This window comes from Lissotriton vulgaris, chromosome 2_1, assembly GCF_964263255.1.
Source record: "Lissotriton vulgaris chromosome 2_1, aLisVul1.2, whole genome shotgun sequence".
NCBI lineage: Eukaryota > Metazoa > Chordata > Amphibia > Caudata > Salamandridae > Lissotriton > Lissotriton vulgaris.
In genome coordinates, this window is record NC_141687.1 from 676653449 (window position 1) to 676725537 (window position 72089).

Here is a 72089-nt window from a genome sequence, read left to right on the forward strand (position 1 = left end):
GTGGCGCCAGTGATTGAATATTGTTGCAAAAGAAGCATCCGTCCCGGAAGCTTGCACATGCGGTTGCCGATGTGTGACCGTGACGGTCCGTGCACATGCAGCCATTGGCAAGAGGGTACGCGGGCAGCGTATGCCCAATCGTAAATAGCGGAAGCAGTGCACCGCCATGGTGGCGCCACTGATTGAACATTGTTGCAAATGAAGCATCCGTCCCGGAAGCTTGCACATACGGTTAGCGATGTGTGACCGTGACGGTCCGTGCACATGCAGCCAATGGGAAGAGGGAACGCGGGCCGCGTATGCCCATTCAAAAATAGCGGAAGCAGTACACCGCCATGGCGGCGCCAATGATTGTATATTTTCAAACGCTGCACCGTGGTGTATAGTCCGCACTTGCGTTATGAGGGTTGTGACCGTGATGGCGAAACTGCATATGTCATGCACTATATCATGTGTGTTCATACTATGCCCATTGATGTGCACACAATGTGCTACACATGTGCATGTTGACGTGTTGACGTCTTGTATTTCCCTACACACGTTTAAACTTCTTCCCATCTACACAGTACATCACGGCTGTCTCGCCACATTCTGAATCTGTTGTCAGTGTGTGGTTAATGTGTGGTAATAACATTGGTGGGGGTACACATGCATTCTGTGTATGCGTATGTGTGTTGCCTGTTGTGTGACCATGCATGTAATGTGCGGATGCTCACCATTGTCGGTGTTGCATTGGTGCATGATGACATGGAGTGTGTGTAGCATTATAGTTTTGTGTTTGCACGTGCATGTGTGTCTGTGATGAGGCTTGTACACATTTGGGTCCTTACACATGTCTTGTTGGCAGGAATGTTGACATGAGACTAAGTTGCATTGTTCATGTTGACACACATCATGTTGCTAGTGGCTGCACATTGGTCATACGGAACTCCGTGTTGTAGTAACTTTCAGAGATGTCACACATATGACAATTGTCCACAACATTTATCTTCTTGCTAGTGTTGGCTTACATGTGATGGAGTTGCACAGCCATGCGTTGTTTGTAAATTGACTTCTATTACATCTACTCCCACACAGGAGGGCTCCAAATGTCCATCGCCCATACACTGTGCTGGAGGATATGGTTGACGAGGAGGTGATCAGGAAATTCCGACTAGATCGACGTAGATTAATGGAGCTTGTAGACCAATTGTCTCCTCATCTGCAGCCACGAAGAACGTATCCTGGTTCCATTACACCCACCGCAAAGATGATGGCGGCACTACACTTTTTTGCAACTGGCACCTTTCAGTACACAGTTGGACATGCCAGGGGGATGTCACAGTCCATGTTCAGCATGGTACTTTGGGATGTTCTAAAAGCCATGATGCTGTACAAGGATGACTACATCCATTTCCCAAGGCCGGCAGAGTTGGCAGCAGTCAAAGCAGACTTCTATGCACTGGGCCAGATACCACACGTAGTGGGTTCCATTGATGGCACACATATCGGTCTCATTCCACCACGGGCACGTGAGCCGGTATATAGGAATCGGAAGCACTTTCATTCGCTTAACGTGCAGGTGGTGTGCCTGGCCGACAACATCATATTCCATGTGTGTGCAAGATTTCCAGGCTCCGCACATGACTCCCACATCATGCGGAGCAGCATTGTCCCCCAACTGATGGCAAATCTGCGTCCAGAACGTGTGTGGCTTGTTGGTGAGTAGGCTGTGGGGACAGTTGTGTTTTCTGTATGCCATGGGGTACCCACCAATTCTGGTTGTGATATTTGTGTCTTTCATCCCCCTTCATAGGCGACTCGGCGTACCCAAACCGGCCTTGGCCTCTGAGTCCCATACGTAATCCAACTACAGCGGGTGAAATGCGATACAATGATGCCCATGGAAGGACATGTAGAGTGGTGGAACGTACTTTTGGACTGTTAAAGTCTAGGTTTCGGTGCCTGGATAAGACCGGAGGGGCCCTGCCTTACTCACCAGGCAAAGTATGCAGGATCGTGATTGCCTGCAGCATGCTCCACAACCTGGCCTTGCGCAATAACATTGAACTGATCTTGGACCCTGAAGACCAACAAGTTCCTCGGCCTCCCATCCCACCCATGTCGACTGATGAGGATAGTGGTGAGGAGGAAGGTGTGGACCAGAGGCGTCAGCTCATTGATCGCTATTTCCCTTGAATGTGAATGACTACCTCTTGTGCCGGTTGACAATGCAGTTGACAATGCGTTATGTATGTTTGCTGGTGGTGTGTGGATGTGGTGTTCATCAGCTGGCTGTTCTGGTATGTAATGTTTGCATGTGTGTGTTTATTTCTTTGGACATGCAAGTTTCCATGATGTGTGTCCTTTCATCCACTGATTTTGTGATGAGTGTGGTTTGTGGAATGTTGCACTGCAGTGTGTTGTGATGGGTGTGATTCAGTTTCCTGACCTGTGTTTGCTGTCTCTGATTTTCCCTAGGTCACTCCCACAGCGGCATGATTCTGTACGACATGGATCCCTGCACCTGGTAACTTCTGTTTCTGAGACAATCATGTGAATAAAACATGGAGGCAACACATCATTGAGTGTGTAAGTGAAATTTATTTACAGGTTGTGCATTGGTGCTGGTGCATATTTACAAGTAAGTGTTGGGTGGGGGAGTGTGAGTAGATGAAATGTCTGTGCTGACACCACATTGACCTGTGCCATTACTTCGCGTAGTGGGACAGGATAGTTTGCGGTTGGATGGCAGCCTCAGGCAGTGTTGGAGTCATTGTCGGCCCCTCTTTGAGCGTGTAGATGGAGCATCCCCACTGCTCTCACCTACTTCCAGCCTCGGACTGCCCCTCCGTCTTGGAGCCGGAACATAGTCAGCTTGGGGGGCAGGTTGCTCAGGGGCCACATCCCTGTCCAGGGGCACAGGTGGCGGTGGTGTTGCTGACCGTGGCGGCTGGACACTTGGTTGAGGGGGGGGGGTTGCGGCCTAACCATTCCCTCCACAGTGATGTCTGCTGGCCCATGAGGTCCACTAGTTGGCCAATGCGGCTGTCAATGGACCGTAAAAGATTGGTGTTTTTAACCGAGTCCTGGTGGGCACGATCAGCCTGTTCCTGCCCACGCTCATAGGAAGCCTGGACTCTGGCTAGGGCTTCCAGTGAATCAGCGCCAGGATGGGGTAGGTGTCCTTCCCCAGCTCGCCGGTGAGAAGTACTCCTGCTTGGGTGATGTTGCCTCGGCTCTCTCCTTTCCCCTCCACTCTCCCTGCTTGGCTGGGATGTCGATGGCCCTGCGTCGTGCGGTGGGTCACGCAGGGTGGCACAGGCAGGAGTGGTGGTACTGGTGGTGGTGGAGGTGGTGGTGGTGGCTCTACAGCTCACTGTGGCAGGTGTTGCAGGAGTGACACAGGCCACGGTTGTTGAGGCAGGGATTTCCAGTGAGCCAGATGGCCCTGGCAGTGTGCTTGGGCCCGCTCCATCCTGCGCACCGGAGCTGGCTATGGCATCATCCCCAGAGAGTCCTGGATGTGAGTGAGGCGAGTGTTGCTGCCGGTTGCCACCCTCCCTGTGAACATGGGGGCCTGTTGGGTGTAGTGGTAGTGACCTCTCTCACACACCCCACCCACCACCACCACCCTCCCTGTGGACATGGGGGCCTGTTGGGAGTTGTAGTGCTGGTCTCTCACACACCCCACCCACCACCACCCTCCCTGTGGACAAGGGGGCCTGTTGGGTGTAGTGGTAGTGACTGCTCTCACACACCCCACCCACCACCACCACCCTCCCTGTGGACATGGGGGCCTGTTGGGTGTAGTGGTAGTGACCTCTCTCACACACCCCACCCACCACCACCACCCTCCCTGTGGACAAGGGGGCCTGTTGGGAGTTGTAGTAGTAACCTCTCGCACACACCCCACACACCTCTCGACACACACCACCACCACCCTCCCTGTGGACATGGGGGCCTGTTGGGTGTAGTTTTAGTGACCTCTCTCACACACCCCACCCACCACCAGCACCCTCCCTGTGGACATGGGGGCCTGTTGGGAGTTGTAGTGCTGGTCTCTCACACACCCCACCCACCACCACCACCCTCCCTGTGGACATGGGGGCCTGTTGGGAGTTGTAGTAGTGATCTCTTGCACACACCCCACCCACCTCTCGACACACACCACCACCACCCTCCCTTTGGACATGTGGGCCTGTTGGGTGTTGTGGTAGTGACCTCTCTCACACACCCCACCCACCACCACCACCCTCCCTGTGGACATGGGGGCCTGTTGGATGTTGTAGTGCTGGTCTCTCACACACCCCACCCACCACCACCCTCCCTGTGAACATGGGGGCCTGTTGGGTGTAGTGGTAGTGGCCTCTCTCACACACCCCACCCACAACCACCCTCCCTGTGGACATGGGGACCTGTTGGGTGTAGTGGTAGTGACCTCTCTCACACATCCCACCCACCACCACCACCCTCCCTGTGGACATGGGGGCCTGTTAGGAGTTGTAGTAGTGACCTCTAGCACACACCCCACCCACCTCTCGACACACACCACCACCACCCTCCCTGTGGACATGGGGGCCTGTTGGGTGTAGTTTCAGTGACCTCTCTCACACACCCCACCCACCACCACCACCCTCCCTGTGGACATGGAGGCTTGTTGGGAGTTGTAGTGCTGGTCTCTCAAAAACCCCACCCACCACCACCCTCCCTGTGGACATGGGGGCCTTTCGGGAGTTGTAGTGCTGGTCTCTCACACACCCCACCTACCACCACCACCCTCCCTGTGGACATGGGGGCCTGTTGGGTGTAGTGGTAGTGACCTCTCCCACACACCCCACCCACCGCCACCACCCTCCCTGTGGACATGGGGGCCAGTTGGGAGTTGTAGTAGTGACCTCTCTCACACACCCCACCCACCACCACGACCATCCCTGTGGACATGGGGGCCTGTTGGGAGTTGTAGTGCTGGTCTCTCACACACCCCACCCACCACCACCACCCTTCCTTTAGACATGGGGGCCTGTTGGGAGTTGTAGTAGTGACCTCGCTCACACACCCCACCCACCACCACCCTCCCTATGGACATGGGGGCCTGTTGGGTGTAGTGGTAGTGACCTCTCTCACACACCCCACCCACCACGACGACCCTCCCTGTGGACATGGGGGCCTGTTGGGAGTTGTAGTGCTGGTCTCTCACACACCCCACCCACCACCACCACCCTCCCTGTGGACATGGGGGCCTGTTGGGAGTTGTAGTAGTGACCTCTCGCACACACCCCACCCACCGCCACTACCCTCCCTGTGGACATGGGGGCCTGTTGGGTGTAGTGGTAGTGACCTCTCTCACACACCCCACCCACCACCACCACCCTCACTGTGGACATGGGGGCCTGTTGGAAGTTGTAGTAGTGACCTCTCGCACACACCCCACACATCTCTCGACACACACCACCACCATCCTCCCTGTGGACAAGGGGGTCTGTTGGGAGTTGTAGTAGTAACCTCTCGCACACACCCCACCCACCTCTCGACACACACCACCACCACCCTCCCTGTGGACATGGGGGCCTGTTGGGTGTAGTTTTAGTGACCTCTCTCACACACCCCACCCACCACCACCACCCTCCCTGTGGACATGGGGGCCTGTTGGGAGTTGTAGTGCTGGTCTCTCACACACCCCACCCACCACCACCACCCTCCCTGTGGACATGGGGGCCTGTTGGGAGTTGTAGTAGTGATCTCTCGCACACACCCCACCCACCTCTCGACACACACCACCACCACCCTCCCTTTGGACATGTGGGCCTGTTGGGTGTTGTGGTAGTGACCTCTCTCACACACCCCACCCACCACCACCACCATCCCTGTGGACATGGGGGCCTGTTGGATGTTGTAGTGCTGGTCTCTCACACACCCCACCCACCACCACCCTCCCTGTGAACATTGGGGCCTGTTGGGTGTAGTGGTAGTGGCCTCTCTCACACACCCCACCCACAACCACCCTCCCTGTGGACATGGGGACCTGTTGGGTGTAGTGGTAGTGACCTCTCTCACACATCCCACCCACCACCACCACCCTCCCTGTGGACATGGGGGCCTGTTAGGAGTTGTAGTAGTGACCTCTAGCACACACCCCACCCACCTCTCGACACACACCACCACCACCCTCCCTGTGGACATGGGGGCCTGTTGGGTGTAGTTTCAGTGACCTCTCTCACACACCCCACACACCACCACCACCCTCCCTGTGGACATGGGGGCCTGTTGGGTGTAGTTTTAGTGACCTCTCTCACACACCCCACCCACCACCACCACCCTCCCTGTGGACATGGGGGCCTGTTGGGAGTTGTAGTGCTGGTCTCTCACACACCCCACCCACCACCACCACCCTCCCTGTGGACATGGGGGCCTGTTGGGAGTTGTAGTAGTGATCTCTCGCACACACCCCACCCACCTCTCGACACACACCACCACCACCCTCCCTTTGGACATGTGGGCCTGTTGGGTGTTGTGGTAGTGACCTCTCTCACACACCCCACCCACCACCATAACCCTCCCTGTGGACATGGGGGCCTGTTGGATGTTGTAGTGCTGGTCTCTCACACACCCCACCCACCACCACCCTCCCTGTGAACATGGGGGCCTGTTGGGTGTAGTGGTAGTGGCCTCTCTCACACACCCCACCCACAACCACCCTCCCTGTGGACATGGGGACCTGTTGGGTGTAGTGGTAGTGACCTCTCTCACACATCCCACCCACCACCACCACCCTCCCTGTGGACATGGGGGCCTGTTAGGAGTTGTAGTAGTGACCTCTAGCACACACCCCACCCACCTCTGGACACACACCACCACCACCCTCCCTGTGGACATGGGGGCCTGTTGGGTGTAGTTTCAGTGACCTCTCTCACACACCCCACCCACCACCACCACCCTCCCTGTGGACATGGAGGCTTGTTGGGAGTTGTAGTGCTGGTCTCTCAAAAACCCCACCCACCACCACCCTCCTTGTGGACATGGGGGCCTTTCGGGAGTTGTAGTGCTGGTCTCTCACACACCCCACCTACCACCACCACCCTCCCTGTGGACATGGGGGCCTGTTGGGTGTAGTGGTAGTGACCTCTCCCACACACCCCACCCACCACCACCACCCTCCCTGTGGACATGGGGGCCAGTTGGGAGTTGTAGTAGTGACCTCTCTCACACACCCCACCCACCACCACGACCATCCCTGTGGACATGGGGGCCTGTTGGGAGTTGTAGTGCTGGTCTCTCACACACCCCACCCACCACCACCACCCTCCCTTTAGACATGGGGGCCTGTTGGGAGTTGTAGTAGTGACCTCTCTCACACACCCCACCCACCACCACCCTCCCTATGGACATGGGGGCCTGTTGGGTGCAGTGGTAGTGACCTCTCTCACACACCCCACCCACCACGACGACCCTCCCTGTGGACATGGGGGCCTGTTGGGAGTTGTAGTGCTGGTCTCTCACACACCCCACCCACCACCACCACCCTCCCTGTGGACATGGGGGCCTGTTGGGAGTTGTAGTAGTGACCTCTCGCACACACCCCACCCACCGCCACTACCCTCCCTGTGGACATGGGGGCCTGTTGGGTGTAGTGGTAGTGACCTCTCTCACACACCCCACCCACCACCACCACCCTCACTGTGGACATGGGGGCCTGTTGGAAGTTGTAGTAGTGACCTCTCGCACACACCCCACACATCTCTCGACACACACCACCACCATCCTCCCTGTGGACATGGGGGCCTGTTGGGTGTAGTGGTAGTGACCTCTCTCACACCCCACCCACCACCACCACCCTCCCTGTAGACATGGGGGCCTGTTGGGAGTTGTAGTAGTGACCTCTCCCACACACCCCACCCACCACCACCCTCCCTGTGAACATGGGGGCCTGTTGGGTGTAGTGGTAGTGACCTCTCTCACACACCCCACCCACCACCACCACCATCCCTGTGGACATGGGGGCCTGTTGGGGGTTGTAGTAGTGACTTCTCTCACACACCCCACCCGCCACCACCCTTCATGTGGACATGGGGGCCTGTTGGGAGTTGTAGTAGTGACCTCTTGCACACACCCCACCCCCCTCTTGACACACACCACCACCACCCTCCCTGTGGACATGGGGGCCTGTTGGGTGTAGTGGTAGTGACCTCTCTCACACACCCCACCCACCACCACCACCCTCCCTGTGGACATGGGGGCCTGTTGGGAGTCGTTTACATTTTGGTGAGTATGTGGCCCACATGCATGGGTTGGGGCCTGGGAGATGTGTCTTCTCAGTTTTTTGATGCAGACCATGTCGGTGTGATCGTGGTGCTTGGTTTGTACTTACCAGCCTCTTCTGCTTCCTCAATTCCTTCCAGGCTCTCTGGGTGCAGTATGCCCAGCACCTTTTCCTCCCAATTAGTATAGGGTATGGGCTCCGGGGGTGTGCCACCGCCAGTGTGCTGTGCTCGCAGATGGTTTTTAGCATGGATGCCTTTGACCCTGGTTTTTAGGTCATGCCACCGCCTCTGGATCTCGTGCTTTGTCCTTGGCACGGTCCCTGACGCATTCACTCGACTTACTATCCTGTCCCACATGTGATTTTTGTGAGCCACGGTGGTCTGCTGGACTAGTGTCCCGAATATGTGGAGTTCACCACGGATGATTTCATCCACCATGACCTTCAACTCTGTCTCCGTGAATTTAGGGTTTTTCTTCGGTGCCATGGTGTGTGGTGCTCAAGGTGTGGGTTGAGTGGGTTGGGAGGTGCAGGTGTGTGGTGTGTAGGAATGGTGTGGTGGGTGTTTGTGTGGTGGGTGTGTTTGGGTAGTGGTTGTATGTGTGCAATTTGTGTCTGCTGTCTGTCGTCTTGGCCTCTTGCTAGCAGCTGTGCTGTGATGCAAAGGATTGTGGTAGTGGGTGGGAGTCATTTTATAGTCTGTGTCGTGGTTGTGTCCCAATGGTTGTTGGCAGTCAGGTGCTAGGTGGGTGTGTTGACTAGTGTGGATTAGTAGGTGCTTGGGGGGGTGTCATTGTGGCTTGTGATTGGTGTAGGTGTTTCAGGTGGGTGGTAGTCCTGTTTCGTGTGTTTTCTATTAACTTCCGTCAGACATTTTGTAATTGGTTTGACGGTAGGGATGTTGTTTGTGTTGGCCTTCCGCTGGGATGCACCATTTCTCGTTGCATTGTTTCCGCTGCGGCCGTGGATTGAGGTGAGTTCCGGGGAACAGGCGGCGTTATCCTAATCGCGGCCACGGAGCCTCCGCAGGTATTGCGGTGGCTGTGGCTGTTCCCGCGGTCATGTTCGTCCGCGGCGATCAGTGTTTCTTAGGTTCCGTCTGCTTGCGGCGGTCTCAGGTGTACTCCGTTTGCTGCGGACGGAGTTTGATGTGGTCCGTCCGCTGCGGTTGTAGTTTCGTCCCATTTTTATCCTAATTGCTACGGAGGTTTATCCGCTGAGCGGTCCGGAGTATCTTGGCCGCTTCCTTGGCGGACGGAACCCGTTTCCGTCCGCGATCCTAATCGGCTCCTATGTACGCCATTTTTATTAAATCATGCTGGACAATGTGTCCTTTTCCCTATTGAATGAGTTACTCGTTCCTCCAGCAAGGAAGATTGTGGCTTTCGATAACGTTACATTAAGAGTAACAATTCCCGTGGCTGATTTTGCATAACAGAAGTGTAATTTGCTTTTTGGGAACCACTTCACACCCCTGAGCACCGATTTCTGATAATGATGTCATGTCTTTTCAGAAGACCTAGTTGTGGCAAGATACCTCTTTGCACAACCAGGTCTCCTGGAAATAGATGATATCAATTATGCAAGCCCATAAGTAGTATTCACCCAGTAGATCAGGAGCATGCTCTCTGGATTTATTAACCTTTGTGTCCTCTCGGATAACTAGAAATGTAGGAGTGTTACAGACAAAATATACTTAGATACTGGTCATACTAATAAGCCTGCAAACCAACTCTGTTAGTGTTGAATTATTAGGGGACATGAATATATATTTAAATTTATCTAACAGTAGGTTCTGATGGACAATTCTATGCTTGCATTATTGGGCATTTTTAATCTTGTTATAAATCCTTCAAAATATGATGTACACCATAAAGATCTATTTATAGCATACAATATTTCAGAAGCTGTATTTCTGAAATGTAACTGTCCTCATGAAAGTTTAAAGTTTTATTTCTTCAGGAGGTATGTTTTTCTCAAAGGAATGCTTATTCTCAAGACATGAATTACAATTTGATTAGTGATTTTTACAATATGCAATATGAGGACAGCGATCATTGTCAATTATGTCTAACTTTTAAACATCATAAGATAACTGCTCAGCAGAAGGTGCTCTCATTGGGTGTAGAGTTTCCATAGATATTAACAATGAGGGTCAATGCAAAACATCTGGTATTGATATTTAACCTTCAACAGGGTGCACAGATCATCAATGTCTTCAGAGAATAATATGGTAAACCGGTATACAAAGAAATTTGCACAAGTGGTAAATTATCTAGAAATGAAATAAAAATTTGAAGGGAAGAATCAATATGGATCCCTAAACAACAAAAGTAAAGGGAGAAGATGTTTTGATGGAGATTGTCTATACTTAAAGAGTCAGATTAGGAAATAAACTAGGACAGTTAAAGGAAAGAATGAGGGTGTGTATCTGGATGACCTGTATTCAATGAAGTTAGAACGCAAGGTCCTCATAAAACAATCTATGATACTGTAAGGAGACCGGGTATACTATGATTACAGTTGTCTGCTTGAAAGACACCAGGAAAGATTGGAAACTGCTATGGTAATGACATCAGATACATTTCTTGTCATGGTATCCAAGAAGCTTGTGTAGTTATTTGGAGGAGATATATCTGGTTTAGGCAACAGAAGTTTGTAACCTAGATTTGCAAAGAGGTTTCTTTTTATTCAATATCAGGGTTGTAATACGGCCAAGGAATAACCAGTTATTTGCCCCAAGAGACAACTCTCTACATGACTAATAATTCATGTAATGCACAGAGCACTTTAATTATTTCTGAGAATGATATTGTATGCAGTTCTCTGAAATTGTTCTTAGTAGGTTTTATAATTATGTTGTATTTTATCTGGAATTTGTGAAAGTGTATCTTTTAATATTTGATTGCTATGTATTGTTAATGTATACTTTGATGTTTTGTATAAAACTCTATACAGTTATTATGATGATGATGAAGGATATATATATGGGAGAAAGTACCCACCTGCCGTACTTGAGAAGGATATTGCAAGTCACCAAGGAGTTCCATGGCCATATAGACGAACGAGGCGGAAGGCTGAATTCCTTTCCAGGTTATAGACTCCGAGGTAAATTGCAATATTATTACTATGTATGGCAGGGGGTACTTAATCTGTTATATTACAGTGTGATCCCTTCAACTTTCCTATAAACCAATTAAATCCTGATGTGTAGCTCTTTCATATGGAAGATCTAGCATGTTTCCAAAGATGAAGAATACAAATAGAATCACCAGGTTAAAATTAGCACATCACTAAAAGTTGTTAACCAGTTGTTGAAAAAGATATTAAGAACAGTTTAGTAGAAGTCAGTTTTGTTTGTTGAAAAAAAAACATGCAAAAGATTCTAAATGTTCTATAATTTCACAGGGAGTGAAAAAACAGAAACATGTTGTGGAGTTTAAACAAAAGCAGAGCAGAGGTAGGAAAAGGAATGTTTCATTGTTGTTGCTTTAAACAGCTGTTCTGTGGCCTGACCTGCCTTTCACCCCAGCTGCTGGCTCTGGCATCAGGCATTGTGCTGTCAGAACTCAACTGTAATATCGTATTACCATTGACTTCTGATGTTTTTTCTTTATATTCAGTGAATGAATGTGTCAGAGGTTGCCAATTATCAAGAAATTAGAGATCAGCGTTTCTACAGGGATTGCAAAATCCCATTTATTATGTACTGATAACTCTTTAGAGTCTCTTAAGGGTTACCTTTTAAATTGAGAATGATTTCAAGTCATTGTTTTCAGTCGCTCTAGTTAATAATATCATATACTCTCTGAGCCTTACAAGAGCTGTAAGCCCAGGTGACCTTCCAGCTAAGGTAATAAAATCTAATAAAGATTAGTGGGTCAGATTTATTTTTTTGATGGCGTTTGAAAGGATATTAGTTACAACAAACAGGAGCAATCCTATTGCCAGAACCAGGGGGCGGTGAAAATAATAATACTAACAGAGGTTCAGGTACATATTTAAACAAAACAAAGAAATACAATTAGAGAAATGTATCCCAAGAGAATACACATCACTAAAAGAAAAAGAAAAAAAACATTGATAGTCATACAAAATATATATACACTTTTTACTAAGACAAAAATGCACAGTACAATACAATCATAAACTGATGATGCTCACATAATTACACGAAAAACGAAGGTGCCAATTAGGATGGAGGACGGACCTGCGTCCGTCCGCCACCCCGAGGTGGAGGGACCGATCGCAGGGGCAGCGGCGTCCCTCCGTTGCAACTAGGATGTAACCGCCACCCTGGCGGTCACATCCCGTATATTTTGCATAGCGGCGGGTGCTGCTTTAAGCAGCACCCGCCGCAATGTAAAATTTGCATGTTTACCTTTGGCATGCACAACTTGGCAGGCACCGCATGGTGCCTGCCACCTTGTGCATGCCAAAGCAGGGGGTTATCATAGGTAGCCCCCATGTGCACCCCTTCAACACCCTGGGGGCTCGCAACGGGCCCCCAAAACCAAAAGACCACATGCTTTTCCACTGCAGAAAAGCCGCAGTGGAAAAGCATGTTTCCACCTGCATTGTGATATGGCTGGCGGTGTCTTACAGACACCACCACCATATCTACGTACCACCACTGCAGATCAGCGGCGGATGGACTTGCCGCCCGCCGCTGATCCCACCGCCATCATAATGTGGCGGGTGGTGTTTTGACAAACCAAGGAGGTGAATCCGCATCCTCCAGGCCGGCGGTGGCTTCCGCCGGCCCGGAGGATGCGGATTCACCGCCATCCTAATCGGCCCTATAATCAGGAAACACAATTACCAGTGTAAACCAAAAAAACAATGGCAGCTGCAGTTACATTCACAAAAGATCGACACTTATTAGACAAAACATGAATCCAGGGGTGGGAATTAATACATCCTATTGAATAGTTGCCAAAGATAAGCATCAACACATTTCAACCAAATAAAATTGGTATGGTCATCATCAGGACAAACACAACAGTTACCAGAGCAGCCAATAAGAGATTTCTGCCATAAATATATAAACAGGTATCAAAAAGATATTTATAACAAATCAGCAAAAGGCCAAAATCTCAGTCGCATGCATTTGATAATAGTTATTTATTTTACAGAAAAGGTAAGGAATTGAAGAGAAATCAAAAGTAAAATAAAAGTGCTCAATTTTATATTTGCACCAACTGGAGAGTGGGTATGTTCACCAGATCATGTATGAAGAAATAGATAAAAGAACCAGGAGTTTTATTTACCAATAGTCAAGTCAGAGGATTTATATAGCGCGCTACATACCCGGAGGGTCTCAAGGCGCTTGAAGAAGGGTGGGGAATTACTTGTCGAAGATCCAAGTTTTAAGTTGCTTTCTGAATGCTAGGTGGTTCTGAGTGAGACGAAGGTGAGTGGGGAGTGAGTTCCAGGTTTTAGCTGCGAGGTAGGAGAAGGATCTACCTCCCATGGTGGTTTTGTTAATGCGGGGTACGGTAGCAAGGGCTTGGTTGGAGGATCGTAGCTGGTGGGAGGGGGTGTAGAAGGAAAGTCGTGTGTTGAGGCATTCGGGTCCAAGTTGGTAAAGTGCTTTGTGTGCGTGGGTAAGGAGGCGGAAAGTAATCCTCTTGTTGACGGGGAGCCAGTGGAGGTTTTTCAGGTGACTAGAGATGTGGTCTTTACGCGGGATGTCTAGTATGAGTCTGGCTGATGCGTTCTGGATGCGTTGGAGTTTTTTCTGGAGTTTTGCGGTGATACCGGCGTATAGGGTGTTTCTGTAGTCCAGGCGGCTTGTAACCAGTGCATGGGTGACCGTTTTTCTGGTTTCGGTGGGGATCCAGCGAAATGTTTTTTTGAGCATGCGAAAAATGTTGAAGCAAGATGATGATACGGCGTTGACTTGTCTGTTCATGGAGAGTGAGGAGTCAAGGATGATGCCCAGGTTCCGTGCGTGGTCCGTCGGGATGGGTGCTTTTCCAAGGGCCTCTGGCCACCAAGAGTCATCCCAGGCGGAGGGGGAGGTACCTAAGATAAGGACTTCTGTTTTGTCTGAGTTCAGTTTCAGACGGCTGAGCTTCATCCACTTGGCTACTTCTTTCATACCTTCATGTAGGTTGGTTTTGGCGGTGTTAGGGTCTTTGGTAAGGGAGAGGATCAGTTGAGTGTCGTCGGCGGAGAAGATGATGTTGAGGTTGTGTTGGCGTGCAATGGTCGCGAGGGGGCTCATGTAAACGTTGAAGAGGGTGGGGCTGAGTGAGGATCCTTGTGGTACGCCGCAGATGACTTCAGTGGCCTCTGCCTTGAATGGTGGGAGGCGGACTCTCTGGGTTCTTCCGGTGAGGAACGAGGTGATCCATTCCAGTGCTTATCCTTGGATTCCGATGTTTCTGAGGCGCTGTAGAAGGGTGCTATGGCAGACTGTGTCGAAGGCTGCGGAGAGGTCGAGGAGTATGAGGGCGACTGTGTCTCCATTATCCAGTAGAGTTCGAATGTCGTCTGTTGCTGCGATGAGTGCAGTCTCAGGGCTGTGTTTGGCTCGGAAGCCGGACTGTGAGGAGTCGAGGGATTTGTTGGATTCGAGGAAGGGGGCGAGCTGGTTGTTGACGGCTTTCTCGATGACTTTGGCCGGGAATGGCAGGAGCGAGATGGGGCGGTAGTTTTTGAGTTCGGTGGGGTCCGCTGTGGGTTTTTTCAGAAGGGCGCTAAGTTCTGCGTGTTTCCAGCTTTCCGGGAAGGTGGCGGAGTTGAGGGAGCAGTTGATGACGTCTCGGAGGTGTGGTGCTATGATGGAGTCTGCTTTGTTGAAGATGTGGTGAGGGCAAGGGTCTGTGGGGGATCCTGAGTGGATGGAGTTCATCAGGCGGATGGTGTCCTCAGTGGAGATTGGGTTCCAGTTATTAAGGATGCTCAAGGGGGGTGAAGGTCCTACAGAGGGTTGGGTGGGTTGGTCTCCGGGTCGGTTGTCGAAGCTGTTGTGGATGTCTGCGATTTTGTTGCGGAAGAACGAAGCTAGGGAGTCGCAGAGGGCTTGAGAGGGGGTGATGTCGTTGGAGTTGGCTGAGGGGTTGGTAAATTCTTTGACGATGTTGAATAATTCCTTGCTGTTGTGGGCGTTGTTATCTAGTCGGTCTTTGAATGCGGCTTTCTTGGCAGACCGGATTAGTTGGTGGTGTATGCGGGTGGCGTTTTTGAAGGCGTCCCTGGTGTTGGTGTTTGGGTCTTTTTTCCAGGCCTTCTCGAGGGTGCGACAGAGTTTCTTCGATTTCTTAAGATCGTCGTTGAACCAGGAGGCGTTTTTGCTGCCTAGTTTGATTTGACGTTTTTTCAACGGTGCTAGGATGTCGGCGCTGTTGGATAGCCATTGGGTGAGGTTAGTGGCTGCTTGGTCGGGGTTTGAGGAGTGGGCAGGGGGGTTTTGAAGAAGCGATGAGGAGATCTGGTCGATGGTGATTTTGTTCCAGTTTCTTCGCAGAGTAGGTTGAGGATGGTTGTGAGTTGTGGTCTTATTGTAGATAAAGGGCCTCAATAGGGTTTATTTGACATAGAGTCCTTAAGTGATCAGATCAAAGAGCAACCTGAAGTGTTTTAAATTATCTTCCAATATGAAGGCTATCCAATATGTAGTCAGTGGACACTAAATTAAGTTGAACAAGAAGGCTCAGGATGAATTACAAGTCTTGGATATCAGAAAAGAAAGCATGAAAATAAGAACCGTAACAAAACCATTGAACTCAACAAAAAATGAGGAATAAATTAAAAACATTCAGAACTTGCCAGTAATAAAAAGTACTGTAACCAAGAACAAAGAAGGACAGCGAAGCAAATCTAGGTCCTCCAACAATTGCCGGTACAAAGTCAATGGCCAGCATATAAGACAATGATTTAATGTCTGAAAGATAAAGGAAACACTTTACTTTGCCTCAAACACTTGTTATGTGAACCAGCAACTAATTAGAAAAGGGAGTCAAACTAAACGGTACTCACCAATCCAGAACTACGGAGAAGCATCACGTTAGGATGCCATGCAAGCAATCCATACGGAATGAGAGGAGCGTCTAAAAAGGCACTACTCGCAGCAGCAATGGAAACCGCAACAAGACTACACATGTCTCAACATAACAGATTTACCAATCGGAAATTGTCAGTGCTTCAACTTGATGATTAAATTGGAAATATAAAGGGTGAAAAATAATACTAAATTAAATTGAAAAAAATCTCAATTATTGGCTGTATATATTTTGATGACAACAAACAGTCAATACATGCAACTAAGGGGCTGATTCTGATGCGAGTTGGAAAGCTTCCCAATCTAATCGGTTTGGAAATGGTTTCCGACCCACTCGGATCGGGAGAGACCGACCAACGGAGTAGGATGCATCCAGATACTTCCCAATAGGATTTGGTTGGTCTCCCATTTACTTCAATGGGAGCATATGTTCCTAACAGCATCATATTTGGGCCCTTGGTCGGTAAGACATGTTACCGATCCGATTTGGAAGGAGCAAATGCTGTTAGGAGGCCTTCCTAACAGCATCAGAATCAGGCCCTAGGTGGGAATGTTTTCCTAACCGCATCAGAATCTGGCCCTAAGAAAATAGTGTAGAGACTACAGAAAGACTATGCATGTCTCAGAGAATCATCACGCGCACTCAAAAATATATATAAAGAATGTCTTTAATTTAGAATCAAAAAAGTCTATAATCACGAATCAAAAAAGTGCTTGAAAAATCATAAAGGCAAAAAAACATGAAATATATATATATATTTTTAAACTAAAACAAAACAAAAAATAGATCGGAAAAGGAAGAGAGGAATTATCCATTCTGGTAACAGCGTATTGGATATTCACAGTATTTGGCATTGTGCTAATTTTAACAGTAAACATTAATTGAACAAAAATCCAAAAGGACAATTCAATGTATGAAACTAAACAGTTGCCCACAAAGTTAAAAAAATGTATAAGTTGAAGTAACTCTTAATCGCTGTACCATAGTAAACATTTTGCCTGCTCAGTTGTCATATGGGACATCTTACATATTGGTAACATTCATAGAAGATGTATAAAAGGGAAATAACTCTTAGTCATCAATATACAATAATAGAGTTACATTCCTTCAATGAATTTAGCCCTTTGTTAATAATGTCACATTAGAAGATCCACCGACATTCAAGTTATGAGTTCAATGACCTGCTATTTTATTTCAACTGGTGAATGATTGAATTCAAGGAAGTGAGGAACCAGGGGAGCTTGTTTATTTCTGCAGCTAATGCGACTTTTATGTTGAAAAACACGTTTCCTAATATTTGGAGTGGTCTGACCAATATAAATGAATTTACAAGGGCACCGCTAATTCCCCTGATTTAGTCTCCATGGAGGGCTCAATAAGATTGTAGGGCGTTTTCGCTGCAGCAATTGCTTACTATGTGACGCTACATTTAACACCAAACAATTTGCACATGAGGACATTATATATAAATACCACACTAATAGTAATTCTGGAAATGTCATCTATGCGTTGTGGTGCCCTTGTAAATTCATTTATTTTGGTGAGACCACTCAAAAAAATCAACACCTGTCTTGGCTCCTAGCCTGGAAGTTAAGGGGTAATCTATTTTGTTGCCTTGTTGACTTTCAGGCTGCATCTGATATTGTGGATGCAAAGAAACTGTAATAATTTTTATACATTATTAGACTGACTATTTTTTGGCAGATAAAAAAAGAGAACCCTTACACCTATTTTACTGAAATATGGTATCAACATACGGCCATATACTGCAAACATTGTATTCCATCTGCAGTTTGCAGATGTGATGTGTGCTGTGGGAAGGTATTTATTCAAAGTCAAAAAGATTTCAGATTATGTTGAACGTGATTATAAGCAATTTTATTGGAGGTTTTGAAGTTGATTTTATATTTTGTACATAATCTTGTACATGGTTGGCTCAATGTTTAAAAGCTATGGGCCTGATTTATATGTTGGTGGGAAGGGAACTCCGTTGCTGCAGCAAAAGAGTTCCCTCCTTGCAAAAATAGTGGTTTGTCCACCCAATTGAATTTCAGGCAGACTGTCAATTTGGCCACTACAGAACCTACTCTGTCTATACCGTAGCCAAACTTCTCCAACAGTCCCGGGGAGCTCAGGTCATCAGAGAAATGGCTACATGACTGCCCACTCAATTTAGTGGGGCAGACATGTAGCCATATCTTACTGTCTTTCAAGCCAAGCAAAATCTGGTGGTGAGGGACAGTAAAATCATAATAATGCTCCCCATTTCTAACAGGAGCATTACTTTATTTCTTTACAAAAAGATGCAGGACTTTAGCACAGTGTAAAATGCATTGACAGGAACTGCAGTTAACAGCAGTGCCTGGCAATGTTTTTATAAATTACTGGCTTGACAGTCATTTATAAACTAGACGGCGGCTCCTCTGTCATGGGAAAGAGTAATTTACACCGTCCCAATTGCTGAACGATGGGCCATCTGCCCAGATATAAATTAGGGCCTATGGTCTAAATAAACTAAGGGGCATATTATCATGGGGGTTTATCTCCACTTTTTTGGCTTTAAAAGCCAAGAAAGCAGAGATAAAATGATCTCCCTATTACCTAGCTGTTGCAAACACCAGTTATCGACAGCTAGTAGGAGATAGCGACCATCTTGGGCCCTGCTTTGCATGTCAGTGATATTTATCACTAATGACATGCAAAGTGGGCGTGCCAAGATGTTAGCGACTGGAAACAGTCGCTAACATCGCTATCTCCTATTATCAACTTTTGGAGATGTTCGCGCTAAGCGCGAATATCTCCAAAAGCTAACACCTGCCCTGAGCAGTTCTTAGCCATGTTATCCATGAATATCGCAGAATTTTCAGTGATATTCATGCTTTGCGGCCGATTTTTATCGCATTTGCGATAAACCATGGTAATACCAAGGTTTATCTGCGATAAAAATCGCCGCAGGTCGGCGATGCATTTTTGTCTCTAACCAAGCAATAGCGATAATTATCGCTATTGCTTGGTAATATGCCCCTAAATTTGACTGACTAGTGTTCACTGGCGGTAATCTCAGCATTTGTGCACCTTGTTGGTATTTGTACGGAAGAAAGCACTGCCCTTGGGGAACACCTCTCCTTTCTAAATCACAATTATTTGCATTATTTCAAAAGTGCATTGCAAGTTGAAACACTCCATTCACAAATCAATTGCCTTGACAGTTGTACAACAGACGTATGGTCTAGCTAATTGCTCAGTTATGTCTTCCAATTTCAAAGTCACCCATTGTTTTGAAAGAGAGGTCTCCATGAGGGAACACCTTCTGAATAAAATTGCAGCTTAAACCACTCTATAAGTAGTTGCTTGTTACTATACAAAGGTTGTTAATATCAACTAATTCTAACATTGCATCCATTACATCAACCCACCTTTTTATTGTAAAGTAAGTATATATTTACTCTGCTTTTCTCCAACCAATGGAGGTAATGATATAATTAGGTGACAATTTAGTGGTGTATTGATGTAATGGCTGCAATATTATTGCCATGCATTATTGTACAACAAAATAGTGACCATCAAGCATGTAACAGTACATACTGACAGCAATTTATACCTATAATGATATCTGTAAGGTCTATCTTATAACCACTGTGTATTTATCAATTTATTCATTGACATTTTAAAAGTAGGTGTGCATAGGTTTAGCTTCTGTTAATTTTAGCAGATGGCAGTTTGAGGGGGTATCAATCATTTTCTATTAGCATTCTGCAGCTTCATGTTTTCAATAAAGTTTACAACTGGTGGACACTGTCTGATCATCATTCAGTGGTCATGTGGCGTCTCTAGTTATGATAGCATAATGTGGTCAAGTGTAGCTTGATTTCTCTTCCACTCCTTATTTTTCATAGGACATAGCACCACTATAATTGTTTCTTTTGCTGAGGTTTTTAAACATTCTGACAAAGCCCCCGAGAACACTACAGAGAAAATTTGCATATATTTTTAGTAGCCTATAATTAAGCTGTTCTGTGAATTCCCACATATTTTATGCATGAAGTCAACCCACAATTAAAAATTATTTATCTGTAAAACTATTGCAACAGCATTACTTTCTTTTTTACTCAAAATGGCGTTTGTTCTGCTGATGTCTGCCTTCTGTTTGTAAATGCGTTAAAGTATGGTCTGTATTGGACTTGGCCCTTTTGGCAGGTTCACCCCTGAACTTTTTGCCTTTTAATATGACAAAACAGTAGTGATTTCTGGTCTCCGCGCGCTTTGGCACTGTAGCCCAGTGTAAAGTGCGGGCGCTCTCTGAGTGTGCGTGCTGAGATTGGCCTGCCCTCCCATAGGAATGCATGGGGGATATGTGTCCATGGTAATTCCTGATGTGAGAGGATGCGAGGGGCGAGTTTGGTATGCGCGAACTCGTGAGATTAAATTCTGTGCAATGGTATGTGCAGATTTATTGTGACTAGTGGAGATGTGCCATTTTTAGAAGTTGGCATTTCTGTGTGCAGTGTCTGTCTACCTGATGTGAATTGTATGTCTGGCTTGTGATTGACAGGGGCTGGCTGGTGTGCTTGGCTTCAGGAGCCAGGATAGGTCTCCCCAGTGGTGAATAGGGAGATCTGCATGTAGATGGGAGGGGGGAGTTGCACCTGGGACCTGTATAGGGCTGGGCCTTCCCTCAACAATGCTGGCTCCATCACCTGTGGTGCATCTGATGTCCCTGGCCAGTCCTGTGAATAGAGGAGAGGAGCTGAGCAAAACAAAGTGCTGAAGTACTCCTGAACAAGTTGTATCTGGTTCCCTCCTAGCCCTGTGCTGTGTCACAATGGGAAAACACTGTATACATAAGGGGCTGAGACCCCAAGTAAATCTTCTTGTTTTGCTACTTGAATCTACCAGGGGCGTGCTGATGCTGGAGACCAGGGAAAGGCTTGCCTCCCTGGGCCCTGCCCTGCCCTGCCCCTGGATGACTGGAGTTCTTGCTTGGATCTTAACAGGAGGGGGCTTGCTGCTGGTGCAGCCCAGGAGGGACCGCCATGGGGGCTGTCTCCTTGATGGAGTGCCCTGTGTGATGGCCCCTGGGCCCTACATTGCCCCTCCTGATGCCCAGGACTCCTGGGACCGCCTGCTCCCTTTTCTCTGCCCCAGGAATTGATGCTGCCTTTGTGCGCCTTGGGAAAAAAAAACAGTTGATGGACAGAATGCAGAACAATGTCATACATTCACCCCAGTACAGAGATCTGGGCCTAAATCCATCGTTTTTCTGCTCACCACACCACCCCAGTTCATAAATGGCCATATGCAAATCAGCCTTGACCCTGTGCCTCATGGGAACAGTCCAGCCCAAACTGCCAAGCCATGTCTTCCCTGGACCGGAATCAAGCATCCTAGGACCGGTTTATGGCTATCAGCCGTCTTCAGCCAGGATAGCTTGACTCCAGTGGCGTGAAGAGCGCAGGACTCACGTCTGAGCATATCCGTCCCACTCGGGGTGACAAATGCAAAATAAAACAGTTGATGGACAGAATGCAGAACAATGTCATACATTCACCCCAGTACAGAGATCTGGGCCTAAATCCATTGTTTTTTGGTTCACCACACCACCCCAGTTCAGACATGGCCATATGCAAATCAGCCTTGACCCTGTGCCTCATGGGAACAGTCCAGCACGAACTGCCAAGCCATGTCTTCCCTGGACCGGAATCAAGCATCCTAGGACCGGTTTCTGGCTATCAGCCTTCTTCAGCCAGGATAGCTTGACTCCAGTGGCGTGGAGAGCACGGGACTCACGTCTGAGCATACCCGTCCTTTGTTTCCTCTCAGCTTCACTCCTCCTTATTGCAGAAGCCCAGTCTTTTCCCCAACTAGTCCTGCAAGGGGACCAGCTTGCCTGGTCCTGGGGAAAGCCCCACTGGTACCGAGGTAAACACTAGAGTCCTTAATCACAGTGTCCATCAGAAAAACACAGCCAAGTGAGAGCTCTCCACCTTGTGCAAGACCTTTTAAGCGGAGGTGGAAAGTTCCAGAAGCGGGTCACCTCTGACCTATCCTGGGGTTCCATATCACCTCTCCTTCCCTGTCCCAATCTCCTGCACAGCCTGCTGGGATATTACCAAATTACATCACTCAAAAGTCACTAGTCACATCTGCTCTGGGGTCCTCAGCTCCACCCCTCGCTTACAACACTGCTAGGGTCTTTCTAACCAAATCTTCATCTGGAGCCCTCTCCTGTGTTGGCTCCAGAGGTTTGGGATCCTTCATCTTTTCAGTGGGCTTGGGCCAACCCATCCCTGGCACAGTGTGACAGCAGTTTGATTGATTAATGCAGGTTAATCATCCCCAACCTTTTCCTCCTGATCAGTGTTAATGTCTTCCTTTGAGTGGGAGGGGAAGCATTTGTTCATACTGATGGTCCGACATGTATTTAGTTTTTCACAGCAGAGTCACAAAAGGCCTTGTCTCTTATCTTGAGGTGAGCCAGAAAAATATGCTAACCCTGGATGACCCATAGGCTGTACAGATATCTTCTTGGAACTTTCATATTTGGGTTTGGCATACAGATTCCACCCCAAGTTGAGAAGTCAGGGGTCTCTATAGGCCAAAAGGAAGTGAAGCTGCACTCTATGGCAGTCTTCCCCTTAGAAGTATAATGGAGTGTCACTGTAGACAAGACAGTAAACCACACTGACTTTCCCTAAGAATGTACACTATGGGCAGGAGAATAATTTCGCTCTGCCAGCGGAGTATGCTGGGTTTTGTTCACTCAGCGTTCTGCTTGGAATGTGGAGACCGCACAAAACTCTGCCAACCGCCGTGTGGCAGAGGTATTTCTCGCACGTGTTTTTCCAACATTGAGATGGCAAGTGCAAATGAGAATTTACGTCGCCTAGCACAGAGTATTGGACGTTAAAATGCCTCTCGCCGAGATTTCTCAACACGGGCGGTTGCGGCAGGTCGTGACCATTCTTGTTAATAAAACTGCAGGTCAAGTAGAAAATCTACTGCAGAAAGAAACTTCCCCCTCTGGCGTACCATGTATGCCATTTGCACTGATTTTACAGTATGGAACAAGCTCTCAGTGCTAAAAATCAGAGCGAACAGCACAACGTGCTGAATTATGCCCACTTGTGGAACTCCACATAATCTCGCTGAGTTTTTAGGTAACTATGTGAAATTCTGCAGAGTGAAAACCCCCAAATCCTGCCCACCCCTAATCTACACTAGCATTATGAGGCCTACCCTAGGTCAATATCCAGTCCTGCAGAGTTGCCTTCATGCCAGGCTACCTGTACACAGTTACCGGATTGTGCACAATGGAATTCCCAGACGTGCAGCTCTTACACATATGCACCCATGTTCATGTGTACCATCCAAATGCCCCTTACCCTTGTTGAGTTGCAGTGGCCTTATCTTAAAAGGTGGACACAGTAAAAAACACAGGTGATCACAAAACGAAAAACTCCAGGCAGATTATATGGGCAGAACTCATTGCCTCACAAGTGGTGCAAAGAAACGCTGAAGTGCAAGTATGTTATTTAACTTCCATACCACCGGGCTTTTTCTGCGCCATCTACGTTGGTGTTGCAAGACAGTTATAACTATTTTTTAGCACTATCCTCAAGTGTTACAACACACGCCTTGTGTCACTAAACAGCAGTGTCACCCTGTAAAGACTTCTAATACCAGGAAAAAGTAAGTGCAGAAAAAGGGGAAAATCTGGAGTATTCAAGTAGAAAAGATGAATTTGCCTCATCTGCCTTCAGAGTAGGTAGCTTCAGGAAAACCCAAAGAAAAGGACACAAGAATAGAGACACATAAACAAGTTTTTGTATACACACTGGCCATTGAACAGGTTTCACCTAAAGGGGTAAAGTGGGAAGGGAAGGGAAATGCCGGATAATGGCATTCCAATAGATTTAGAGAGATGCCTTAAAATAAATATGATGATGTTTAAAATACATTCATTATTTCCTTAGCTGGTTGTTTTAGTAATTATACCATCACTTGTACATAATTAAGTTTTCAAGTTCAATTGTTATTTGTATTTTATTGGTGAGATATATTAGATCGACCGTTTTCAAACCTAAGTGTGAAGTACAAATTGTGGTTTAGTTTCACTGAATATAAAATTCACTGTGCTTGGGAGATTACTAGGCAAAGCCTGAAACAATTTCCGTAGACAGAGGTCTGATTATTTGCTGGTCAGTGGCACGTGTCCTATACTGCATCCTAATCAGCAATCGATCTAATCTCAATGAAGATTAAAAAAAAACGCAAGGACACAGCTCAAGTCACCAGAGAATTCAAGTGCATTGCTATCAAAGTGTATGCCTGCATAGGAGGAGATAGCAAAGGATGGGTGAGTTCATCAAACAAATATAATTATATTTCTGAGTGAAAAACCATCATGTATAGGAGGCTTACAACATGTTTGGCTGTTACATTTTCCATCCATCAAGATGGCACGCTTAGAACCTCTGCTGAGGTGAAGATTGAAAATCAGTTTTATGTATCAAATAAAATAGCCCCTGCAGTTCATTATAATGATACTGCAAATCACCAATTAGTTCCATGAACATATAGAGCAATGAGGCCCTAGGCTGGATTTCTTTATAAGGTCATGGAACTCCAATGTAACTTGCAATATCCTAATATTGCGCAGTACTTTATTCCTCAGAAAACATCAGTCGACCACTTAACTCCTTGGTGTGTTGCTTTTTCATATGAAAGAGATGGGATGGTTTAGACATGAAGAATAAAAGCAAAATCTGTACCTCAAAATAAAATACACCAAAAAGCATTTAGCTACTTGCTGCAAATATATTAAATGCAGTTGATTATAAATCTGAAAACAATTGTAGTACTGAATATGTAGAAATATGCAGATGGAGGCTATCTTTCCCAAAGCATGTAAAAAATAAACATATTGACATAAATACCTCGTTTTGCTGATCACGTTTTCTCTTCAGAAAAACATGTCAGAAGAGAGAAAAGCTGCTTCCCATGATCCTTGTTTAAACCACAGCTGTAATTATTCTCTGTGACTTGCTTTTCACACTAGCTGTTGGCTCTGGCAGCAGACACTGTGACATCAGAGCTAAACTGTAATTGCTTATTACAGATAATCAGGCAGTATGTCATTTCCTTATTACAGGTGATTAGAGAAATCACAAGTTACCTGCAATAAGTAAAATAGAGACACCGGGGGTTTTGCCTTATTTACAAGACAGCGTTAATCTACTTAACATGGCTTAACGCCGCCTTGTGAATAAGGCCCCCTTTCACGATATACTAGCATGAAAGGGGTGGGCAATGGGTGTTGCCATCGGCGTTCCACCGCAACACCCATTGATTTTGACACTGTCCCATATTTACAAGGGCAGGAAAAACCTGGAGGAATATTATCAAGAACGGCGTTAAAATTATCGCCGCTTTAGCAGCAGGAAACTGCTGCTAAAGCAGCGATAATAGGTTTGATAATATGCCCTTGTGAATTCCCATAGAAGCCCATGTTCACACCAGAACATGGGCTTCTATGGGAATTCACAAGGGCATATTATCAAGCCCATTATTGCTGCTTTAGCAGCAGTTTCCTGCCGCTAGAGCGGCAATAATTTTAACGCCGTTCTTGATAATATGCCCTGGTCTTAAACATGTGCAAAGAAGAGAACTGTTTCATTTCTCCTAGTTTTTGCTGTTTCTATGTGTGCTGTGTTGCGCAGCACATATAGAAACATCAAAAGGCCATAGATTGTTTAAGGTGACCCTTCCTGCACATAAATATCAATTAAACAAAGGACCTTTTGCAACTTTAAGCAGCACACATAGAAGATACAAAACTCCAATTAACTACTTCGATGCTGATGACGGAACCCCTCCGTCATCAGCTGCGGTTGGGCTGTGCTGATGACGGAGCTGTTCCGTCATGGCCCGGCCGCCGCGCCTGCGCGGCGCTGATTTTGCTCCTGCGCGGCGCGTTCTATTAGGTGGGCGGGGTCATGACGGAAACGCTCCGTCACAAGCACAGCCCAACCATGGCTGGTGACGGAGCGGTTCTGTCACCAGCATGTGGCTGCCGCGCGGCCGCCCCGCCCTCTTAGCGCTGCGGTGGAATAGCCGCCGCAGAGATGGGGTTAAAGAATGTTTATGTGCTGGAAAGGAGACCTTCCTGCACATCAACAATCTTACCCTCAACACAGATAACCTTGCACAATGGTGTAAGCGTGCCTGTGTTGGCTGCTAAATTTAGTGCCAGTGCAGGGGGAAATGCTGGTTGCACCATTTTGTTGTAAATATAGTGCAACCTGCATTTCAGAAGTGGCAGAGCGCGGCGTTAAGCCAAGGTGGCTAACGCTGCTCTCCTCCACTTCTTAGAAAATATGCCCCACAGTTTTACAGACACCATGCAGGATCCCATGTATTATAAAGTTATCTGCCGGATTGTTGACATTTTTTTAGTAAACTAGTTGAATATCCCAGGTTATAAATATTTCTGATATAGGAACATTTTGTGTCACATACTATCAAATACACAAATGTCTACATTGATTATGGAATTTCTACACATCTTTGTGGGCATTTGGAACCCCCAAAGAAGGGGTGCAATGTCAGTGTCCATGAAGTCGTGTGTTTATCATGCTATGAGTGTATCATGCCATGATGCTTACAGTTTTATGTAAGTTTGTTCCCATTTCCAAAGTGATCTTTCATGACCCTGACCCTGCCAGGAACTGTGCTGGACCAGTCACCCCAGAATGGCAGCTTTTCCTCCAGTGACCCAGCAGAGTCAATTTTATAACTTGGCAGATGAGCTGATAGCAGAGCCAAAGGTGTCTCTTCTGCCAGCATGCTCACAGCCTAGGTTTTATTAAATAGGGCAGTCATACAGATGTCTATCCACAGTAATCATTAATAGAAAGTGAACCTGTTGTATCATAGGAAAGAGTTCCAGTAGACTTGGTTAGGTTACGGATGAATACATTAATTGATCCTAACTGTTTAGATAGGATTTCTAGTAAAGATGTAATAAGGCTGTAGTATATGGTAAAAATTTTAAATTGTATTTCTTTCATTGGTACCCTTTGTAGAATCCAGAAGGTAGAACTTCCAATTATTAGTTCCATGTTCTACCTGTATAAATTTATGTGTAGAATGTTGAGGGCAGATGTTACGCTCTCCTGGAGAGTCATGCTGATGTCCTTCGGTTTGGCAATAAAGATAAAGAATCTACTCTGAATGCTTCAAGAGTATTTGTTTACATGGATATACTACAGAAATTTGCAGACAAGCTGGAATTGTGTTGCTGCCAACCCCGGACCCACAGTGTTTTCTGAAGTCTTTTTTGACAATTCTACTCTTTGTTTAGGAATGCCACTCTGACAGAATATTTACAGATGCTATCACTTCAAATTGTTTAATTGCTGATGATCAAAGTGAGTGCTTACATCCTTTTGCTACCGCCTACAAAATCGGGTAACGATTTTTTTTTTCAAGTTCCTCATTTTCGGTTACTCATTTGCAGTTGCTGTTGTTACCCACATCTTTTAGACTTGCGTAGCACTCACCGTCATCGCTCAACATTCGCAGATCCACTCCTCCTCGAGCGTTCTCACATCTACGTTCTTCTTCTTGATGACAATTACACACCAGGTATTCTGGGACTCCTTCGCAGGTCATGCTGCGTGACCTATACATCCCACCATTTTGTTTCTTATTTTCTGCTGTTTTTTTCATTGATTAGCAACACTACTACTGAAATTGTGTCAATTTCAACCCGAAAATCCAATTTCAGAGAAAATCCAGCCTATGAGGTTACTGTTAAATAATAAAGTCAGTTTTGATTAGTCCTCTGAATGCCAACAAGCTTTTCAAGCTATTAAAAATGTTATCAGTAAAGCCCCCAATCTACAAGCTTTTACCCAGTCTGCTGTCACGTTCGTCACTACTGAGGCAAGCTTGAAAGGTTTGGGTGCTGTGCTCACTCAGATTAATGGAGATCATGATGAAGTTGTCATTGCTTTTGCATCTAGGTCGTCGTTTCACTCAAAAGAAAAGTATTCAGTAATTGAAAGAGAGACTTTAGCTTGCGCTTGGGCTTCGGAACATTTTAGAAATATTTTATGGGGCAGGCCTTTTGTCTTAAGATCAGATTATAAACCTTTAAATAAAAGCTACTTCTAGAATGACTACATTTTCAATGCAACTTCAAGATTTTTCGTACATTGTTAGATTCGTTTCTGGCGTACAAAATAGAACAGCTGATTTTCTAAGCAGAATGGCTTTACCTTTGACTGAAATAGAAAGTTTGGAGTCGATAAATGCTGAAACTGCGGATGTTTTTCTTCTTGATGTCAAATATAAGGTTATTAATGGTTGGTCTGATGTTGAAAGAAAGAATCTTACAGATGAACTCAGAGGATTCTGGGAAGTGAGAAATGAATTGAGCATTGATGGTCAATTTCTGTTGAGAGGAGATAAAGTAGTACCTTCCACTACCTTAAGAAAGAAAATAATTAATTTATGTCTTGATGGTCACTCTGGCATCACCCGCACTAAACAGAGACTCAAAGCTTTGTATTGGTGGCCAGGTGCAGATACTGCTGTGGAGCGATTTGTTAGAGACTGTGTCAATTGTGAAGTTGCAGACAAGCCTCATAAAACTCTTAATTGGCCTTCATTCCCATTGCATTGTCCTAACGCTCCGTCTTGGGAAAATGAGTTGATGAAAATTACTTGGTCTTACAAAGTGACCAGTCATTCTTCTCTGGGTGGAGTCTATCATGAGGGGTAGGATTCAGTTTTCAAAGGGGAATCCTAGTTGGATGAAAGTATTGGATGTGTAGGTGATGGTCCAGCTTATTTTTTCAAAATTGAAACGGAATTGAAACAGAATGCTACCGAGCACAGTTGTGCAGTGACTGGTTTTACAGAAACTGTTTTTAAAATTGTTATGGTGATTTTAATCCTGCCTAGAAATGTGACAGTGAGCACTGTTTAGAGTGCCAGGAATATCGCTTTTAAACATTTTACTCACCCATTGCGCATTTTGTACATCCGCCGATCAAGGTGAGCTGGTTTACCTCCGCCTGTTAGAGCCGGTCACCTAACGCACGTCAACTTGGTCAGTGCTCTAGCTGATCTTGTCCACAAAGCTCCCCCTCTACTTAAGGCAGGGGAATGCAAGCGTCTGCGCACAGCACTAGCCACGCTGTCGGTCAGGAACACCACACACCCGGTACCATCAGAATTCGCTACTCAAGGGAACAAGTGCCACACAAAGGTAAGCGAGATATGATGGGTTATGTGGCAGTTAAGCTGGGTAGAGGAAATATCCCCTTGGCAGGCCCACCTTCAGACAGCTTAAAATGCGGCCTAGTCAATGTCAGATCCTTAGTTAAGCATCACCAAGAGATCTTTATTTTGTTGGGTATGTCATGATTTTGACGCATTATTTCTGACAGAAACATGGGCTCGGAGTGACTCAATAGTGGAACTGGGGCTAGCTTGCCCCTTAGGGTATAAAGCTTTTCATAAGCCCCAAATAAACAGGAGGGGGGTTTGGAGTAACATTCAAAGAAAAATGAAAATTCACTCCACTTCAAATGGATGATATGGAGGTGTACACAGGGATCGTGTGCTACAGGCCCCCCCGGAGGACAGAGCGCGCAATGTCAGGCACTAATTGACATTGTGTATAATATGTCACTAACCCACTCAAGGTTGATTGTTTTGGGTGACTTCAACCTCTGGGAAAATAGGGAAATGAATATGGCGCTGAGAGAACTAGTAAAAGCATGCATCAATTAGTGTCAGAATCCACACATCATAGAGACCACATCCTAGATCTAATATTTGCCAACTCCACTGTGGTTGAAGTACTGCCTTTATGTTGGACTGATCATTTTCTAGTCCACTTCCTGCTAGTACTACCAAGAGCAAATAATAAAGCAACTTACCCTGGGAATTTTCGACAGGGAATGGCCCAGACTACAACAAATCTCACTATTAACAGAGAAAAAATCATTTGACTCCAATAAATCAGTGGAGGAAAATTATCTAACCTTCTGCGCTCAAATAAATGAGACTTTGGATCAAAGAATACCAGTAAAAAGGCTACAAAATAGAGATAAACCATCTTTCCCCTGGTAGAGTGAGGATCTATGACTACTGCGGAAGGAATTCAAACAGGCAGAAAGAAAATGGAGGAGGCACTATGCTGAGCTAGCTAAAAGAACTTATAAAATGCAACTGAATAGGTATAAGGAAACAATTGCTAGATCAAAGGCCAATTATTCCGAAAAAACTATTGAGGAAGCACCAAATAAGGCTAGAACTATTTTTAACATAGTAAAGGATTTATCTAAGCCGGCCTGTGTAAGTAATAAGATCATAGCTACGCAGAAGCTATGCGACAATCTGGCAACCTATTTTGATGAAAAGATCAATAAAATCATTGGCGGCCTTAACCAAAAAAAACATACTAGGGTGGACGATGAAAACAATCCACCTAGGAAGGAGGAGAATGATCTGCTAGTGACAATGGTGCTAGAGATTCAAGAGGAAAGCATAGACAGTGACCGTCAGCCTACTCTGGAGCCTACTCTGGAATGGTCCCAAACTCCTACGGAGGAAGTTTTTACTAACATAGCTCTGACTGTCTCTTCTGGGTCACCACTGGACCCCCTCCCACAGAGGATTTGGAAGGAATTCAAGATGAAACTCTTCCCCTTGTTTTGCCAAATCTGTTGCCAGTCACTGATTAACAGTGAGGTCCCGGAATGCTGGAAACAAGCATTAGTGACCCCTTTACTCAAATAAACAACATTTGATCCTCTCTGTCCTTCTAGCTATAGACCCATCTCTTTGTTACCCTACCCAGTAAAAATCCTTGAGTGAATAGTCAGAAAATTCTTGTCCAATTATTTGGAGGATAATCATCTGCTGGATGAACTGCAATACGGATTCAGCCCTGAGCACAGAACCAAAACAGCCCTAGTGACTGTTTTTGATGATTTGAGAATGCGAGCAGACTATGGGCAATCAGTCAGATTAGTGCTGGTAGACATGTCAGCAGAATTTTATACAGTGAATCATGGCATTCTGCTCAAAAGACTTAGGGATATCAGTGTCAAAGGTCAAGCATTAAACTGGTTTCAGTCCTACCTATCAGATGGGGCACAGGCAGTGAATATTCAACCTTTCACATCTCCGAAGACTTCTGTCCAAGATTGTGTCCCGCATGGTTCAGTAATCAGCAAGATTTTATTCAATATATACTTGCCTCCACCTATTCTATCATCAAGTCCTTTGGAGTAGAACTAGTCAACTATGCTGCCGACACACAGCTTGTGTTTTCACTGGAAGGGAATCAAACAATCCCTATGGTTACATTTCATAAGTGCATGGAAAGTAACACAAACTGGCCTAGAAACAACTTTCTCCAATTCAATGGAGCCAAAACAGAAGTTGTGTATTTCACTACGAGCAAAATAGCTCGTCCCCTTCCTGTTGACTTTCGGAACACCCCCACAAATACTTTGGTAACTCCACTCAAAACAGTAAGCAATCTGGTGGTGTTGATGGATAATAAACTTCAACTGGACTCAGAAATCAACAAAACTGTTGGCACCTGTTGTTCCTTGATTAGAGCACTACAAAAGATTCTCGCACTATTGCCAGTCCCAGCCAGAACACAATTAGTAAGGAGCATTTTTCTTAGCAGGCTAGGTAATTTAACTCCCTGTATCTTGGAGCTCCAAACTCCTTGGTACTAAAGTTACAAAAAATCCAAACAATAGCAGCAAAGCTTGCTCTAAATGGGCAGCGGAGGTCCTCTCCATCTCTGGCCCTAAGAGATCATCATTGGCCGCCGATTCGGCAGAGGATACATTTTAAATTTCTCTGCATCGTTTTCAAGGCAGTACATGGTCTGGGTACTAGACCACTGCAGAGAAAATTCACGTGGTATACTCCCCCAAGAAACCTCCACTCGTCAACAGCAAATTTGGTTTAACTACAAAATTTAAAAGAACGAGGGCTGGAGGGAGAGCCTTTAGCTCCGTGGCCTCCCAGATGTGGAATGAACTTCCAAATTACATTAGACAAGGCGAGAACCTAATGCATTTCAGGATGAAGCTGAAAACTTGGCTGTTCCCGAGGGAGAAAAAATACATAGATGTAGTGTCACCGACTAACCCAGCTGTCTTACTCTGTTTCCTTTCCCACCCTCAATGTGATGTATGTTTCATCTTAGGGTGGATGTTTAACTACGCCATATAACAACAAAGTACTTTCTCAGTGCCAGGATACCCGTTGGGTGATAGTGCGCTATACAAATCCAGTTTACATTACATTACATTACATGAATAGAGGCAAATGTGTTCATTGTGATTGGAATAGTATTAAACATCACATTAGAATGTCTTAATCCAAAAATAAGGTTTATTTTGATAAGAAACATGGTAGCAAACAAATTAATCTTTCAGTTGGTCAATGGGTTTGCGTCAAACTAGCAAAAAAAACTCCTAAAGGAGGTAGCAGGTTTACCGAACATCATCAAGTTATTAAAGTGAATAATAATGCTGTTATTCTTGACAATGGTGAACATTGGCATATGAATCGTTTAGCCCTTACTAAAAATGTTTTCCAAAGTTCATTTGACTTGGTCACTCCTCAAGAAAATTATTGGTGGTGTTCGATTGTGATTTGTGTTCAAGTTCCAATGATTTTTCTTCTTCAAGTTCTCAAGTTTTAGCACAAGACATTTCTCAACCAATTTCTGGTAAAGGAACTTCATCACGGTCTCAAGTTATTGCACAAAATGCCTCCCAACCGGACATTATTCAAACTCCTTTGGTTGTTGAGGATTGTTCCGTGTCTAATGAGCCGAAAACCTCCAGTGGGAGAATTATTAAGAAACCATCTTGTTCTAATGATTTTGTTTGTGATTAAGTTTAAAACAAATATTTTTATTAGGGGGAGGATGTGTAGTATATCATAAGATTTTTTAAATTGGATTTCTTTAATTGGTATGATCTGTAGAATCCAGAAGGTATTATTTCCAATTGTTAGTTCTATGTTCTACCTATATAAATCTATTTGTCGAATATTGAGGGCTGATGTTACGCTCTCCTGGAGAATCATGGTGATGTCCTTCGTGTTGTCAATAAAGATAAAGAATCTACTCTGAATGCTTCGAAAGTATTTGAAACACAATAGAGCAAGGATGGTTGGGTGTGAATTGCGCTGAGTTATGAAAAAAGTTGGTTCAAAATATCTGGTTGCTCCAAGGATACGGGTAATGGCCACCCACCAAAACCAGAAATGTAGACAATGTTTACACTATTATGAGGAAGAGAGGAGGTATATGTTGAGCAAGAACAAAACTTAACTTAATTACACAGCAAATATATACAGTTGATAATAAACGATGCAAAACCATATACATACAAACCACATGTTGGTTAGGACTTTCCTGAATTACTGCAAAGAAATAAACAAGATAAAGAAGAGCATTTGTGGTAACGTTTATTATCAACTGTATATACTTGCTGTGTAATTAAGTTTTGTTCCTGCTCAGGATATACCCCCTCTCTGCTTCAAGAGTATTTGTTCACACATATTTACTACAAAGGCCCCACCAAGAGCAGCCTCTCTGCTGCTCAGCCCAGGATCCAACTGACAGTCCTACTCACAGCAATCCACAAATTCTAATGACATCGCCATCCACATCAACATTCTACTCTCACTGGTTGAACAGCAGAGGCAGAGAAGCAGGGAAGATTTAAGGTAAAAGCAAAATATTCTCATCATTATGCATTCTTCTCAAATAAGAACAGGGATCTAAGTTATTGGTTTCCTATATAGCAAACATTAGAATTTAAAGAAGCTCTATGGGAGGGTTTATATAGTAACCTTCACCTCCTTATTCTTAATAGATGCCAATTCCCTGCAGTTATAATGCATACACTGTTCAAACCACAGCATATTAGTCTTTCCTTATCTTAATAGCTTAATTCTAATCCGGTTAGGCAGCTGACATATGCCTCATTCAAATCTAGTGCTTTTTCAAGGTACATAAGTATATTAATAACATTTTAAAAACTAAGGGCCTCATTTACAAGCCCTTTGCACCACCTGTGCGTCACTTTTTCAGATGCACGGACAGCACACTGTGCCTGCCCATTTTTGCAAGGCCGCGTAAACTCACCCTTCATGACTTTTCATGGCCTTGTAAATATGGACCCTTTCACATTTACTCTACATGAATTGGGTATTCCATGGATGTTGCTGTGTGTGTAAACCTGGGAATGCGTCATACTTCTACTTTTATTTCTTCTCACTTTTTGCACTTTTGATGTGTGCTGCATTCTACAGCACACTTAGGAGGAGCAAATCATCTTTAATCAATATTTATGTGCAGGAAGGTGTGCCTTCCTGCACTTAAACAATCATCCCTGCAACACAGGCACCCTGTCTGCATTGGCGTCTGCAAGGCTGTCAGCGTTGGCACACAAATGCTGTTTGTGTGCAGGCACAGGGGAGAAGGACAGGAATGCACTGTATCATGTAGATATGGCGCATTCCTGCCCTTTTATTTTGACTCACAACAGTGCAGTTGGATGGCAAGCTGTGCAGCCATGCATCAAAATATAGTAAAAGAGACCTTTAAGTTTTATGATACACGGTTTAAATTAAAATTGCTGATTGTGAGAAAGTGAATATAAGTTGAATTGGATTGTATCCCACCACAAGTCATAAAGTCACTAACGTGTTTGGTCTAGCCAAAGGTTTCAGTAATTAAAACCTGAACCCAGCCCCTGGTAGCTATGGCAAAGAGGAGATATGCTTAAAAAAAGTGGAAGCTTTTAGAAGCACCATAACAGTGTAACAGTTGAACACACAACATAATGTAAACCCCACTCCAATGTATACAAAATAATAGACACATGTAATAATTAACATTACACCAAAATGACACAATCCAAATAAGAGGAACTTGAGATACAATTCTTTTAAGGATTTAAGAGAAAAATATCCCCCAAAACAGAAAAACGCCAATGGCACTCAATAGTAGTGGTAAGCCGTGATCTAGGCACAATTTAAGGCAAACAGCATTGGAGTGTGGGTCAGATACACCAAGAAGATTGGCTCCACTAGGGCCTGGAAGTAGGGAAGTTAGGAAAAGTCCCAATCCAAAAAGCAACTTTGTAAATTTTTCTGAGGAAAAACCTTTCTCTATATTGGACAAACCTGACATTCAATCTGATGCCATGAACCTGCCAGTGAGCTACTTTGGATGGTCAGGCCTGTTGAAGCTCTGGAGCAATAGTTTTGAAAAAGTTCCCAATCTGTTTTGAGCCCACACAACCACAGAAAGCCACTTAGAAGAACCCTAAAAGAGCACTTAGAGACTCTCATGATGTCAAGGAGAGGAGGCAGCCAACAAATCCAGTCCAGACCCAGTTGTCACTAGTCAGCTGGAATTCTTTACAGGAATGCCCTCTTCAGCTTCTTCATGTTCCTGGAGACATACAAGGGATTAGCCTTATGATCCTTGGAGACCTTTCTGTTTTTAGATTTCAAGTGGAAGAGAGTCCACCTTCCTCAGGTCATTCTCACAGGTCACAGATGCCAAGTGCAGCAGTGTTGGTCTGACTGGTATTATTTCCGAAGTACAGCAGTGCTTTAAGGAAGGCAATGTGAGGATCCAGCTTTGTAGGTTAACCTGCCGATGGGCGGGGAACACCATAAGACACTCCTAGTTTCTGATCAATGGACTAATGGTTTCCGGACCCTGACCTACCTAAGGCAGTAGTTCTGTTTGCTTTACTGAAAACAGTTCCAAAATGCTCTGTCAGGGCATTTTAACGATGATGAAAAGTTCTTGCCACACTAATATTAGGCACTGGGGGCGTGCGTGTGAAACATATATTGGTAATCCCAGTTTATTGACCTACACTGTATGACCAGTGATTAATTTCAAACTGTTATTTTCCCTTTCACTTTCAGACTGGTAGGACTACTAGTAGAGAGCATATTATCTCAGTAGTTTATCCTTTTTAAAAACACGTACAGCACTTTTATATTCACACTGCATATTGGATACTATAAAAACGTCCCTTTCTTTACAAACACAATCTTACTTGCTTTTCCTTCTGAAAGAATTTTACGGAAGGATACAGTTCCTCTTTTTGCCATCTCTGATTGATAAGAGAGGCATCAGAGGACTGTTTGGGACCCCAGATGATGACACTGAGCACATGATTGTGTATTGATGGGATACCAACTATCCTGGGACAATTCTGTGTGGTTATCTCTTTGTAGCCTTCACTGTCATTTCTCATTACACAATATATATTTATAGAGAGTAGTGATAACCTCTAGGCCTGTAGATATATTTTTTTTAATGTCTACAGCTTCGTTCCTTAAGATTTTATTAGTTTTGAGTGAATCCTAGTTTCCTCCCACATCTAACACTAAACTCCAGTTTCAAGCAGGCACTGTACCCACTGCAAACCCAGAGGCACTAGTCTGTTACGAAAAAAGTAGGGTCCTTCTGCAACCATACATGCAATACACAAGAATTGTCCCAGCATCCTGATTGATCCCTTGTGAGGGCGCAAAACGTTTACATTGTGGAAGCCATTTTTGTGTGGTGTCCATTTTGTTCTTGTAAACTTGTTCTGTGATACTCAATGATGATAAGGCCCGGTCTATAGAACATGCAGAACAATTTATATGGCCTAAGGCTGAGCTTATGTCCTTTTAACTTACACAATGATGTCACAAGATGTACAATGCCCAACACGTTGGTGCCATATTTTCTGAGCAAGCAATGTGTCAATCTAAGCCCACATCGAGCAAAGACCAAATACCGAAAGTTTCTAGAAATGAGGGGTATCAGGTTCCAAACCCTTATCAGCTAGAAAATGAGCGTAGAATCTTCTTTTTTTGGTTCTTGCCCTTGACAGGGGGAAAACCCCTAAGCAAGTTTCAACTCGATTATCTGGACAAGATTTATCTCATCTTATGCAAGAAAAAATTCCAATGATGCACTGGTTTCACATGAGGTGTTTGTAGATTTATTTGCACTCCATTCATAAGAGTGGGTGAAGGAAGAAACAGCCAACATGTGTTTCGCCCCCTTACATGGCCATCCGACCTGGGGCTTCCTCAGGTCAGGATGTAGTGTTCATCTAGCACCGATGCTAGATGAACACTGTATCCCGACCTGGCATTACGCCCGTGATTTGAGAATGCCAAATATTTTGACCCATTCACGATGTTGATAGAACTATACAAGCATCTACCCGCCCTGAGGAAGCCCCAGGCCGGATGGCCATGTAAGGGGCCGAAAAGCGTGTTGGCTGTTTCTTCCTTCACCCACTCTTATGAATAGAGTGCAAATAAATCTACAAACACCTCATGTGAAACCAGTGCGTCATTGGAATTTTTTCCCTGCATAAAATTACAGAAGAGAGGAATCTTGCCCAGACAAACCAGTTCTAATAACGAAAGTTGACTGGACAAAACTTGTGAAAATCCTTCTTTTAGACGTACTTGACAGTCCCAACAGTTGGTATGTAGACATCACCTTTGTTGCAATCCTGTATCACAAGATGTTACTGTACTCTGATTGATCATTTACTTAATGTGTTTGTAATTCTAGCATCTTCTGATCAGCAAGACACTATGTATTTGTTTATAATGTTGAAGAAATATTCTTTTACTGTTTCATGATTGGAAATGTAGGAATGTTGCTTGAATATGAATTTACATTTGAAAAAATGAAAGGCAAGAGGCATTTGGCAAAACAGGGACAGTTGTTTAATTAAACGCAGCGGCTGGGAGTTAAGGCAACAGAGTTGGTGGTCTGAAGATTTTCTCGAAGCACATTTTTTCAGGCATCATTTTATACTTTAAATGAGGCATCAAAAAGAAATGTATGTATTCGTTTGGTGACACGAGTTTGGGCCTTCTCAGGGGGCCATAAATCTGGGGTTTGATAAAAAGTGCAGGTTGGCCTTGTCTTTGTGTGAACTTAATACAGGACCAGTGGGTATGTGCCCAAATGCCTGGCATCAAGAGCATGTGATCACGGTGTGTAATGTGCATACTGTGTTCTGATTGGCTGTGTGTTCCTAACTTAGTGTGGCATCTGACTTTATGGTATTTTTGAGAATGGGTGCCCTTCAAGCCAAACGTGTTTTATTGGTGCCAATTTCCTGAGACCATTGTGGTGTTGCGGCCTATCGGTGGGATCGATCTGGATTTTCCTGTTTGTGCTTTCTGTCTAAGGGTTACATGTCCCACCCCCTGTGAGCTATCAATCAGTTGCTTTAGGCTTAGGTTGTGTGCCCTGCCTAACCATATATTTGTGACTCAAGATTGAGGGGGAGGCTGAAGCGGGTAAATTCATCAACAGAGATGCAAGTTTGCATTTATGCGTACATATATCATGGTGTACATAAACATCCTATTGTCCAATATTAACACCAATATGCCATTTGTGCTTTTTGTGTATAAAAGATAATCAAGCAGACAGAGCGGAGCGCTGCAGACCATAGCAGTCCGCAGCGAGTTGGAGCCCTGCCATCCTGGAACTAAGCCCTGAGCCCCGAACCGAGACCCCTGAGTGGGGGGTTTCAGTTCGGCATGAGAATAACAGTATCACACACTAACCGTGCCCACACCCGCCTGTCTGCCTAAAATTCCGGGCTCACCGAAAGCGAGAGCTGTCACAGCTGCGAGGTGGAGTGAGTGCTGCCTCGGTCGGAGCAGGAGCCGTGCCTAAGCAGCCTTTTGATAGTGTGCTCTCAGCTTGATTGAAAACAATTGAGGTGGGCCTCTAGCGCGGTGGGGGTAGCGAGTGGACATCGAGCGCGGCAGGGACAGGGGCCGTGAGTGAACTTGCAACGCGGCAGGAGCCGCGAATGAACTTTAAACACAGTAGTAACGCGGCAGGAGACGCAAGTGAACTTTAAACGGGTCAGTAACGCGGTAGGAGCCGGGAGTGAACTTTAAATGCGGCAGGAGCCGCGAGTGAGCCTCAAGTGCGGCAGGAGCCGCAAGTGAACAGCTGGCCCAGGCCCCACCCTCCAAGTCGTTCTTCATCAAAAGGTTAGCGTTCTTTGGTAAAACGGTTGACAAAACGGTTGACAACAGAGAAAACAAAGTCAACCATATATAATTATAACTTAACTGGACCTGTTTCAAGATTCATAGAAAAATGAATCCGCGAGAGGGGAAGGGAAGATCAACACAGCCAAATGGTATTATTGTGGGGACTTTGGACCAGTTTTTAATTAGAGCTAGTTCAGTCCTCGCTCATGAGATAGCTCTGACTGAATGTCGCCTATCACTTGATATTCAAAATGCAAAACGATCATCCCTGGGTGCCATAGCCTCTGCACGCACCCCGGAGCTCTCTATGGCTGTTGATATTGAGGTGATTGATGAGGGAGGCGATCCAGGTTTGACCACTAATACAACATCAGAGGTACATAGCGGTCCGGGTGCCCCAAACATCTTGCTACCCATTGAGCCGGTTGTAGTGGTTATACAAAACACCCAAAGTGCCCACCCACCATGTATTGCCAACAGATCTGCTCAACATGGTAAAGTTTGTATTCCAGCCACTAACCAATACCCCTCGCAAAAGAGGAAGCGGAATGGAGGGCAACAGAGACAGAAACCGTTAAAACTAAAGAAGCCAAATAAAAATGGAGGGGCGACATCACTTCAACCTCCCGAAAAAGAGGGCTCACAGGACTCGCAGCAAACTCAGCCAATTTTGTCCAGTGTCTGGAACCTAGCGGCTCAAGATGACGCTCATGTAAAGACTTTTGACGATATAGGGTGTAGATTGGAAAACTTAATCACACTGTCTTTGTCCTCAATTTTGCTTAGGTTGTCCAAAAAAGAAGATAGACTAATTGCCTTTGAATCAAAGGCTATGCAGGTTATGCAGAATTGTGAGGGCTTAAAGGGTTCATTGGAGATGAGGACAAGGTTAATGGTTAATGAAATAAATAATATGGCATCTGGAAATTTCCCCGCCCCTAACCTTAGTGTACCATGGCTAATTCCGGTAACACCAAGCGCGTCAAGGAAAGATGTAGATAGCATTAATATAGTAAATGATGCAGAAGATGTTCGCAGGTCAGGGATTACTTCTAGCAGTTATATACAGGCTACCTTAAGTGGGCAGGGAAGAAGGGCAAGTGGTCCAAGTGGTCCAATGGGGCTTAGGGGCGCGGTCTCACCTAGGCCGATGCTGGGAGAGCAGCAACAGGAATTACATCAAAGGTCGAGGGGTCCGGTTTATCGGAATGCGCTAGAGGGCCCGTAGGTCTTACATCTCCCCCCAGCAGCCGCCCCATTGGTAGTGGTTTTATCGAACGTTTCAGTCCTCCGTGAGGGCCAGACAGAAAACACTGACCAATTGATGGGAAAATCTATGCATTGGCTTTCTAACCAACTAAAGAATGCGGGCGGGGTGTGGATGTCTGTAACAATATTATAATGGCTAGACAATGCACTTGGAATGGGCCCTCAAGGAAAGAAGGAAGAGGGATAGTTGTAAACTTCAAGAACAAGCGAGTTGTGGGATCTCTTTTGAATTGTTTGGGGAGCTTCAATTTAGATTTTAGTTCTTGTAGAATTGGTCTCTTGCCACTGGGTTTTTTTTATAGACCATTTTTTAACCAGAATGATTCAGAGACGCCGCGGGCACAAAACTACAATAGAAGACAACAGGATTTTAGCCGTAGATTACCCCCATGAAATTTAGCCAACAAATTTGACGCACTGTCAGGCTTAGACTGTTGTGATTGACTACATTCTCAAAGCCCAACACAGCGGGAGATATTTGTCACTCAGTTATTCCAGTCCCTAGCGATCACCCCGCCTATGCATTTAGACACTCCAGAGGTTGTGGGAAGGAGATTGAGCAAAGTAAGCATAGCGTCCTTTAAGTGCAGGCCCAGATCAGAGGCTGAGTTAAAATGTTTGAATGATCTACAGTCTGAACGCTTACATATAATGACATGGAATGTGGCGGGGTGAGGAAAAAATTGCAGGACGTAAACTGGTATAAAAGTTTTGAGCATTGTGAGGTGGTCCTAATACAGGAGACATGGCTTACGGATCCTTTTTTTGTGAACGGCTTTAAGACCATTGCAACCAATGCTATTCCATCAAAAGCAGGTAGGGCTAGTGGTGGTTTAGCTGCACTTATTTCAATGTCTTCTAGGCTGATCTTAAAAAAATATTATACCAAGTCACTGAATTTCCAGCTTTTATTGTTTTCAATAGAAGGAACACAGGTTATAATAGTTATTAATTTTTATAATAACGTTTTTAATGTTTCACAACATGAGGTCATTGTATCCTTGGATAACGAGCTGAGGGACTTCATGAAGAATCTAGGCCGGGAGTGCTCCCTAATTTGGGCAGGGGATTATAATCTAGAACCATGTGATCTTATAGCGGGAATTCAATGCGGTCATGAAGAAGAGCTAGGTAGTGCCTCTGCACACTTACCACATAATAATAAGGGGGAAAATATTAACCTTGCTAAGTGTAACCTGGAAATTACTGAGAAAATCATAGAAGGATGCAGAAGGGAATATAGTGATAATATCATTACCTTCGATGGAGCAAGGTCATCCTCATGTATTGATCACTTTATTACATCAATAAATTTAAGGACCTTAATATCAGAATGTCTTGTTTCCCCAAGCCTTTTGAGTGACCATCACCCGGTAGAAATAACTTTAAAAATTCCTCCCAGGAGACTTCCTCAAGCAGCTATCCATAATGTGGATATAATACACAAGGGGAAAATGGGATCTCAATTCAATGGGCAGGTGTGGACCCAGAGGTTTTCACAAATAGAATCCTACTAAAAGTAAGAGATCATATTGGTATCTGTTTGGACGTTTCGACAAGTAGCACCGATATTGTCAAGGCCTTTCATTCTATCTCTACTGTAATTTCAGATAATTTATGACAGAAAAGTAAGAAAACCATATTGAATTCACCGAGATGGTTTGACAACCTATGTTCTAGATTAAATAGAGAATTTAAAGCGGCACTTAAACTGATCCCACGTAATAGGGAGGTGATTAGTACACCACGAAAAGCATACAACGAAGCCCTAAAGCAGAGAAAAATGGAGATAAGGGAAAACTCGTGGGAGTGTTTAATTAAAGCCGCTGAGCTCAAGGATTTGGTTCTCTTCTGGAAAACTCTGGATCAACCTTTCTTTAAAGAGGCAAATTCAGTAAAGATTGATACAGTAGTGTCCCCTGAGGACTGGCTAACCCATTTTGAATCAATTTTTAACAAATCCAAACAGGGTAATTTAGATATCCAGGATAACATCGTCATATGCATAAATAAAACAAATATAGGGTGTATTTTCAAAGATGAAATGTTAATGTTAATGTTAATGTTATGGTGATTTGTACAGCGCACGGCTGCCCCATTTAATTTTTATAATAACGTTTTTAATGTTTCACAACATGAGGTCATTGTATCCTTGGATAACGAGCTGAGGGACTTCATGAAGAATCTAGGCCGGGAGTGCTCCCTAATTTGGGCAGGGGATTATAATCTAGAACCATGTGATCTTATAGCGGGAATTCAATGCGGTCATGAAGAAGAGCTAGGTAGTGCCTCTGCACACTTACCACATAATAATAAGGGGGAAAATATTAACCTTGCTAAGTGTAACCTGGAAATTACTGAGAAAATCATAGAAGGATGCAGAAGGGAATATAGTGATAATATCATTACCTTCGATGGAGCAAGGTCATCCTCATGTATTGATCACTTTATTACATCAATAAATTTAAGGACCTTAATATCAGAATGTCTTGTTTCCCCAAGCCTTTTGAGTGACCATCACCCGGTGGAAATAACTTTAAAAATTCCTCCCAGGAGACTTCCTCAAGCAGCTATCCATAATGTGGATATAATACACAGAGGGAAAATGGGATCTCAATTAGGGGTGGGCGGCCAGCTACGCTCCGTCTGCGGAGTGTGCGTAGTGCCGCCTACTCCGCATTTTGCGGAGCTGGCGGAGCCAGGCGGCACTCCGCAGACGGAGCGTAGCTGGCCGCCACCCGCCTCCCTCCCGCCCTCCCTAAATAATTTGAAATAAAGAAATGAAATAATTTAAAAGCACTTACCTTGCCGCCGCTGCCCGCCGCGTCCCCGGGGCTCACTTACTTCCGTCTTCCGTCTTCCGTACTAATGCGCATGCGCGGGCGGCCACGCATGCGCATTTTCACGAGAAAATGCGCATGCGCGGCCGCCCGCGCATGCGCATTAGTACGGAAGACGGAAGATCGCGAGCCCCGGGGACGCGGCGGGCAGCGGCAGCAAGGTAAGTGCTTTTAAATTATTTTATTCTTTTATTTCAAAGTATTTAGGGAGGGCGGGAGGGAGGCGGGTGGCGGGGCTGGCGGCCAGTGGTGTTTGCGGAGTGGGGCTACGCGGAGTGCGGAGGTGGGCGTAGTTTCTCGCCCACTTCGCGTAGCTCCGCGAAGCCCCACTCCGCGAACTCCGCCCAGGGTTAATCTCAATTCAATGGGCAGGTGTGGACCCAGAGGTTTTCACAAATAGAATCCTACTAAAAGTAAGAGATCATATTGGTATCTGTTTGGACGTTTCGACAAGTAGCACCGATATTGTCAAGGCCTTTCATTCTATCTCTACTGTAATTTCAGATAATTTATGACAGAAAAGTAAGAAAACCATATTGAATTCACCGAGATGGTTTGACAACCTTTGTTCTAGATTAAATAGAGAATTAAAAGCGGCACTTAAACTGATCCCACGTAATAGGAGGTGATTAGTACACCACGAAAAGCATACAACGAAGCCCTAAAGCAGAGAAAAATGGAGATAAGGGAAAACTCGTGGGAGTGTTTAATTAAAGCCGCTGAGCTCAAGGATTTGGTTCTCTTCTGGAAAACTCTGGATCAACCTTTCTTTAAAGAGGCAAATTCAGTAAAGATTGATACAGTAGTGTCCCCTGAGGACTGGCTAACCCATTTTGAATCAATTTTTAACAAATCCAAACAGGGTAATTTAGATATCCAGGATAACATCGTCATATGCATAAATAAAACAAATATAGGGTGTATTATCAAAGATGAAATGTTAATGTTAATGTTATGGTGATTTGTATAGCGCACGGCTGCCCCAGCCAAGGGGCGTCCCGGCGCTGCGAACAGACAGTTTACAAAGAAATAGAGGCGCAGAGAATGGAACAGTTATTGAAAGAGATGAGTTTTGACAGCCTTTCTGAAGGCTAAGAGATCCTGAATCCCACGGATAGCTTCGGGCAGACTATTCCATAACTTGGCAGCCAGGAAGCTGAAGGATCGGCCGCCCACTCTGGCCAGTCTGGTGCGGGGGATGATCGCAAGATGCTGCCCCTCTGAGCGGAGCGATCTTCTAGGGATGTACTCTGACAAAAGCGGGCGAAGCATTGGGGGAGAGGCGGTTTTAAGGATTTTAAAAGCTAGGCACAATGCCTTAAACTGGACCCTTTTGCCTACCGGGAGCCAGTGCAGTTTTTCCAAGGCTCCAGATACCGAAGAATAGCGCGGGAGACCTACCAGAGCCCTGGCTGCCGCATTCTGAACTCTCTGCAATCTAGTAATTTCAGCTAGATTTGCCCCCAATAAAAGAGAGCTGGCATAGTCCAGTCTGGAAAGGATGGTCGCCTGGACAATTAATTGGCGAGTGCGGCAGTCAAAGAACTTCAGAATGGGCCTGATGTTACGCAGGATGCCAAAGCACGTGGAAGCTACTTTTTTAGTGTGGTGAGTAAACTTTAGAGCAGAGTCCACCCAGACTCCCAAATTTTTGACGCATTCCTTTGGCATAGGGGGTGGGCCTAGAACATCAGGCCACCAGTTGTCACCCCAGGACGAAGTGTTTTTCCCCAAGAGAGTATCTCCGTTTTCCCGGCGTTTAATTGAAGAAAATTCGCCGTCATCCAGTTGGTGATGTCAGTGAGTGTCTGTTTAAAGGGATGAGCCTCCAGACCACTGTTGTCATTAAGTGCCACCACCAACTGGGTATCATCTGCATAGGATACCAGTGCAAGTCCGTTTCTTCTAGCCACCTCCGCCAGAGGGCGGACATATACATTGAACAGGGTGGGGCTCAGGGAAGAGCCTTGCGGCACTCCCTGTCCAATGTTATGTTCCTCAGAGATGTAAGGGGGGGTAGAGACTCTGAAAGACCTGTTGGAGAGGAAGTCTCTAAACCATCCCAAGGCTGTCCCTGTGATTCCAATTTCCTCCAATCTCGTCAAGAGGACCTCGTGTGACACCGTATCGAAGGCAGCACTGAGGTCCAACAGGACCAGTGCTGCCGTACCGCCGGTGTCAAGGATGGTACGGAGATCCTCAGAAACACTGAGAAAGGCGGTCTCTGTGCTATGACCGGCTCTAAACCCGTGTTGGGAGTCATCCAAGATGTTGTTGGTGAGGAGGAAGTCGGACAGAATGTTGTTTACATGTGCCTCGATGATTTTGGCAGGCCAGGGAAGCAGGGAGATGGGTCTCAGGAAGCGAGGGGTCTAAAGTGGGTTTTTTTAGGATGGGGGAAACCCAAGCCTGCTTCCATTTGGAAGGAACTTTGGCGGTAGAAAGGGACAGATTGATGATGTCTCGGATGTGTTCAATGATAAATTCATGGGCTTCACAAAAGGTATCCGGTTTTAGGGGGTCTGCCGGGGAGCCAGATTTAATCTTTTTGCAGATTTTTAGGAAACTCTCTCGCTCGAGCGTAGGTAGGGAGGAGAGAGAGGGCCTGGTAGGGTCAGAGATAGCCAATGGCTGCGGGCCTTTAGGAAAGGTGTCATAAATTTTCTTGATCTTATTGTTGAAAAAATTAGCCATATTGTTACAGAGGTCAGGAGAAATGATAGTGGTATTAACGTTTTTTTTTGCAGTAAGGTCTTTCAGAATTTTAAATACAGCTTTCGAGGTATTAGAGCTGTTACTGATTTCATTGGCATAATATGCCGCCCTTGTTCTGCAAACCTTACGATGGTAGGTTTTTTGGAGCAGGACATAATCCTGTTTGAGGTTAGCATCGTAATTTTTCCTCCAACCCCTCTCTGCCTTTTTGCATTCCTTTCTCAAAGTTGCTAGTACGAAATTATACCAAGGGCCAGCTGTATGGGTGCGAACCTTGGTACATCTGGCCGGGATCAAGGTATCAAGTGCCTGGGTGATCCAGAGGCAGAACTGGTCATAACCTACGTCCAGATCTTCACTTGGGAGTGGGGGATTTAATACCAGGAGATTGTGTAGGTCTTCAAGACGAAGTTTTCTCCATGGCCATTTCTGAACTAATGGAGTAGGCACCGCTGCAGGTCTCAAGTTGCAAGGGATAGACAGAGTTACTAGATGGTGATCGGTCCAGGTCATAGGGATTGGCGGGCCTGCGGAACAACTTGTGATGTTGGAAAAAATGGGGTCAAGAAGGTGACCTGCTCTATGGGTGGGGCCAATCACAAGTTGATTAAATTGGAAGGCCGCAAGATCTGCAAGAAAGGTGGCAATTTTGGGCTCGGAGTCCCTGTCAAGATGTAGATTGAGATCACCTATGATCGTAAAATTAGCTGTTTTGAGAATGTTGGTGTCCAGAAACTGTAAAAGTGAATTAATGAAAGGAGTATCTGCGCCAGGGGGTCTGTAGATCAAAAGGCCAGTTGCGCAGAACTGTGAGTTAGCTTTGATCAAGAAACGCGCGCTTTCACTGCCTTTAATATCCACTTTGCTAAGTTGGCAATCAAGATGGGATTTGATTATAAGCGCCAACCCCCCCCCCCCCTCTTGTGCTCCTATTCACCGTGAGGATGGTATGTCCTGTGGGGGTCGCCAGGTTGCAGACCGAGTCCATTTCATCGAGAAGCCACGTCTCAGTCATAAACAGGGCATCGAGAGAGTGGTCAGTTAGAAGGTCAAAAATTCGGAGTGGTGTTTATGCATAGATCTAACATTAAGATGACCTATCCTGAAAGTGTGGGTCTTGGAGGGTCTGTAGATCAAAAGGCCAGTTGCGCAGAACTGTGAGTTAGCTTTGAATAGCCCCTAAGAATAGTTCAAGTGGTAAGGCTGCAGGCCCGATGGCGCCCCTATTGATGTATTTAAACACGACATGGACCTTTGGGTACCTGTTTTGTTTAGGTTCTTCAATGCAACAACAGATGGGGTGATACCGGTCACATGGGCAGAGAGCTTGATAGTCCCTATCTTTAAAAAGGGAGATAGAAGCAGTGCTAGTTGCTCTCTCCCAATATCCTTGCTCGACTCAAAGTCTAAAGTCATGGGACAAATATTGTTGGCAAGATAAGAGCAGTGGTCAAATGATAACAACATTCTATCAAAGACTCAGTATGGCTTTAGACGGGGGATTGGCACAATTGAGCAGTGTCTGAATTTGGACCTAATAATAGGGAAATACACCTTCACAAGGAAGGGCTCATAACATCTTTGCTTTGTGGATTTATCAAGCGCTTTCGACTTGGTAAACCACTCAAAGTTATGGGAGACACTAAGAGGTATGGGCACCCCGGAAGACATTGTTAGTTTACTATCACAGATCTATCCCCAGTTATCCGCAAGGATACGATATGGAGTACATGGGGAATGCACAAAGCACTTTAAAATCACCTGCGGTGTAAGACAGGGCTGTACCCTTGCCCCCCTACTGTTTTCACTTTACATAAACGGTGTTGATACATTATTACAGAACAGTGGGGTAGATGTTCCAATGGTTGGAAAACGGGCAACACCCCTATTATTGTATGCCAATGACGCTGTACTGATTTCGAGGACAGCAAACGGCTTACAGACCTCGATGGACAATTTTAACAGTTTTATGACGGAGAAACACTTGAAAATCAACTTGAGTAAGACATTAGTTATGTCCTGTGGTATAGGGAATATCAAAACCAAAAACATTTTATCAACGGGACGCGGATAGAGAGAACTTTTACATTTTCTTACCTAGGGATTCTTTTTAATAGTAAGGTGGAATTGGAATAAGCCTATTACCCTGAGTAAGTTGATATTTGTGAAAATCATGGAGGCTATTTTTAGATTCTCCCAAAAGATTGGGAATAAACCTATCCGGGAGATTCTTAAATTGTACAGAGCAAAGTGTATTACAGGGTGTTGTTATGGGGGGGCTCTATGGGGTCAGATTGAGACTTTTCCACTACAGATCCTTGAAAATAACTTCCTAAGACGCTTGCTAGCTGTCCCTGGTGCCACATCGTCGATTATTTTGCACAGGGAAACAGGAACTCCGTATATAAACGATATAATTTGTGTGGCTGCATTAAAATTGTGGCATCGTATCTGGGTTAGGGATGAAACTCATTTTACGAGGGGTATATTTTAGATTGCATGTCCCAAGATGGTTGTAAAAAAATTCCCTGGCTAAATTATATTGCTAGTCTTCTAGAGGATTGCAATTTAAACATAAATGATTTTACCTCGGAGATGTGCAATATATCAGTAAGGCAGAATTAAGAAAGAGTCTTTTAAACGTAAGGGCCATCCGCAGAGAAGAGGCATCTGATTCTAGGAAATCAGTTATCTCTTACCTTGAGGGTCCTGTGGGCACGGGTTTACAACCATATCTTATTTTTATTACCAATGTACAACATAGATTTTACCTAACCAGATTAAGATTGTGCACACTACACTTTTTATTTGCATTTCCTAAAAGGGGTAAGTGGTGCGCCATCATGCCGAATCGTCCGTGTGATGGTAGGTCCAAACAAAGCACTCTTCACTTTTTATTGTTTTGTAGGTTTTATACAGAAAGTAGAAAAACATATCTCCGTACGATTTTTAAAACTAATAGCCTGTTTTCCTATGAAATTTCTTTTAATTACCTTTGGCATCTGGATAATATTTCAGTATGTAACACAGTTATCTGTTATATAATGATGGCAATGAAACAAAGGATTCAACTTGTTCATCTAGAAGGATTGAATTATGAAGTAACATAAGCTCAACTGTCAAATTTTGTGCCCATTCAAATTAAGTGATGAATTGAAGTTCTCTGATGTTTATTAACCTTGATGCGCTTGTTTTTTATTAACCATAAATGGATTTTAAATGTTTTTGTATAGTATGCTATTGTGGACATTTTGTATGATCCGAATAAAGCTTGTTTGACTTGACTTGACTTGTATAAAAGACCTGGTGAAAGTACCACAAATGTGATATTCTGCCCCCATGACTCACTTATAAAGCTGCTTATAAAACTTAAAAAATGTCTGTGTTTCTTTACTTCAGCTTCTTTATTTGGGGGAGGAATGTGGTTCCTGGGCCTGGTTATCAGTTCTAACACTGAACACGGTTATTGGCTTATCTCTTCTGCTCTGTATCAGTGGACAATGTCCCTGAGGTGACAGCTCTGCCCTCCCTACCCATGCAGCATCAGATTTCCATCTTTTGCATCTCTCCACTTCTCCACAGTGAACAATTGTAAGTGTAAAGTGTTCCCACTGCGCCTGCCCTACTATTTCCCAGCTATTGCACAATGTTGCTTATCGTATTACTAATTGACATTGCATGTTTCATACTCAGCTTCACTTCAGGATATCCTGCCTTCTGTTATATTTCCATTTGTTAACTATTTCCCTGCTGTTGTTTCTTTTCCTCTGGTTTAGTGTGTCACCCTCATGAGCCCTGTGATGCAATTTGCACTGAAACGGTGACTGACGGCTGAGTGTCCCTCGCTTCGTGCATGCACTATATGTCACACTTTGTACTGTTGTTTAAATTTAAATTTACCTTGAAAAAACAAAAGACAAGAGCCGTTAGGCAAAACAGAAGCAGCTGGTTTAATCAAACACTTAGGCCAGGAGCACAGTTACAGAAGCGAGTCTAAGGGCTGTCTCAAAATACAATCAATCTGAGCCATTTTATATACAGGTTTTGGGTATCATAAAAATACTTCAGGCGATCCTAGTTTGGTAAAAGAATGTGGGTCTATGGAGTCGTAAATAAGGCCCCTGATAAAAAATGCAGGAGGGCCTTGACCTTGCGTGGATACAATGTGAGCCAGTGGGTAACATGTCCAGATGTCCAGCAGGAGGGGCACAAAATCACTGCATGTGCTGTGTGCTATGTCCTGATTGGCTATGTGCTCCTAACTTCAAGTAGCATCTGAATTTATGATATTATGGGAATGAATGCACCCCTCCGACAATGTGTGCTATATTGGTACCAATTTTCCTGGATTATGGTGGTGTTGCTGCACTTATCTGGAGATTAGGCCTGAGTTTTATGTTCACATGTTTGTCTGCCAGCTATGTGCCACTTTATCTGTGAAGTGTCAATCAGTAGTCTCAGGCCAATGTTGCTGAGCCTCCCTGACCACAAATCTGGGTTGACAGAGAGTTCATGATTGGCGAGTTTGTTAATGGTGATCCGATTTTACTCGTATACACGAGTGTATCATTATAATAATTGGCATCAATGTTTTCAATATTAACATTGCCCCCTCTAGTTGAATATTCAATTACATTATCTAACCTTTACTTCATGACAGTCACATTATTGAGGATATTTTGTTTTTCAGCTTTGATTATCACTACTTTCCTAGTGACTGTATGTTTACAGCAGACAACCCCCAGATGTAGGAAACCACACAACAACAATAAAAGTTTGAAAATGGGCAACAGTGATGTGCACAGTATGGTCAGCCACCGAGGAAGCCAGGAAAACCAGTTCAAATACGAGGGGCACCTCCTTGCTGACCCATGCCTTTTTGTGAATGATGCAGGGCTTGGATGGCAAGTGCCCTGTTGTCTGAATCTTTGCCTGAGATAAACATGCAGCAGGATGCCACGATCTTGACACACACCCCTCCCTCCATTGCGGTCATTATGTCGAGCACATATTGATATTGAAGTTTTTCCTTAATTGCATTAGGGCCAAACTCAGTGCTGTTTATCATCTTGAGTAATTCCTAGCCTGGGTCTTTGTAACCAGTGGGAATCAACTTCTGTCTGCACTGTGAAGAATGGCATGCACCCTCCAGCATTGATTTGCTTGTCAGAAACCTGCCTTATTTCTTTTGCTATGGTCTTGTACTTAGCCCAGCCAACATACTTAGCAGTTATTTTTTCTTGAGCCTGATTGAACAGAATTGTCTTCTTTAGCCGATGTTGGTGCAATTCGACAGATCTTCTCCAGGAATGACCAGGGTCCAGGTGTGTTTGGTGACTAGGAAGCAGAGGCCATGCCGTCCAGGTATGAGCTGAAAGTAGACAAGCTCTCCACACTGCAAGTTGGTATTCGTCAGCATGGAGTTGCCCCATTGCATGTTCAGTATGTACAGTACATGCCACAGTTTTCACTTGTCCTAGTGGAATGGTTCCTTTACCTCTGAAACACAGGTAATACAGTGTAAGTTTCCATACAATTTGGGGTTATCCCTTCCCTTCTAATCATTTATATCTATTCATCTTAGTATCCCAGATTTCTTTACATGGTGTATCTATGCTGTGGTTGAACCCTCTAAGAGGAGACTTGGTCCCCTTTGTATTATTCAGTTTGCTGGTCCTACACTGGAACTCCATCTCTGGTGTCCATTTGTTATTAAAGAAGACTGCCGCAAAAATGCTAAAGGCAGCCTGGGACCACATAATGAAGCAGATGTGGACATGTTCATACATTGGTGTGGTGGTTTTGCTACCTTCAAGAATCTCTTTTCCAGAGAGTATTGGGCCAAACAGTATCCTTTCCTATGGTTCCTCTCCTGTGCATCCTATATAGCTTGGTCTGAATGTTGCTAGGCTTGGTGTAAAGGTACAATGCTGTGGGATTGGTCTCATATCAGGTCAGATTCACTATTACTCTAAGGGTTTTACTCTGTTGGGTTATATCTTGGCACTAATCCTACATAGTTATAGATCGAGGAGGCATTTTGCTTTTTCGTGGGCCACCACAATTAAAGTCTGTCTTCGCCTCCTGCATGTGGTATCAGCAAACACACATAACATGAACTGGTTTTTGTCCTGGAGCCCATGGTAGTCATGTGCTAATATCACATGTTGTGTAAGGGGGCACTGTGTATTGCATGAGGACTGCTATTTATTTTTTTTGTCCTCATTTACCTCCATGGTTTCGAGCTGCTGTACCGTCCAACAAGGGAGAGGGCACAAGAGAATACAGTCGCGCTGCCTCAGTCAAGACTGGGAGGGATTGGTAAATAATGAGGAATAGACAATTCCCTGCAGAAACGACGGACTCCATGCCATTCAAGAACCTCATTTCCAGGCTGGCAGCTACCAACCCTTGAGCTAATTGCCACCATTGCTTATACCAACCAGAGTATCCGAAAGAAGAGACAAGGTGGCGCAGCAGGGGGATTATTACCATGGCCGCGTATTCATCAGACCTGGGGGGAAAAAAAAGTCCCCAGTACCTTCAGTGGGATCATGCGAGAAGATGCCAAAAAGCTCTCTTGTCTTGTCTTCCAGCTCTAGCGAGATCTAGTTTCGAGATTTGAAGGATTGATGTACGCCAATCATGAAAGGGGGGAGGAAAAGCATCTTTCCAACGCTTACAAATCTCTTTGCGAGCAGCCTGGATGGAATAGAACAGAAGATTCCCGGCAGAACTTCTAGTCTGGTCCACAACTCTAAAGATTACAAGGCAAAGGTTGATCATTACTGTATAACCGAGGGAGGATGTGAGCCTGCTGCTTATTAAGTTCCAATATAATGACAAATGAGGGCAGTCAAAAAACATATGCGCATCAGAGGCCTCTCTTAAGCCACACCGTGCGCAAGCCACTGAGCCCCCCGGGGAAAACTTGGACAACCTTTGTGGAGAGTAGAATGCCCTATGTAGAGTAAAAAAAGAGTTTCTGCGGAGCCAGGCTGGTTTAACTAGATCCCACAAAACATTGCAGGATGCTAGCCACAGATCCTTCACATTTGAGCCTGGCAAAAAAGGCTCCCATAACAGCTCAGGAAGATGGAAATCGCTGTCAAGTTCTTCCAAGATTAGGCTGTACCATAGTGATGTCTCTTTCTTTACAGGTGGTTTATCCAGCAAAAGAGATTCAAGATGACAACCTGCCCCTAGTGGCAGGTAATTCCTACATGGGATTTGGGTGGTGAATGCTTGGGCCCAGCTCGATATTTGCAAATATTTAAATCTAGAGAGACTGGGCCCCACCTTGTTTATTAGACATTCCCATGGAAGCAGGGTCCCCTCCACAAACAAATCTCGCCAAGCTGCTACTCCGGCCTCTCTTAGTGGGAGTGCTAGAGTGTCACCCACCCAACCTGGAGCCACAGGAAGATCCCATATTGGAGATCCGCTAGAGTAGTACCCTAATTTTATTGAGGATCTCAGCTTAGCCCAAGTTCTTGCCTGGCCCTGCAGCACCTTCAGTTTCACCTTTTTAAAGAATTTGGGGTCGCCCAATTTAAATAGGAAGCCCGACTGGCCTACCCCTTCACCCTTCAATAAGGCCAAAAACATACTCCCCAATCCCACATCCGTCGGCATTTTTAGCAGCATTCGTGCATGCGATAGTTGAAATGCCCATGCATAGATCTGCAAATCAGGACCTGCCAGGCCCCCCTTTTCCCTGCGGCACCTGATTTTCTTCCACGCAATCCTTGAATTTTTCTTATTCCAGATAAATGAGGTAATGTCGCCCTGTAACTTAGCCAACCAAGATGGATCAAAGTAAAGTGGGATTGTATTAAATAAAAAAGAAACCTTTGGGAGAATAGTCATTTTCACCAAGTTTACTCGGCCTAATAATGACAGGGGAAGGTGCATCCAGGCTCCATTAAGCTTTCGGCATTCTTTCGCAACTGCAACAAAGTTTAAATAAGCGATCAAATTTATATCTTTGACGATGTTTAACCCTAGATAGCGTAAACTTGTGCTAAGTTGCTCATTGACTTCCCGATAGGTCGTCATTCCATGCCATTATGTCAGTCTTTGAGGCGTTTACCTCATATCCTGAGACTTCCCCAAATTCCAGTGCTAGTTTAATGGCCGCAGGGAACGCGGTGTTAATCTCTGATGTCCTGATCATTACGTCATCCGCGTAGAGGGCCACCTTTTTTCCCCATCCTTTATAAATAAAAGGTTTGATGGTGTTATCTTCTCTTAATTTATGAGTAAAGGGCTCAATATAGAGGTTGAATAACAAAGGGGATAAGGGGCAGCCCTCTTGTGACTGCAAAGGGTTCGGACAAGCCCCCATTTATCAATACGCAGGCCGTAGGACTCTGATACAACAATTTTACTGCTCTATAAAAACCCTCACCCACATTGAATTTAGCCAGGGCCCCGACAGGTATGACCAGTTAACCCTGTTGAAGGCCTTGGTAGCGTCCAACGTGAGGATAGACAGTGGCATAGAGTCCATGGTTGCCATGTCTATGGCACCAATGAGATCGTAAGTTAGCTCAAAGAGTTGGCGACCCCTAACAAAGCCCTTCTGAGTAGGATGTAGGATGTCTGGAGCTACCAGGCTCAACCTCTTTGCTAAGAGGGATGCAAAGATTTTATAGTCTGTGTTTAGGATGGATATGAGCGGTATGAGCCGCAGTTAGTAGCTGGTTTGCCCGGTTTCAAAATGAGCGTAATTTAAGTATTGTTCCATGATGTTGGTGGAGAAGCCCCCTCTTGCAGAATTTGGTTGAATAAAACCACAAGGAACGGGGATATTTCATCGATCAAATTTTTTATAGATCTCAGCTGGCAAGCCATCAGGGCCTGCAGCCTTACCCCCTTTGCTACCCCGAATAGCCTCAGCTACTTCCTCCACAGTAATCACCCTATCCAAAGAGGCACTTTGTTCTGAAGATAAAGTGGGTAGAGAGATACCATTCAGCCATTTGTCTATGCTTTCTGGGGGGGATGTTCTTATCCTCCTGAAATATACCTTGAAAGAATTCTTTAAAGGCAATTCTAATATCTGCGTCCGATGAAAAAGTCCAGCATTTGTTGTAACTGAATCAATATCATTACGTGCCTGGTCACTTTTGGACTTAGAGGCCAACAGTTTGCCGGCCCCCTCACCATATTCAAAGATGGCTAAATTGCTCGCTTCCCATTTCTGTTGGATGCATTTATTTAGGACAGAAGTCAGTTCCCCCTTAAGTGCAAGCAATTTCTCGTGTAGTAGTAATGAATTGGGAATGGGGGCATCGCTACTAGCTCCCATTTTAACTTGGGTAGTAAGTATCTTAGCTTCAATAGACGCAACTTCTTGTGCGTACTGCCTGCTTCGGTATACTACCTTGTTCTTAATTATTCCACGCATACAGCATTTAAAAGCATCCCATACTATACTGGGTTCAGCTGAGCCAATATTTTCTTGCATGAACTTTGAGTTTCCGATTTAATAAATGTAACATCTTCCAATGACGAGAGAAGGGATCCGTCAAAAGACCAAGACCTGGAAGAGGGTTTAATAATTCCATCAAGAACCAAAGATACTGAAGAGTGATCTGACAGATGTGAGGGTAAGTAGCGCACAGACTTGACAGTATCAACCAAGTTACGGCTTATTAAAAAAAAGTCGATGCGAGATTGATGACGACATTTGTAATTTCGAAACGAAAATCCATGTTGCTGCCCCTCCCTTATCCTCCAAACATCCACATAACCGTACTGATTCATGCAATTTAGTCGAAAGGCTCTATACTTTGATGACAGTTGCTGCCTGCTATTTGGGGTCTTATCTAAAAGGGGATCAAGCACGATGTTGAAATCCCCTGCAATGATAGTCGGCTCCGGAAAGAGTAATAACTGAGAAAATAGAGATTCCAGAGCTGTAGGGTAATCCCGGTTGGGCCCATAATAGCCCACTAACTTCAAGCGTGCATCCCCTATGTCTACTGTGGTAATTGCTCACCTACCTCCGGGATCTACCTTCTGCGAGATTACTCTTGTGGTAATGTTTTTTTTAAAAAGAATAGTCACACCCCTTATATTAAGCAATTGTGAAGTAGATACTGAAAAATCTATCCACCGGTTCTTTTTAACTTGGTCGAGTATCTCTGACTCGATTAAATGTGTCTCCTGGAGTATAATGACCTGCGCATCCGAGTCTCGCAAATATTGTACAATCCTGTTTGCTCTTGGTTTGGTGCACAGGCCATTAACATTCCAGGAGAGAATGTTTAAATTAGTGATATGTCATGCCCCATCAGCTGTAAACAGATGAAAAATAAATACTGCCAAGAACTCATACCAATAGGAAAACAACTATCCTTGCTATATAAAAGAAAAATATCAGAAACCAATCTGGAAATGAGGAGAATTTTATAGTTTTTCACCCCGCCCCCTACACCCCGGTGCCCCAACCTACCCCCCCCACCCATGAGAAACCCTTGTTCTAACTAACCGGAACAGATCCGGTTGATGGTACCCCTAACCCTACCCGAGCCCCAGCAGAGAGGCAAAGTTTAAATTGTGGGGAACTAGGTTGTGCCTTTGAGTTGTGTTAAAAATGTATTTTATTTTTTTTGTCATTTACCTCTTATATATTTATTTATTTATTTATTTTTTTAAACTTAAATCCCCTTGTTTATAGAGGTTATATGCTTTCTTTTTTTTTGTACTTTTGCTTATGTGGGCAGAAGGACTTGGAGGGCATTAATATTGTCCCTATCAGCCAGAACCACCTTCACTCCCTCCCCAAGGATAAGAGGAGCTCATCCGCCGCCTGTACTGAGGGGATGTTGTACATTATTTTTAAGGTGGCGGGAAAGCCCATGTGTACTGTTGCACCTAATTTCCTGAACGCATACATCCTCCTACCTAGCTCCCATTGTTTTTCCAAAGTGGCCCGAGATAAATCGGACCGTATCTGAAAAGTAAAACCATTTCCTGATAAGGATTTTTGCTTAAGGGCTAGCTTGAGGATGTGTTCCTTGATAGCAGAAGTGTGAAAGTTTACTAGGATCTTTCTTGGCTTAGACCTTTGGGGATTACGCCTGAAAGGATCCCTGTGTATCCGTGGGATATCTTTAGATAATTCCTCTTCTGATTGGCCCAGGTTGAGAGATTGTTTTAAAAGTGGAATAATGAAGCGTTTAAGATCTGATCCCTTACTTCCCTCCGGCACATTTAAGATTCGGATGTTACTGCGCCTTGCATTATTTTCCAGAACAGCTAATGCAATATCTTCTTTCTTGAGTTTCACTATTTCGCTTTTTGCTTCGTCTAGGTGCAAAGTTAGTCCAGCCACTGTCTCTTCCAGAACTCCCGCTCTTGAGGTAAGGCCATCAATTTTGCTATCCAAGCATTCACAGTAGCTACGGATCTCCTTCTGTATTGCTGCTGACTCTTCAAATCCCCTTTTAATGTCAGCCGATTAGAGAACATAAGCTGCAGGGAAGAGACTGAGATACATGCAGGAGTCATTGTATCACTTTGGGTCTCTACTATGGAAAGAATGCAAGATATTTACTTGCTACGAAATGCCTGGATTTACATGCTCCTCCCGGGTTTGAACCTCCTGACCTTCTGGCAATAGTGCTAGGCCTACCCTGTTTTCTGAATCAGTGGACACATCTTGCTCTTGCTCTCCGAGCCTACCAAGTTCGTCTATCTCAATAGAGTTGCCTGCATCACTCCCAGCCTTAGCCTGGGCATCTCGTAGTGGCTCCGAAACGCATGGATTTGGGCAAGTTTGAAATGCTGGTAACTTATCAAGATTATTCTGCATTGTACAGCTTGGGGATTGACCCCCCTCCTCTGCCAAAAGATTTACTGTCTTCAAGGTCTCCATAGGTGAAATTAGGAGAGCAGGTGCGATATCTAAAGCCAAGCCTGATAAGAGACCTAATTGAGGAACTGGCAAGAGAACGGGTGTTGATAAGGTACAAGATACTGGAGATGCTTGACTCCCCAATGAGCTAGGGGTGGCAGGTGGAACGGAGCGATTACTTTTTGGAGGGGAGATATATTGAGCCAAATCTAGTACTTCCGGGACAACTTTAAAAAAAGAGCGCAAGGAAGGCGTGATCTTTGAACTGGGATCAAGCACGGATTTGGTTGCCATCTTACTCCTATAAGTCCATTTAGGCTTCACCTCAGTTGATATAAATGATAAAGTCTTAAGTGATTGAGAGTTGCCTGAGGGTGAAGCACTGCCCAAGGGTGCTAACCCTGACTCCAACTCAGGGAAAGCTTGGGCAGTCAGTTCACTTGTCAAGACCCTTCTGTCCCTTTTTTGGCTGGGAGTCAGTTTCTCCCTACCTTTGCTTTTGCTTTTGGTTTTACCTTTACCACGCACCCCCTGACTTCCTGGAACCTCAGTAGTAGAAATGTTTGAAGGAGGGTGAGAAATGCCAGGTGACATTGACTTAACCCTGACTAGGGTGCCTCCTTTCTGGGGTACAAGCTGTAGAGGCTCGGCACCCCAAGCTCCATCACCTCCTACAGCGATAGAAGACTTCACCGCTTTGCCCCCTCCACCTTCCCCTTCACCTCTATCACAAAGACCGTTGTCTCAGTTACCGCTCTTCTCTCCGCTGTTGCCGCTGCTATCGCCGAGCTGGCAGAGACCACAGAGCCACCCGAATTGACGCCAATGTTGACGGCTATACGTGGGTCTCTCCACAGGCTCCGTAATCGTCTTCCTCGCCGGAGCTCCAGGGTGGCTCGAAACCACGGCCTTAGCTCCGTCTGAGTCTGAGTCGACGTCGGAGTCAGTGAAGGCAATAGAACGCCAGGAACTGTCGGGTCAGGCTTCAACACGCCCCTCGAACGGAGGCACATAGAAACAAAAGAAAGACGGCAACCCCACGATGCCAATCCAAGTGGGATTTGAATAACTTTACAGACCAAAACTAAGTCTCTCAAGCGTTTTTAGTTGTTAACATGGTCATAATCTCCTAATACGATCCGCTGCTAGCAACTCGCTGCTGGAGCTCAGAGCGGAGTACCGCGGCAGCTAGCCTGCTGCTGCCATGTTTCTCCCCATATGTGGACTGCTATTGGTGGGTTGGTAAAATTATAAGTGATGTGGGAGAGAATCCTACACAAGCGCTGTGATAGCTTTGGGGTTGACTCCATCAGACTTGGTTGTGCTTTGGTGATGAATGGATGTAGAAACACCCATAGTGAACAGAGGGGACATAGAAGTTCAACAGTACATAACCTATTGAACATTTCAGGTCATGGGATTGGATCCAGGGAAGACTCCTGTAATCCTCTGGTGATTGGAGGTTATTTACTTGAAAGTTCATGGTGCAGTTCTGGATTATTTGTCGTGGAATGCTTCAATCTTATGTCGATGAGGTGGGCCCATATGCACATTGAGAGCCGTTGTTTTTTTTAAACTACTTGGTAGGGTCCATTAAACTTTGCTTGTTTCCACTTTGTCACAAAGTTTCGATGGTAGACTTCCTGCCCAGGTTGAGGTGTTTGGTATGGTAGCTTGGCGTTGGTGCACTTGGAGTTCTGGTGGAGGACCTGTTTTGAGAGATACACATGCAATTCATCCCTTAGCCTCTGAGCTCAGTTTAGTTCTGGTTCTTGGGATGGGTGTCTCCATTAATCTGCCTGTCGTGGTTTGGTGTGGTGTGAGGTGGTGATTGTTGCTGGGAATATTTGTCAGTGCAAACAAGGCTAAGGGCAGACAATGAAGCCATTTCTTATAAAAGTGACATTGCAGTTAATTTTATTTTTCAACATGCCGTTGAGTCTCTCAACAAGGCAGTTGCTTCGGGAGTGGTACACATGGAAAGTTTGGGAACTATTTCCATAATGGTGCAAATGTGGGCGAACATGGAGCTGACAAAGAGCTTTCCATTATCTGAATTACGTCTGGTGCCCCCCATCTGGGTATTACTTCCCTGACAAGGAACATCACCGCTGCCTCGGTGTCCCTGTGCATGCAAGGACTGCCTTTGATCCACCTAGAGTATCGCAGACAACTACGATCAGGTACCTGTAGTTAGCACATTGATAAATCATGTTGACTAAGTCGATGTGTAATGCCCTGAAAGGTCCTGTTTGTCTTTGGATAGATGGTGCTATAGATGGTGCTATACCCTTGAGTGTAGGTTTGGGAAGATGGTTCATCTATTTAAATGCATTGTCACAGTTTCGGCAAGGTTGGGGATAAACAGTCGTTTTTAAGTTCCGCTATCATGTTTTCTTTTGCTGTATGTGCTGGTAGGTGTAATTGGGGCAACACTGTATGGATTAGGCTCTGTGGCATGATGGGTTTCCCTGTATGTGTGTGTCTGTATATGAAGTTGTGTTCAGTCTGAGTGCAGCCCCTGGCTACCCATTGCTTCCTTTCGTCAGTCAAAGTTGTTTTCTGCAAATCCCTCAAGTACAACCTTGCTGTTTCTGTATAAGGCTTGTCTTGCGGGGGTTCAGTCTCTGCTGCCTATTGTTAAGGAGTTACAGCAAACACATGATGGATGGAATGCTGACAATGCAAACATTCTCACCCAGTCAAAACATCTGGGTTAAATCCATTGTTCTTTTGTCCACTACGCCACCCAAGTGTGGACCCAGCCATATGCAAATCAGTCTTGATCCTGTACCCCATGGGAACAGTTCAGACCGAACTGCCAGGCCAAGTCCTCCATGGACCAGAAACAAGCATCCTGGGACCGGTTTCAGGGTATGTCACCCTTCTTCAGCCAGGCTAACTTGAGACAGTGAGAAAGGGACCCACATCTGGGCATACCCACCCCACTTAGGACAAAAAGTGTTCCAGCAAACAAATGATGGCCGAACTGCCAGTGGCACAGTGAGAGTATGCAAATGCTTCTGTGTGCCTTACCGACAGGATACTGGAAGCTTCCTGCAAGGATTTAACCACACTTACCTGTAGCAGAAAGCAAGGGAGTTCGCGCACTTCACTTATTTCACCTTTTCGGTCTCCTTCCTTTCGATGTCAAGGACGCTGGGAAACCTGCACCTATAACACCCCTTGTCTCTGTAGACACTTTCATACTTGTGTCAAGTATGCATGCTTCATGGTGACCTAGTATTGTGAGACCTTGTCCCCAGAATGTTGGTGTGACTGGGCGCTCCTCTTGCTTTCTGCTAATAATACTGCACAGGGCTGAATACACATGATACGTATGTGAATGTGGTTTGCCTATGTCATCCATGGGTATGAGCTCTGGGAAATAGTCCCAGAGACATCCTATCACATGCTGCGTCCAGTGTGGGCAAAATATTTTGTTATTGGGGCAGTTACTATACCTTGATGCAAGTGTAAGCGATTGTTTAAGCTGCAGTGCGAGTTGGCTGTTGATCAGCTAATATTGGCTTCATTCTTTAAACATTGCACACTGTTTATGTGGTTAACAGCCAGTTTTTAAAATGTGTCAAAAAAAAGAAATTGCTGTACCAATCTGTTCTTCTCTCATGACTTCAGGTGTACAGGGTTTAGGAGACAGGATTGGAGGTGATTTCATGGCACAAAAGAGACCAAAAGCTACGCTGGGGTGACAGAATTGAATTTACCAAATGTGTTTTCTTAGTTAGCTTATAAAGAGCTTGCACCCTGCGACTTCCAGCTTTTAGAGCATGAAGATACATTGTACAGCACATTTCAGGCTGCTTATCGAGACTTGACAAATTTGATATTTTGATATTTATTGGCATTTGTAGAGCGCTAACTTTCGCTCCGGAGCACACAGAAGGTCGTCTAGGGGGGCATGGATCAAATAGCTGCGAGAACTGAGAATGCTCATCAAGCTCTGTACAATAATATTCAGCAGTCACCTCAAGACTGTCTAGGAGTTCCCTCCTGTGTAACACATGGTCAAGTCTGGCCTCAGAAATACGATGACCCTTATTTCCTATTCCCAATGATGGCCTCTGCACTTAATGTTCCCATTTTAGAAATGGTCACTAAAGTGTAAGAATGGCGAACAGATCAGTGTAAGTTATTCCAGGAGTTGAAAGAGGCTCATCCTAATAAGGGACCAGAATAAGATAAAAACACCTCTTTCCACACAATTGATTGCCAGTAAAGCCACAAATTAATGTGTAGAACTGTTAGATAAATTAATTGATTTACAGCTTGAAATTTTACAATGCCGCACATCTTTCATCCTAGATCAGCTGGCTGAATTGCTGCTCCTCGCGGGTGACTGCGCAGGAGAAGAATGTTCTTTTTTCTATGGTCTCTATAATCACTGCGATAGATATTGTGCGTTTTGTTAGAAAGTAGCCTTAGAAACCAGAACATGCCTGATAAGTATAACTTGCCTCTTAATGTGTTTTGTTTTATTGCAAGTGAGTTAAATTCATGGGATTCTGCAAAAATGTTCTCTCTCACCTTCCAAAGTCTGTAGTCCAAAAACAAATGCATTCCAAATGTATGCAAGACCTTATTGTCCAAATACTTCATTTATATTAAATACAAACATGAATACCTCCTGGCACAGTGGTAGTAAGAGAAATAGAGAGTACTAACAGGCCCAAAGTGTTGTCCTTGGTCCTTGCCTCACTTCATAATGGCGAAGTGCTCCATTCTACATTTCGAAGACGTTAGGACTTTTAGGGTTGGCATAATGCATTTGCATTCATTTTAAAATATCTATAAAGTGAATTATTGGAATGTGTTTTCAAGCTTCAACGGCTTTTGAGGTGATTGCGCTATTTTGTTTTCTGCTGCTGAGCTTGAAGGCATGAGGATGGAGTAAATGCAATGATGTGTTTACAGTTGTGATACAAAGCACAGGGTTTCAAGAACTTTAGATTATTTGAAATAAAATAGTTGATCCTATGCCTAGAAGTGCAATTGAGGTACAGTGAAGCAGTAATTCACCTATTTATTTTATTTATTTATTTATTTTTTGCACTTGTACTGCGCAACGGCTACCCAAAAAGGGTTTCCCGGCGCATCTTTGCTGTTTACAGATGGAAAGGGTCTTATTTATCGAATAACCTTGGGGCATATTATCAAGGGGGTTTATCTCTGCTTTTTTGGCTTTAAAAGCCAAGAAAGCGGAGATAAAATTATCTCCCTATTACCTAGCTGTCGCTAACACCAGTTAGCGACAGCTAGTAGGAGATAGCGACCATCTTGGGCCACATTTTGCATGTCAGTGATATTTATCACTAATGACATGCAAAGTGGGCGTGCCAAGATGTAAGCGACTGGAAACAGTTGCTAACATCGCTATCTCCTATTACCAACTTTTGGAGATATTCGAATATCTCCAAAAGCTAACACCTGCCCTGAGCAGTTCTTAGCCATGTTATCCAATGGGAGGTGGATAACATGGCTAAGAGCATTAGCTCGGTAATGCATGAATATCGCTGACTTTTCAGCGATATTCATGCATTGCGGCCGATTTTTATCGCATTTGCGATAAACCTTGGTAATACCAAGGTTTATTTGCGATAAAAATCGCCGCAGCTTAGCGGTAAATTTTTGTCTCTAACCAAGCAATAGCGATAATTATCGCTATTGCTTGGTAATATGCCCCAAGTTTTTAGCAACTTTCAGAAACTGGGATAGTTAGGTTCATTTCTCAGTGAAATGGGGAGAGAATTCCAATAAGACGGGCCTAAGTAGGCAAAAGATTTTCCTCCTATGCGAGTGTGCTTAAATTTAGGGATACTAAAGCGACCCTGAGTGGCTGATCTGAGGTTCCTGGATGGGGTATAGCTATTTGCCAGTGAACAGAGGTACTTCGGAGCTATGTTGGCTTTCATTTTATACATATAAGTGAGTGCTTTAAATTTCACTCGATTCTCAATGTTAAGCCAATGAAGTTTACGTCGGAATGCAGAAACTGATTCCCTTTTTGGTACCTTACATAGTATCTTACTGCCGCATTTTGGGCCATCTGTAGGCTATGGAGGTTGGCCTTATTTGATCCTAGGTAAAGGACATTTCCGTAATCTAAGCGGGATGTTATTAAGGCATTCACCACCGTTTTTTTTTGTTGATTCAGGGAGCATCCAGCAGATTTTTCTCAGCCACCGTATGATAGAAAAACAGGTGGCTGCCACTCTAACTGATTGTGCATGCATGCTCAAGGTATCATCTAAGAGTACCCCTAGGTTACGAACTTGCGAAACTGGGTTTGGAAGGTTGCCCATTTTCTCCGGCCAATGTTACTGGCTCCATAGATGTTTCTGTTTCCCTAAGATGAAAACCTCTGTTTTTTCTCCGTTTAGTTTTTAAAAAATTTCCTTCATCCAGGTTGCGATGTTGTTCAGTCCAGTTTTGAGCGTGGAGATGTCATTTACATTTTCAGCCGCCAATGAGAAAATAATTTGCTAATCATTGGCATAGGAATATATCGTGAGTCCCAACTCTTCAACTAACTCAGCCAAAGGCTTAACATAAAGGTTGAAGAGGAGAGGACTCACGATAGATCCCTGTGGTACGCCGTGACTGAAAGAATGCGTTTCGGAACATGCATTTTGAGAGAAGACTTGAAACGTCCTATTAGAAAGAAAATCCTGGATCCATTTCAAAGCATCCCCACTAATTCCTTTGTCGCTCAGAGTATTTAAGAGCTCTTTGTGTGAGTTGGTATCGAAAGCAGCGCTCAAATCCAATAGGATGAGCACTACTGTTTCTTCTCTATCGCAGCAGTTAAGCCCCTCCACAAAAAGGCCCTAGCTGACCCAACGACCCTCTCTAACATGCAGCCTATATCCCTGCTCCCATTGCTGTTCAAACTGGTGGAAAAGTTCGTTAACAGTCAACTTACGAGCTTTCTGGAGGAGAACAACATCCTACATCCCAACAAGTCAGGGTTTCGGTCGAAACACTCTGCAGAATCTGCCCTGCTGTTCACAGCAGAGACCCTTCGAATGGCCATAGACCAGGGAAAGAAGGCTGTCCTGATTTTATTAGATCTGTCGGCAGCCTTCGACACGGTTTCACATAACATCTTAGTGGACCGGTTGGTGGCCGCAGGAATAGGAGGGACAGTCTTGGGTTGGCTTAGGAACTTTCTAAACAACAGACGCCAAATTGCAGTTTTGGGCAAATTCCAGTCGGAAGCTAAGGTCATCAGCTCCAGGGTCCCTCAGGGCCCGAGGTTAAGCCCTGTCCCCTTTAACCTATACATGGTACCCCTGATTGAGCAAATTGCATCATTTCATATTAGTACAATATCATATGCAGATGATACCCAGCTTATCCTTGTACTGGATGGGGTACTGCCTGGGGCAGAGGAAAACCTGAAAAAATGCCTAACAGCCACATTTAAATGGATGACTGAGAACCACCTCAAATGCAACTCCGGCAAGACGGAGATCTTGCCTTACGGAAATCAAAATCTGTTTTCCCCGAAAAACTGGTGGCCGGTCGGTGCTGAAGCCCCCCCTGATACCATGTTGTCTGCTCGAAAACCCGGGCATTAAATTTGATGACCAACTGTGCTTTAAACAGCAAGCGGTGGCCGTAGCTGGTATGTGTTTCCACATAATTAAATCTCTGAGGAAGTTTTTTGACCTTCTTCCTCTGTCAGCCAGAAAATCAGTGGCAGTTGCCTTAATAACTTCGAGGCTGGATTACTGTAATAGCCTACATGCTGGAGTCAATAAGTCTGTACTCCATAGGCTACAGATGGTCCAACATGCTGCTGCCTGGCTGGTGCTACGCTGGCCCCGTAAGTCATCTGCGTCAGCTGCCCTTAAAGCGCTGCATTGGCTACCAATTTGCAAAAGTATCCTATTTAAGATCTTGCTGATCACATTTAGAGCCTTTCAACAGCAAGGGCCCAAATATCTGTGTAACGGTTTTAAACGGTACCATCCCACCCGTTGCCTGAGGTCTGCTAGTCAGAACCTACTAATAATCCCCAGATTCAGACTGGCTACCAAAGGAGGAAAATCTCTCTTCGTCCTGGGTGCTAGGGCTTGGAATAAGCTTCCACCTTACCTTAGGTCATTGTCCCACGAAACTCAGTTTAGGAAAGCTTTAAAAACTTGGGTGTTTTCTCTTACAGATGTGGCCTGCAGAGCATTGGTGTAAAGTGTAAAGCATTCTCCATCGAGTTCATCTCTTTCCCTCAACCTTGTCATCTGGTTGTTTGAGCACCAAGATACTCCTTGGAGTGATAGGTGCGCTATAAAAGTGTCCCTTACATTTACATTTACATTTACATTTACAATTTCTGGCGGATCGTCTCAGTCACGCCCAGGAGAGTGGTCTCCGATGAGAAACCCGCCCTAAATCCGGATTGTGACTGATGAAGCAGTTGGTGAGTATCCACATATTGTGTCAACTGAAAATGAATATGTTTTTCCAAAATTTTTGATGATATTGGAAGTAAGGAAATGGGACGATAGTTTTTCGTATCCGTTGTATCTGCGTTAGGTTTTTTCAGCAAGGGGTGAATCATGGCATGCTTCCAAAGTGAAGGGACTTTGTCCTCTTTAATTGACATGTTAAGTACCTGTGTTATAGTAGGTATCACCGATGGGTTTAACTGCTTAAGAATGTTGGCTGGGATAGGGTCTCTTGGTGACCCAGATTTGATTGAGTTTAGTAGGTCTTCAACCGTGTTCATAGTTAATAGGGGCCAATCTTTTAGTTCATACTCGATCTTTCCTCGGTTGGGAGTCTGAATACTATCTGATGCAGCGACCTTTGGTCTTGGGGCTTCCGTTTCCTGTAGGATGAATTCTTGATAGATACCTTCCACTTTATTTATGAAGAAGTTCGCTAGTTCTTCACATTTAGATTGTGACAGAGTAGGTGGTTTGGCTATTGCATCAGAGCCGGCTAACGTTTTCACTGTGTTAAAGAGTATTTTTGCACAGTTAGAGGCCTTTGAGATGGTTTGAATCACAAAGGTGGCACGTGCTAGCTTACATTCCTTATTATATTTATTTAGGGTGGTTTTTTAAGCTATTTTGTCTATAGGGTGGTAGTTTTTTCTCCAGCGTCTTTCAAGAGTTTTACAGCTAGATTTAGACGTCTTCAAGGAATCGGTATACCATGGTGCTGGGGGATGATGTATAGTTTTATTATGTTTAGAAATCGGTAGACATAGGTACTACTGATAATAAGGAGGATGCCAAGTGTAAGTTCCCCATTACTACTACTATTTTCTGTACAACGGGAGATGGGAGCACACTGCCTATCCTCCCAGCACAGAATTGTGGTAACTGCAGTTCACAGTGATTGCTTACTTGATTTTTAGCTGTAGTTGTTCACCAAAGTTGGTGCAGGTTAGTGCTGTAAATTTCTAGACACATGTGTTTCTGGATATTATCCTTCCTCAGTAGAGATCAAAAACGAAATTCATTCTGGGGTGGCTGAGAAGGCTGCCACAGTCTCCCAGGTCTCAGTACCTCTCTCTGGCACACAGGTGCATCTCCAAAAGCTCTTCAGCTCAGTGGCTCAAGGGAGCCTTTTCAAACAGAAGGGGATGGGAGCACACTGCCTCACCTCCCAGCACAGTTCGCCCCTTAGCATTGTGGTAAATACAGTTCACAGTAATTGCTTACTTGATATTTATCTGTAGTTGTTCACCAAAGTTGGTGCAGGTTAGTGCTGTAAATCTCTAGACACATGTGTTTCTGGATATTATCCTTCCTCAGTAGAGATCAAAAACGAAATTCATTCTGGGGTTTGCTGAGAAAGCTGCCACAGTCTCCCAGGTCTCAGTACCTCTCTCTGGCACACAGGTGCATCTCCAAAAGCTCGTCAGCTCAGTGGCTCAAGGGAGCATTTTCAAACAGAAGGGGATGGGAGCACACTGCCTCACCTCCCAGCACAGTTCGCCCCTTAGCATTGTGGTAAATACAGTTCACAGTAATTGCTTACTTGATATTTATCTGTAGTTGTTCACCAAAGTTGGTGCAGGTTAGTGCTGTAAATCTCTAGACACATGTGTTTCTGGATATTATCCTTCATCAGTAGAGATCAAAAACGAAATTCATCCTGGGGTGGCAGAGAAGGCTGCCACAGTCTCTCAGGTCTCAGTACCTCTCTCTGGCACACAGATGCATCTCCAAAAGCTCGTCAGCCAGTGGCTTAAGGGAGCCTTTTCAACAGAAGGGGGATGGGAACACACAGCCTCACCTTCCAGTACATTTCACCCCTTAGCATTGTGGTAAATGCAGTTCACAGTGATTACTATTTTCTGTTCTCGCAGTATGCACGAGTATAACCACACAACAACAGACTCTGGGGAAATGGCAAATACTGGCACCCCTTTCCCCCTTCCACCACCTAAATAAGATGAATTTAGCTCAGCTGCCCCCTTCCACGCTCTCCCGGGACCAGCCGAGGGAGGTCACCACGATAATGTGTCTAGTCAGCTCCCTACACCTCTAGTGCTCCTAATAACTAATTAGACCTGAAGGGTGAGGAACAAAATATACAAATGTTGATTAAACTGTTTCAAGATTTAGATAGAGAGAATAATTATGGAGGAGAATGATTGGTTGTTAACTGAAGTTATTATGGCCATGGATTTCAAATTAGTGCAACGTGTTGTGAGAGTGGCAACAGGCGCAAAATACTCTGAGCAGGCCCCTACCCAGGACATGATACATGGTGCAGCCAATGCCTTCATATTAGCTATGTAAAAGGAGTTTACCTTCGAGCAATGCTGAGGATGGGCGGGAGAGCATGGCGGCCGCGTAGCACGTAGGTCGCAGAGCTCCGGAGCTCCCATCCGCTGCGCTTGTGAATACCACATCCCACCACCTCCTAATGCCGCTCATACAGCCTTGAAAACCTGATGTGTCTTACCGCCTGTGACATTTCGGTGTTGCCGGTGTCGGTGTCAACAACCCCAGGTTTGTTAACCCCTTCGATGCTCATGACAAGCTCAGCTCGTCATGAGGCACGGTTGAGCTGTGCTCATGACGAGCTGAGCTCGTCATGAACAATGGGAATTCAGGGAATGCAGCACTGGAGGAAAATATCTCAAGCACCCAAGGTGTTAATCTGCTGTGCAGAATCGGACACCGGTTTGCGTTGGTTCAAGGCCACCCTGGAGCGCAGAAAGAGCCGCAGGCGGCAGCGCAAGGCTTCCTCTATGCGAGTGGAGGCAGCGGCAGCACATACGCTGCAGCCGCACGTTCTGGAGGCTTGGGGATTACAATCCCATATAGAGAAGAGCAGCCGGCCACCGCCATTAGTAACAGAGGAAGCCTTGACCTAAAAGGTAAGGGGGACATTGCATGGGTCGTTTTTCGTGGAGCAAGAGGGCAGATACTAGTCGATGCCCACACTGAAAAGGGGGTATAGTCTTTAGATATTGAGGAGAGGCAGACTCCCTCATTGGATTTCGGTGCTTCGTCTGGTTTAACTCCATCAGCAAGTTCTCAAAAGGGTCAGCCCACAGAGAAACCCAGGCAGGAAGTAAAAAAGAAAGGAAGAAAGCAAAAAAAAAAGGAAGAGTTCCCAGATCCCAAACTAAGGATTTCACCATCTCTACAATCTTTTTATAAAGTACAGCCATCAGTACTCACATTAAAGAGACCCTCACAAGCTGAGGTGGAGTGCCCCAGAGTCAGCCAGGGGACAATAGCCACTATAGACACCTCACCTACAGATATGGAGAGGGGAGAGCAGTCTGGTCAGGGTAAACCCACATAAGTGTTAAAGTCATCACTCTAGACAGAGTAAAAACCCACAATGGCGATAGCACTCAGGACAGAGAACACAAAGACCATGGAGGGCATATACCAGTTATGAGCACAATAACCCCTCACTGTAGGAATCCGGTGGAATTGTCGGTTAGCTCTCAAGAGGGTATGTTAGGAACGCTCACTGCAGACATTAGGAACAGATTTACAGTATCAGAGGCAAACCAGCATGAAATACGTAGGTTCTGCAAGACATTAGAAAAGAAGCTGGACACTCTATCTGAGACAACAGAACTACTAAAAAATATAGTAGAGGAGTTAAAAAAAACCTTGCAAGTATTTAAATTGAGCACCAGACACTGCGTAGGGACGAGCAGGGCCTTCAGGAAAAATTGGAGCAGTAGGAAAACAGAATAATCTGAGTATTCTGAATGTACCCGAAGGAAAAGAGAGGGATGATTTAAAAACGTATGTGCTAGCTCTCATAAAAGCTGCAGTTCAGGTAGATGGGAGTGAGGAGGACATCGCAAAAGACATACAAAGAATACACAGAGACCCCTTCAGGAAAAATCTGGGTATAGTGAAGCCAAGAAAGATTCTTATTAATTTTCAGACATGTCACTAAAAGAAAAAAATATTGTGTCTGCATTAAAACTAAAATCCTTTAAAGGCCATGGATGACTTTAAACAAACAGGGGCAACTGTCCAACTTAAATTCCCAGCATCACTGCGAATAATGCACAACAATAAAATGCACATGGCAAGAAACACGACGGAAGCAGATGAGCTGGTAGAAAGCATTAAGGGAGGTGGAGGAGTAGTTGAGGTGGTAGATGTTGAAAGGTAATGAGTTGGTACTCACAACACATGCATACAGAATCTTATAGTTATTTTTAATGGGACTGGGAGTTAACGGAGCAAGAATAATTTGAACTAACATCAGGTCCCAGAAGAAGAAACAGGAGTGGGTTCTCAAGGGTAAGGTGTGTGTGGGGGGGGTGGAAGAAGGGTGTGACGGGGTGGGAAGCATATAACAAAAAATAAAAAATAACTCCTCAAACACCTCAGGAAAATTATGCAGAACTAGCCCAAAAAAGATATGTCCATTCAGATCCTAACTTGGAATGTTAATGGACTATGTGTGAAGGGCCATAGGGACAGGTTATTACAATATCTTAGAGATTCTCCTGCCCAAATTCTGATCCTACAGGAGACACGCTTATTAAAAAAGGAATGTGTTGATATTTTTGTGAAAACGAAGATGGGTACAACAAGTTCTATGTACGGACCAGAGTGGGAATGTTAGAGGAGTTGCCATTATAGTGAAAAAGCAAGCAAAAATATGGGTGACACAGACGAGGGCGGATAAAGGGGGCATTATAGTCGACGCTAAAGTGGATGATAGGTCTTTAACGTTATTAAGCTATTATGGCCCAAACCACGACGATTGTGAACCATTAAAGAATCTGTTATCAAATCTTTTAGAATTCTCTGGTCCAATAATTGTGGCAGGATATTTTAATATAGTATGGTAGCTTGGCGTTGGTGCACTTGGAGTTCTGGTGGAGGACCTGTTTTGAGAGATACACATGCAATTCATCCCTTAGCCTCTGAGCTCAGTTTAGTTCTGGTTCTTGGGATGGGTGTCTCCATTAATCTGCCTGTCGTGATTTGGTGTGGTGTGAGGTGGTGATTGTTGCTGGGAATATTTGTCAGTGCAAACAAGGCTAAGGGCAGACAATGAAGCCATTTCTTATAAAAGTGACATTGCAGTTAATTTTATTTTTCAACATGCCGTTGAGTCTCTCAACAAGGCAGTTGCTTCGGGAGTGGTACACACGGAAAGTTTGGGAACTATTTCCATAATGGTGCAAATGTGGGCGAACATGGAGATGACAAAGAGCTTTCCATTATCTGAATGACGTCTGGTGCCCCCCATCTGGGCATTACTTCCCTGACAAGGAACATCACCGCTGCCTCGGTGTCCCTGTGCATGCAAGGACTGCCTTTGATCCACCTAGAGTATCGCAGACAACTACGATCAGGTACCTGTAGTTAGCACATTGATAAATCATGTTGACTAAGTTGATGTGTAATGCCCTGAAAGGTCCTGTTTGTCTTTGGATAGATGGTGCTATAGATGGTGCTATACCCTTGAGTGTAGGTTTGGGAAGATGGTTCATCCATTTAAATGCATTGTCACAGTTTCGGCAAGGTTGGGGATAAACAGTCGTTTTTAAG